Source organism: Dendrobates tinctorius, unplaced genomic scaffold (genome assembly GCF_039654945.1).
Source record: "Dendrobates tinctorius isolate UK_male_01 unplaced genomic scaffold, ASM3965494v1 ptg000120l, whole genome shotgun sequence".
NCBI lineage: Eukaryota > Metazoa > Chordata > Amphibia > Anura > Dendrobatidae > Dendrobates > Dendrobates tinctorius.
Window position 1 is genome coordinate 42,271,710 of NW_027361788.1, and position 72,089 is coordinate 42,343,798.

At 46.9% G+C, this 72,089-nt stretch overlaps 2 protein-coding genes across 2 annotated transcripts in view; one reads left to right on the forward strand and one right to left on the reverse strand.

Annotated features, from left to right (window-relative positions):
- Nucleotides 1-19,657: 19,657 nt before the first annotated feature.
- LOC141046675 (ficolin-2-like) lies at nt 19,658-49,697 on the reverse strand. The gene is made up of 9 exons (XM_073541252.1): nt 49,628-49,697; nt 46,371-46,463; nt 45,117-45,161; nt 29,262-29,297; nt 29,100-29,138; nt 21,291-21,418; nt 21,022-21,151; nt 20,262-20,396; nt 19,658-20,182 (listed from the first exon to the last, which is right to left on the reverse strand). The coding sequence occupies exons 1-9, from the start codon at nt 49,695-49,697 to the stop codon at nt 19,932-19,934; spliced, it is 927 nt and encodes a 308-aa protein (XP_073397353.1). The 3' UTR covers nt 19,658-19,931.
- A 20,506-nt stretch (nt 49,698-70,203) lies between these two features.
- The window catches only part of LOC141046676 (microfibril-associated glycoprotein 4-like), a 146,745-nt gene continuing 144,859 nt past the window's right edge, over nt 70,204-72,089 (forward strand). The window contains exons 1-6 of the mRNA XM_073541253.1: nt 70,204-70,375; nt 70,556-70,669; nt 70,946-70,990; nt 71,512-71,565; nt 71,649-71,684; nt 71,806-71,829. Of these exons, the coding sequence (XP_073397354.1) occupies nt 70,300-70,375; nt 70,556-70,669; nt 70,946-70,990; nt 71,512-71,565; nt 71,649-71,684; nt 71,806-71,829 (349 nt within the window). The 5' untranslated portion in view covers nt 70,204-70,299. The remainder of the gene's footprint in view (nt 70,376-70,555; nt 70,670-70,945; nt 70,991-71,511; nt 71,566-71,648; nt 71,685-71,805; nt 71,830-72,089) is intronic.

The window sequence follows — 72,089 nt, forward strand, 5'->3', positions numbered from 1 at the left end:
GAGTCCAGCACAGGTCCCAGCAGGGAACCAGGCTGGACTCACACCAGCAAGGCAGAAATCAGAGAAAAGCAAAAAATGGAGCAAATGCAAAAAGATTCAGGCAGACAAATAACTTATCTGAAAGGTGCAGGACGAAGCAGGAGGCAAGCAGACTTCAAAAATGCTCAGGAAGAAAACCAAATCACCGGCAAGAGCTGAGGGAAGGTTGCTCACTTAAATCACTCCAGTCTGTAACACCTGACCTCCAATCATCCTGCTCAGGTGATTGACTTTTGTTAGCCAGACCAGCTCCATTACCAGCAGCAACCACCAGAGGGAGCCCAAACTCAGAAGCCAGGTCAAACATGTTCACAACAGTACCCCCCCTTGAGGAGGGGTCATCGAACCCTCACCCACGCCATCAGGCAGATCAGGATGGGCCCGGTGAAAGGCGCGAACCAATCTCTCGGCATGAATGTCAGAAGCAAAGACCCAAGAATTATCCTCCTGACTAGTGTTGAGCATTCCGATACCGCAAGTATCGGGTATCGGCCGATATCAGCGGTATCGGAATTCCGATACTTAATTCCGATACTTTTTTCATATCGGATTCCGGGATCAGAATCGGAATAGGAAGTTCCCATCATGCTATGAGCCTGCTTGCTTTGATTAAGCCAATGGGAATCCTCCGAAGTGTGGGCACATCCTGTTAGGCATGTAGGCATGTTAACTATTGGCATGGCTGTGATTGGCTGCCGAAATGATGTCATGATGCACTATAAAAGCCACCGCAGCCGCCATTTCTGGTCACTCTGCTGTGAATTCAGTTAGGGACAGGCTGCTGTAGAAGACTGTGAGGGACAGTTAGAAATAGCGATTCTAAAAACAATATTGTGCTTTATCCAGGCTACATAAACCACCACTGTAGCTTGCTTTTCCCTAGCAGCGCTGTTTTCACAGCTGTCTGCAAGGGCTGTGTGAGTGCAGCTCACGCTGTGGAGTGGGTCCTGCAGCCACGTCAGGCTGTAGGCCACCCAGTGTGATCACTGCTGCCTCATACATCTTTTATTTTTTGAGCTGCATTTTTTAAATAATTTCAATCTAGTGTGCTTCCATCCGTATCCATATACGTTGGTTGCAAACACTAGTAGTAGACAGCGGAGCCTTTCTGCAGCCTTTCAGTGCTAGTGTCCACTTTGCTGCACTGTTCACGGCTGTCTGAGAGGTCTCTGACTGTGTGTGAGTGCAGCTCACGCTGAGTAGTGTGTCCTGCAGCTACGTCTGGCTGTAGGACGCTCAGCGTGCGTCACTGCCTCACACATATTTTTATTTGAGTGCAGCTCATTTTTTCTTCTATTAGTGTGCATCCATCCGTCTCCATCTACGGTGGTTGCAAACACTATATAGGAGTACACAGCGGAGCCTTTCTGCAGCCTGTCAGTGCCAGTGCCCACTTAGCTGCACTGTTGACGGCTGTCTGAGAGGTCTCTGACTGTGTGTGAGTGCAGCTCACGCTGAGTAGAGTGTCCTGCAGCTACGTCTGGTTGTAGGACGCTCAACGTGCGTCACTGCCTCACACATATTTGTCTCTGAGTGCAGCTCATTTTTTCTTCTCCTATTAGTGTGCATCCATCCGTATCCATCAACATTGGTTGGTTGCAAACACTATATAGGAGTAGATAGAGGAGCCTTTTTTTCTGGCTTGTGCCCTGCCGGCGCAGCCAGATTAGTATTACCCAATTTTTTTGGAGCCTCATCTTTTGCATTGTAGGTTACCTGCCTGCATTGTAATAGCTCCAAAAAGTTGGTGATACTATCAGTTTCAATTCTTTGTTCTCATACTTTGAGTTTGTTTCAAACAAAGAAACCACATAAAAAGTTCACCAAACACTACATTTTGAACTTGTGTAGGCCACATCAGCTCCTATTAAAGTCTAGTCCACACACACACACTTCATAAAATTAGTGTTTCTTGTACCTGTAACCAGCTGTTCAGGAATAAGCACACTAAGGCCCCCCTTTGTCCTTTTTTGCCTATCTTAAGCAGTCTTGCAAGATGAAGAAGGCAGGGAGTAAGGCGCGGGGGCGTGGGCGTGGGCGTGGAGTTTCAGCAGGGAGAGGACGTGGGGATTCTGCAGGGAGAGGACGTGGGGATTCTACAGGTAGAGGACGTGGGGATTCTGGGCCTGCTGCGGGCACCAGTGGATCAGCATCCCCCAGTTTTAGCAGGCAACAGTCCTTTATGCGCAGCTTTGTAGGACCTCAACGTACCCCACTGCTGCGGGAGGAACAAATTGAAGCCGTTGTCGGATGGATGGCAGCTAACGCATCGACTTCAATTACTTCCGCATCCTCTCAGGGTCAGAGCACCGAAGAGCAACCATCTGTCTCTTCACCACCTGCCAAAGTGCCCAGGCAGTCAGAGAGACATGGACAGGAGCCATCACAATCTCTACTTCTGTTCTCGGAATCTGTTGGCTTGGAAAGAGGGGGCCAGCCAAGCAGCATTCCTGAATGTGAAGAAGAGGGAGTATGCAGTGATGCGCAACTTCTTTGTCCCTCTGAATCTGAAGAGGCGAGTGGGCCAGTGCCTATGGTCAGCACACCTCAGTACGCATCAGATGATGACGAGACTCAGTTGCCACTTTCTGGTGCGTACGGTGCTGGCGAGACAACCCCGGAGAAGCAGCTGTTTGAAGAGGGGAGGGAAGATGATGAGGTCCTTGACCCATCATGGCGTGAGCAACAGGAAGGTGGTGGGAGCAGCTCGGAGGAAGAGATTCCCCTACCGGCCAAAACAGGAGGCAGAGGGAGGGGGAAGACTTGGTTGCCTGTACCCTCCACTTCGGCACCCGTTAGGAGCATTCCTCCTTCCAAAGGCAAACCGGGCGCTCACAAGAGTTGCAGTGCGTGGTCCTTTTTTGACACAGTTGCAGATGACATTTGCTTTGTCAAATGCAAGCTGTGTCATCAGAGAGTCAAAAGAGGGAGAAATGTCAGCAACCTCAATACCACAAATATGTGGAAACATGTGCGCACCAAGCACGAGTTGGAGTTGCATAGACACCCTCAAGACGTAGGCCAACGTACAGCACCACCTACCACCTCTTCAGTTCGTGTTGGGCCCTCTTCCTCCAGCTCACACACTGCTGGTTCGGCTTCCTCACAGGATCGCCAAGGAAGAACCTCTGCCACTGTTGTCCGGAGACCCTGTCAGATTCCACCCATAACAGCACGTTCCCATCCATCACAGCCATCGGTAGCACAGGCATGGGATAAAAGGCGCCCTTACTCGGCAAACCATCCCCGAGCACAGTCTCTGAATGCTGGCATTGCCAAACTTCTGGCAGTTGAAATGCTGTCATTCAGGCTGGTGGACACTGACACCTTCCGGGACTTAATGGCATTGGCAGTCCCCCAATACAACGTGCCCAGCCGCTTTTATTTCAGCAGGCGAGCCGTCCCTGCCCTGCAGAAACATGTTGAGGGCAAAATAAAACATGCGCTACTAAACGCCGTTAGTAGCAAGGTCCACCTGACCACCGATGCGTGGACCAGTAACCATGGACAGGGACGATACCTTTCCCTCACTGCCCACTGGGTCAATGTTGTGGAGCCGGGTACGGATCTGGAGAGTGGCGCTGTACGTGTTCTTCCAACGCCACGGATTGCAGGACTCCAGTCTGTACACATAGACTCCTCCTCCTACTCAAGTTCCTCAGAAACAGCAGAGCAGGAGCCTGTTACGACCGATATGAGCACAGCCGTGGCCAAACGTCAACAGGCTGTACTCAAATTAATTTCTTTGGGGAATCGAAGCCACACAGCGCAGGAGCTCTGGAATGCTATCAAGCTGGAGAGCGATGTGTGGTTTGGGCCAGCGAATCTCCAGCCGGGCTTGGTAGTGTGTGACAATGGCCGAAATCTGGTGGCAGCTCTTGGCCTAGGCAACCTCACACACATCCCATGTCTGGCACATGTTCTTAACTTGGTCGTGCAGAGCTTTCTGAGGGACTATCCGGATCTTGATGCACTGTTGCACAAGGTCCGCATAGAGTGCGCTCACTTGCGACGTTCCAGCACGGCAAGATCGCGCCTCGCTGCTCTGCAGCGACGATTTGGCCTTCCAGAACATCGCATCATATGTGACCTACCCACCCGGTGGAATTCAACGTTACATATGTTGGAGCGGTTGTGTGAGCAGCAGGCAGCAGTCATGGAGTACCAGCTGCATCAGGCGCAAACAAGTCGCACTGTGCGCCGTTCACACTTCAGCACCATTGAGTGGGCCTCTATGAAGGACATCTGCCTCGTTTTGCGTGCCTTCGATGAATCCACGCGGATGGCGAGTGCAGATGATGCACTAGTCAGCATGACTGTCCCCCTTATCTGCCTGCTTCAACAAACACTGCAAGCACTAAGGGATGAGGTTTCAGAAGAGGTGGAGGATGAGGAGTCCCAAATGCCATCTGCTTCTGGACAGTCTGCGCTACGTGTTTCCTCACAAAGGCCTAGGCAGGGGACACTTTGTGAGGAGGATGAGGAGGAGTCGATGGAGGAGGAAGACATCTCTCCAGAGGAGGGAGGTACACAAACCTCTACTCAGTATGTACAGCGAGGGTGGGGTGATGCAGAGCAGGTCGAGGTCACGCCTCAAACAGGGGACAGCGGTTCTTTGGCAGTTGGGAGTCTGCAGCACATGGTTGATTTCATGCTGCAGTGCCTGAGAAACGACCGCCGCATCGCCCACATTCTCGTCTCGGCTGATTATTGGGTGTACACCCTCCTAGATCCTCGCTACCGGGACAGCGTACAAAGGCTCATACCAACGTTGAACCGGGAGCGTAAAATGCGGGAGTACGAAGAGTCACTGGTGCAGTCCATAATGTTTTCCATTCCACCCGACAGCATTGTTGCAAGTGCTTTACAAAGCAGCTCTGTGCGTCGAGGCAGTGGAGGAAACTCTGCACAAAGAGGGAGCAGAGGCAGTGCCGCAGCACAAGGCAAGACCACTATGGCCCAAATGTGGCAAAGTTTTGTGTGTCCACCACAATTGTCTACACCATCAGCGACGCCTCGAGTCAGCAGGAGGCAACGCTTCCGTCAGATGGTGTCAGACTACATGTCTTGCCCTGTCGCTGTACTCCCAGATGGCTCTTCCCCCTTCAAGTTTTGGGTCTCTAAGCTGGATACATGGCCAGAGCTTAGCCAGTATGCATTGGAGGTGCTGGCTTGCCCTGCTGCCAGTGTATTATCGGAACGTGTCTTTAGTGCCGCAGGTGGTGTACTAACAGACCGTCGCACGCGACTATCTTCCGATAATGTTGACCGGCTGACTTTTCTGAAAATGAACAAGGCCTGGATCTCCAAAGACTTTGCCATTCCTCTTACAGACTAAATTAGTGGTTGGCAACTGTATCCAGGTCTGCTGGTGTGTTCATTTTTCTACCACCTGAACTATAATCCCTGTGCTTCAACACAGCCAGTTGTCGCTCAGATGTGTCGTCTGCACAGAGAAACACACTAGCTCCTGTGTTACTGGGGTTCAGTAATGCCAGCTGATCCCCTGCTGTGTGGACGGCAGAGTCACCAGCTCCATCAACATTCAAACCACTACTGATTTTTAACCGTGCCCAACTTAGGTCTCTGGCTCCACTGTCTCTACTATTTCCCCTGACCTCCAACCCCGCCATCTACATCTCTGAAGTGGCGTCAGCACAATCTACACTTGTTCCTGTGTTCCTGTGGCTCAGTCCCATCAGTTTATCCCCTGATGTGTGTCCGGCAAGGTCTCCTGCTCTGTCCACATTCCCATAACCAGTAGTGGGAATGAGGACAGAGCTGGCGAACTTGCCGGACAAACATCAGGGGATCAACTGATGGGACTGAGCACCAGTAACACAGGAACAAGTGTAGATTGTGCTGACGCCACTTCAGAGATGTAGCTGGCGGGGTTGGAGGCCAGGGTAAATAGTAGAGACAGTGGAGCCAGAGGCCTAAGTGGAGCATGGTTAGAATCAGTAGTAGTCCACAACCTCCATAAAAACCGCTGCCCATTGGCCTCTGCATGCGGCATGCGTAATCCTGGGCACCAACAGCGTCAGTTGGTGTTCAGAAGTGTCGTCTCCACAGAGCCAAACACATTCGTTCAAGTGTTAGTGGGGTTCAGCACTGCCAGCTGTTCCCCTGCTGTGGAGATGGCAAGTCTCCTGCTGCCTTCACCTGCCAAAATCCAGTAGGCCCCAGCCTGCTCCTCGCCTAATCCTGGGCTCCAACAGCGTCAGTTGGTGTTCAGAAGTGTCGTCTCCACAGAGCCAAACACATTCGTTCAAGTGTTAGTGGGGTTCAGCACTGCCATCTGTTCCCCTGCTGTGGAGATGGCAAGTCTCCTGCTGCCTTCACCTGCCAAAATCCAGTAGGCCCCAGCCTGCTCCTCGCCTAATCCTGGGCTCCAACAGCGTCAGTTGGTGTTCAGAAGTGTCGTCTCCACAGAACCAAACACATTCGTTCAAGTGTTAGTGGGGTTCAGCACTGCCAGCTGTTCCCCTGCTGTGGAGATGGCAAGTCTCCTGCTGCCTTCACCTGCCAAAATCCAGTAGGCCCCAGCCTGCTCCTCGCCTAATCCTGGGCTCCAACAGCGTCAGTTGGTGTTCAGAAGTGTCGTCTCCACAGAGCCAAACACATTCGTTCAAGTGTTAGTGGGGTTCAGCACTGCCAGCTGTTCCCCTGCTGTGGAGATGGCAAGTCTCCTGCTGCCTTCACCTGCCAAAATCCAGTAGGCCCCAGCCTGCTCCTCGCCTAATCCTGGGCTCCAACAGCGTCAGTTGGTGTTCAGAAGTGTCGTCTCCACAGAGCCAAACACATTCGTTCAAGTGTTAGTGGGGTTCAGCACTGCCAGCTGTTCCCCTGCTGTGGAGATGGCAAGTCTCCTGCTGCCTTCACCTGCCAAAATCCAGTAGGCCCCAGCCTGCTCCTCGCCTAATCCTGGGCTCCAACAGCGTCAGTTGGTGTTCAGAAGTGTCGTCTCCACAGAACCAAACACATTCGTTCAAGTGTTAGTGGGGTTCAGCACTGCCAGCTGTTCCCCTGCTGTGGAGATGGCAAGTCTCCTGCTGCCTTCACCTGCCAAAATCCAGTAGGCCCCAGCCTGCTCCTCGCCTAATCCTGGGCTCCAACAGCGTCAGTTGGTGTTCAGAAGTGTCGTCTCCACAGAGCCAAACACATTCGTTCAAGTGTTAGTGGGGTTCAGCACTGCCAGCTGTTCCCCTGCTGTGGAGATGGCAAGTCTCCTGCTGCCTTCACCTGCCAAAATCCAGTAGGCCCCAGCCTGCTCCTCGCCTAATCCTGGGCTCCAACAGCGTCAGTTGGTGTTCAGAAGTGTCGTCTCCACAGAGCCAAACACATTCGTTCAAGTGTTAGTGGGGTTCAGCACTGCCAGCTGTTCCCCTGCTGTGGAGATGGCAAGTCTCCTGCTGCCTTCACCTGCCAAAATCCAGTAGGCCCCAGCCTGCTCCTCGCCTAATCCTGGGCTCCAACAGCGTCAGTTGGTGTTCAGAAGTGTCGTCTCCACAGAACCAAACACATTCGTTCAAGTGTTAGTGGGGTTCAGCACTGCCAGCTGTTCCCCTGCTGTGGAGATGGCAAGTCTCCTGCTGCATTCACCTGCCAAAATCCAGTAGGCCCCAGCCTGCTCCTCGCCTAATCCTGGGCTCCAACAGCGTCAGTTGGTGTTCAGAAGTGTCGTCTCCACAGAGCCAAACACATTCGTTCAAGTGTTAGTGGGGTTCAGCACTGCCAGCTGTTCCCCTGCTGTGGAGATGGCAGTCTCTCCTGCTGTCTCCGCATTACAAAGACAGTAGGCCTCTGCCTACACCCTCCTATTTCCTGGGCTTCAACACAGCCAGTTGTAGTTCGGAAGTGCCGTCCACACGGAAAGAGATACTTGCTCCCGTGTCTCAGTGGGGTTCAGTAACGTCAGCTGATCCCCTGCTGTGTGGATGGCAGTCTCTCCTGCTGTCACCTCATTCAAAATTCAGTAGGCCTCTGCCTACACCCTCCTATTTCCTGGGCTTCAACACAGCCAGTTGTAGTTCGGAAGTGCCGTCCACACGGAAAGAGACACTTGCTCCCGTGTCTCAGTGGGGTTCAGTAACGTCAGCTGATCCCCTGCTGTGTGGATGGCAGTCTCTCCTGCTGTAAACTCATTCAAAATACAGTAGGCCTCTGCCTACACCCTCCTATTTCCTGGGCTTCAACACAGCCAGTTGTAGTTCGGAAGTGCCGTCCACACGGAAAGAGACACTTGCTCCCGTGTCTCAGTGGGGTTCAGTAACGTCAGCTGATCCCCTGCTGTGTGGATGGCAGTCTCTCCTGCTGTCACCTCATTCAAAATTCAGTAGGCCTCTGCCTACACCCTCCTATTTCCTGGGCTTCAACACAGCCAGTTGTAGTTCGGAAGTGCCGTCCACACGGAAAGAGATACTTGCTCCCGTGTCTCAGTGGGGTTCAGTAACGTCAGCTGATCCCCTGCTGTGTGGATGGCAGTCTCTCCTGCTGTCACCTCATTCAAAATTCAGTAGGCCTCTGCCTACACCCTCCTATTTCCTGGGCTTCAACACAGCCAGTTGTAGTTCGGAAGTGCCGTCCACACGGAAAGAGATACTTGCTCCCGTGTCTCAGTGGGGTTCAGTAACGTCAGCTGATCCCCTGCTGTGTGGATGGCAGTCTCTCCTGCTGTCACCTCATTCAAAATTCAGTAGGCCTCTGCCTACACCCTCCTATTTCCTGGGCTTCAACACAGCCAGTTGTAGTTCGGAAGTGCCGTCCACACGGAAAGAGATACTTGCTCCCGTGTCTCAGTGGGGTTCAGTAACGTCAGCTGATCCCCTGCTGTGTGGATGGCAGTCTCTCCTGCTGTAAACTCATTCAAAATACAGTAGGCCTCTGCCTACACCCTCCTATTTCCTGGGCTTCAACACAGCCAGTTGTAGTTCGGAAGTGCCGTCCACACGGAAAGAGACACTTGCTCCCGTGTCTCAGTGGGGTTCAGTAACGTCAGCTGATCCCCTGCTGTGTGGATGGCAGTCTCTCCTGCTGTAAACTCATTCAAAATACAGTAGGCCTCTGCCTACACCCTCCTATTTCCTGGGCTTCAACACAGCCAGTTGTAGTTCGGAAGTGCCGTCCACACGGAAAGAGACACTTGCTCCCGTGTCTCAGTGGGGTTCAGTAACGTCAGCTGATCCCCTGCTGTGTGGATGGCAGTCTCTCCTGCTGTCACCTCATTCAAAATTCAGTAGGCCTCTGCCTACACCCTCCTATTTCCTGGGCTTCAACACAGCCAGTTGTAGTTCGGAAGTGCCGTCCACACGGAAAGAGATACTTGCTCCCGTGTCTCAGTGGGGTTCAGTAACGTCAGCTGATCCCCTGCTGTGTGGATGGCAGTCTCTCCTGCTGTCACCTCATTCAAAATTCAGTAGGCCTCTGCCTACACCCTCCTATTTCCTGGGCTTCAACACAGCCAGTTGTAGTTCGGAAGTGCCGTCCACACGGAAAGAGATACTTGCTCCCGTGTCTCAGTGGGGTTCAGTAACGTCAGCTGATCCCCTGCTGTGTGGATGGCAGTCTCTCCTGCTGTAAACTCATTCAAAATACAGTAGGCCTCTGCCTACACCCTCCTATTTCCTGGGCTTCAACACAGCCAGTTGTAGTTCGGAAGTGCCGTCCACACGGAAAGAGACACTTGCTCCCGTGTCTCAGTGGGGTTCAGTAACGTCAGCTGATCCCCTGCTGTGTGGATGGCAGTCTCTCCTGCTGTAAACTCATTCAAAATACAGTAGGCCTCTGCCTACACCCTCCTATTTCCTGGGCTTCAACACAGCCAGTTGTAGTTCGGAAGTGCCGTCCACACGGAAAGAGATACTTGCTCCCGTGTCTCAGTGGGGTTCAGTAACGTCAGCTGATCCCCTGCTGTGTGGATGGCAGTCTCTCCTGCTGTAAACTCATTCAAAATACAGTAGGCCTCTGCCTACACCCTCCTATTTCCTGGGCTTCAACACAGCCAGTTGTAGTTCGGAAGTGCCGTCCACACGGAAAGAGACACTTGCTCCCGTGTCTCAGTGGGGTTCAGTAACGTCAGCTGATCCCCTGCTGTGTGGATGGCAGTCTCTCCTGCTGTAAACTCATTCAAAATACAGTAGGCCTCTGCCTACACCCTCCTATTTCCTGGGCTTCAACACAGCCAGTTGTAGTTCGGAAGTGCCGTCCACACGGAAAGAGACACTTGCTCCCGTGTCTCAGTGGGGTTCAGTAACGTCAGCTGATCCCCTGCTGTGTGGATGGCAGTCTCTCCTGCTGTCACCTCATTCAAAATTCAGTAGGCCTCTGCCTACACCCTCCTATTTCCTGGGCTTCAACACAGCCAGTTGTAGTTCGGAAGTGCCGTCCACACGGAAAGAGATACTTGCTCCCGTGTCTCAGTGGGGTTCAGTAACGTCAGCTGATCCCCTGCTGTGTGGATGGCAGTCTCTCCTGCTGTCACCTCATTCAAAATTCAGTAGGCCTCTGCCTACACCCTCCTATTTCCTGGGCTTCAACACAGCCAGTTGTAGTTCGGAAGTGCCGTCCACACGGAAAGAGATACTTGCTCCCGTGTCTCAGTGGGGTTCAGTAACGTCAGCTGATCCCCTGCTGTGTGGATGGCAGTCTCTCCTGCTGTCACCTCATTCAAAATTCAGTAGGCCTCTGCCTACACCCTCCTATTTCCTGGGCTTCAACACAGCCAGTTGTAGTTCGGAAGTGCCGTCCACACGGAAAGAGATACTTGCTCCCGTGTCTCAGTGGGGTTCAGTAATGTCAGCTGATCCCCTGCTGTGTGGATGGCAAAGTCTCCTGCTGCCTACACAGTCGTACCACTACTGATTTTTAACCGTGCTCCAATTAGGCCTGTGGCTCCACTGTCTCTCGTATTTCCCCTGTCCTCCAACCCTGCCAGTTACAGCTCCGAAGTGGCGTCTGCACAATCCACACTTGTTCCTGTGTTACAGGTGTTCAGTCCGATCAGTTAATCCCCTGATGTGTGTCCGGCAATGTCGCCTGCTCTGTCCACATTCCCATTATCGGAATGTGGACAGAGCAGGCGACATTGCCGGACACACATCAGGGGATTAACTGACCGGACTGAACACCTGTAACACAGGAACAAGTGTGGATTGTGCAGACGCCACTTCGGAGCTGTAACTGGCGGGGTTGGAGGACAGGGGAAATACGAAAATCAGTGAATCCACAGGCCTAAGTGGAGCTTGGTTCAAATTAGTAGTCTACAACCGATCTTAAAATTTCTTCAATGCAGCCTAAGCCTGCTCCGTGCTTGTCCCTGGGCTTCAACACAGCCAGTTGTTGCTCGGAAGTGCCGTCTTCACAGAGTAAAACACTAGCTCCTGTGTTTGTGGGGTTCAGTAACGTCAGCTGTTCCCCTGCTGTTTTGATGGCAATCTGTCCTGCTGCCTCCCAATTGACAGCACATCAGGCCTCAGCCTGCTAAGTGCTTGTCCTGGGCTCCAACATCGCCAGTTGCTGCTCATAACTGACTTTGGCACGGGTACTCCCTCCTGCCCAGCTTGGTTCCAGCCCTGCCTGCTGTTTCCGGGAAGTGTCAATGTCAGTTTGCCACCCCAAGTTGCCATGTCGTGTTGCGGTTGGGTTAGCCGAGGCTAGGGTGCCAGCAGTTTAGGTGCTTCCTATGTGGACTGCGGGTTCTGGTAAGAAAGGTTTGTTCCATAGTGCCAGTAGGACAAGCACCCCCTGTAGGACTGTGTGATTCGGTAACTGCGGCCAGCTTGCGGCATGCCAACTTTGCTTTTCAAGGGTAACTTCTGATACCCCTCCGGGTTCCAGCACCGTCAGCTGGTTCTCATCAGAGCCTTTGGCCTAGGTGCCTCCATCTCGGTATCCGAGTTCCAGCAACGTCTGCTGGTCCTTGGTAGTGCTTTGTAGCACAGGTACCTCCTGCTTAGTAACCGGGTTCCAGCACCGTCAGCTGGTCCTCGGTTGTGCCATTGGCTCTTATTCCTTCTGCTGCCCCTCCGGGTGCCAGCACTGTCAGCTGGTCCTCGCTATTTCCATTTGCTCTTGCAGCTTATGCTACCCCTCCGGGTTCCAGCACCGTCAGCTGGTTCTCGTCAGAGCCTTTGGCCTAGGTGCCTCCATCTCGGTATCCGAGTTCCGGCAACGTCTGCTGGTCCTTGGTAGTGCTTTGTAGCACAGGTACCTCCTGCTTAGTAACCGGGTTCCAGCACCGTCAGCTGGTCCTCGGTTGTGCCATTGGCTCTTATTCCTTCTGCTGCCCCTCCGGGTGCCAGCACTGTCAGCTGGTCCTCGCTATTTCCATTTGCTCTTGCAGCTTATGCTACCCCTCCGGGTTCCAGCACCGTCAGCTGGTTCTCGTCAGAGCCTTTGGCCTAGGTGCCTCCATCTCGGTATCCGAGTTCCGGCAACGTCTGCTGGTCCTTGGTAGTGCTTTGTAGCACAGGTACCTCCTGCTTAGTAACCGGGTTCCAGCACCGTCAGCTGGTCCTCGGTAGTGCCATTGGCTCTTGTTCCTTCTGCTGCCCCTCCGGGTGCCAGTACCGTCAGCTGGTTCAAGAGGACAAAGAACAGGAAGACAACCACCAAGATGCAGAACAACAAGAGAGAGAAGACAAAGAAGCATAAAAAAAACAAAGCAGAAGAACATTAAGCATAAGACTAATACTCTGAGCAAATGATATTATCTTATTTATAAGCAGAAGAAGACTAAGCAGTGTATGGGGGTGAGTCCGTTCCTCCTCGTGGTGCCCCTGGAAAAGGCCTGCTTCTGCAGGCCAAACTGAACGCGGACAAATCCTGTTGTAAATCTTTTGTGACAGGCAGAACGGAAGGTGTAAACTTCTAACTTTTCTAGATAACAACTACAGGAATGCCTGACACAAACAAGAATATGATGAAGAAGAATAGGAAGAAGATGAAGAAGCTGAATATGTAGAATAATAATTGTTGAATAAGAAGAATATGAAGAATGTAAGAAAAGGAAGAAGAAGAAGAAGAAGAAGAAGAAGAAGAAGAAGAAGAAGAAGAAGAAGAAGAATGTAAAAAAAGGAAGTAGAAGAAGAAGAAGAAGAATGTAAAAAAAGGAATAAGAAGAAGAATGTAAAAAAAGGAAGTAGAAGAAGAAGAAGAAGAATGTAAAAAAAGGAAGTAGAAGAAGAAGAAGAAGAATGTAAAAAAAGGAAGTAGAAGAAGAAGACATACATGTCTGGCAAAATATAAATGAGGCTAACATAGTCAATATCTTTGTAACTCCTAACATCTTTAAAAAAAAAAGTTTAATTCCTGCTATTCCATTTGATTGGGCTAAACCTCTATGGCTTTAATGTCTCCTCCACCTCCCACAATACATTCTACATTATTCTTAGTTGTTTTTCTTCATGTAGAATTAACCTACAAGGAAAGAAAGGGTTTTTTTTAATTCCGATATTTTGGCCCCATTGACTTGCATTGGTTCCCGGTATCGGAATCGGCGATACCGATACTTTTTTTTAAGATCGGCCGATCCATTCCGATCCGATATTTTCAAGTATCGGCTGGTATCGCTCAACTCTACTCCTGACCATAACCTTTCCACTTGACCAAGTATTGGAGTCTCTTTCTAGCCAGACGAGAATCCAATCCCTTCTCTACTTCATACTCCAGATTACCCTTAACCAATACAGGATCAGGGGGCACAGCCATGGGAACTACTGGCTCCACAAACCTTTTCAGCAAAGATTTATGAAAGACGTTGTGAATCTTGAACGTTCCTGGAAGAGCCAAACGGAAAGAGACAGGATAAAGGATTTCCAAAATCTTATAAGGACCAATGGACCTTGGCTTAAATTTTGGAGACGCAACTTTCATAGGAATATTTTTTTGAGGACAACCAAACCATGTCACCCACTTTAAACCGGGGACCAACAGTCCCATGCCGGTTGGAAAACCGTTGGGCCTTCTCCTGAGAGTGAGACAACTTATCCACTACTTGATCCCAAATCTGCTGCATTCTCTCTATCACAGAATCAACACCTGGACAGGCCGAAGCCTCCACCTGCCCTGAAGAAAACCGAGGATGAAACCCAAAGTTGCAGAAAAAAGGAGACATCAAAGTGGCAGAACTAGTCCTATTATTTAGAGCAAATTCAGCCAAGGGCAAAAAAGAGACCCAGTCACCTTGATCAGCAGACACAAAACATGTCAAATAGGTTTCCAAGGTCTGGTTTGCTCTCTCAGTCTGCCCATTGGTCTGAGGGTGAAACGCAGAGGAGAAGGACAACTGAATTCCCAGTTTAGAACAAAAAGCTCTCCAAAATCTGGTAACAAACTGGACTCCTCTGTCAGACACAATGTTCTCCGGAATACCGTGCAAGCGAACCACCTGCTGTAAAAACAATGGCACCAACTCAGAAGAGGATGGCAACTTCGGCAGTGGTACAAGATGGACCATCTTGGGAAATCTATCACAGATCACAAAGATAACAGTCATTCTCTGAGAGACGGGGAGGTCGGAAATAAAATCCATTGATATATGGGTCCATGGCCTCCTGGGCACCGGCAGTGGCACTAACAATCCACTAGAACGAGAACAGGGTTTGGACCGAGAACAAGTCCAAAAGGACTGCACAAAATTCCTGACATCACGAGATAAAGCAGGCCATCAAAAAGACCGACTCACCAAATTTCTGGTGCCAAAAATACTAGGCTGACCAGCTAATGGGGAGCAATGAATTTCAGACATTACTCTTCTCCACTGGTTGGGGACATACAATTTCCCCATAGGGCATCGTTCAGGTTTGTCCTCCTGAAATTCCTCCAGGGCAATTCTCAAATAGGGTGAAATAGCGGAAAGAACCACATCCTCATTTAGAATGGTAGTAGGCTCAGTCACATCAAGAGAATCCGCAAAGAAACTCCTAGAGAGGGCATCCGCCTTAATATTCTTAGTGCCCGGAAGAAAGGAGACCACAAAATTAAAACGTGTGAAAAACAAGGCCCATCTAACCTGTCTAGGATGCAATCGCTTGGCTGATTCGAGATAGATCAAGTTCTTGTGGTCGGTAAGGACCACAACTTGATGTCTGACCCCCTCCAACCAATGTCTCCACTCTTCAGATGCCCACTTCATAGCCAACAACTCCCGATTCCCCACATCATAATTACATTCAGATAAGGAAAATTTTCGAGAAAAGAAGGCACAAGGATTCATCTTAGAAGTTACCGGATCTCTTTGAGACAAAACGGCTCCTGCACCAATCTCAGAAGCATCTATCTCCACCTGAAATGGGAGAGAAACATCAAGTTGCCGTAGAACAGGAGCAGAAGTGAATCTCCGCTTAAGCTCCTGAAACGCCGAGACTGCCTCTGGAGACCAATTCACCACATCAACGCCCTTTTTGGTCAAATCCGTCAGTGGTTTAACAATACCAGAAAAATTACTTATGAATTTACAGTAAAAATTAGCAAAACCCAAAAATTTCTGGAGAGCCTTCAAGAAAGTGGGCTGAACCCAATCATAAATGGCCTGGACCTTGACTGGGTCCATTTCAATAGCGGACGGGGACAAAATGAATCCAAAAAACGAAATTTTTTGTACACCAAAGAGACATTTCGATCCCTTAATATACAGAGCATTTTCTCTCAAAATTCGGAATACAATCTGAACATGTACCACATGAGAATCCCAATCGTTGGAAAAAATCAAAATATCGTCCAAATAAACAATCAAAAACTTGTCCACAAAATCCTGGAAAATATCGTTCATGAAAGATTGGAAGACGGAAGAGGCATTAGTGAGCCCAAAAGGCATCACTAGGTACTCAAAATGCCCCTCAGGAGTATTAAACGCCGTCTTCCATTCATCACCATGCTTGATGCGAATAAGATTATACGCCCCCTAAGGTCAAGCTTGATAAACCAACTAGCACCTTTCACTCTGGAGAATAAATTGGAAATCAGCGGTAACGGATACTGATATTTAAAAGTGATTTTATTAAGGAGACGATAGTCAATACATGGCCTCAATGAGCCATCTTTCTTGGCCACAAAGAAAAAGCCGGCACCTAAAGGTGAAGAGGACGGTCTGATATGACCCTTCTCCAATGACTCTTTGATATAAGATCACATAGCATCATGTTCAGGTACAGATAAATTGAAGAGCCGACCCTTGGGAAATTTACAACCGGGCACTAACTCGATCGCGCAATCATAACTCCTATGAGGAGGCAAGGACGCAGACTTACTCTCACTAAACACATCAGAGAAATCAGCCAAATAGTCAGGGACATCATGAGACTCGGGAGAGGTAGAAAAAACAGGAGTGTCACTGCGAACACATTGACAACCCCAACTAACCACAGACACAGATTTCCAATCCAGAACAGGATTATGGGTCTGCAACCAAGGAAAACCCAGCACAATAATGTCATGTAAATTATGCAGCACCAAAAATTTACAATTCTCTTGGTGGTCCGTGGCTACCCGCATTATCACCTGGGTCCAAAACTGGGGTTTATTCTCCGCCAAAGGGGTAGCATCAATACCCGTCAAAGGAATAGGAGTCCGCAGGGGTACCATGGGAAAACCACAACGTATGGCAAAGTCAAAATCCATCAGGTTCAGGGCTGCTCCTGAATCAACAAATGCCTTAGCAGAAAATGAAGATAAGGAGCAGATCAAGAAAACCGACAAGAGGAATTTAGGCTGTACATTGCCCAAAACAAACGAGTGAGCAAAACATTTTTCCCGCTTAGGTCAGACGGAAATAGTATGAGAGGCGTCCCCACAAAAGAAGTACAACTTATTTCGCCTTCTAAATTCTTGACATTGAGCCCTAGAAACCATACCATACTGCATGGGCTCAGAAGTTTGTTCGAAAGGCAACACCGCCTCTCTAATAGTTTTACGTTCACGTAAACGTCTGTCAATTTGAATGGCTAATGACATAGAGTTGTTGAGACCAGAGGGAACAGGAAATCCCACCATAACATCTTTTACGGTCTCTGCCAGACCTTTCCGAAAAAGGGCCGCTAGGGCATGTTCCATTTAGTAAGGACCACCCACTTTCGGAATTTCTGACAATATAACTCTGCCGCTTCCTGACCCTGCTTCAAAGCCAATAAGATTTTCTCAGCTTGATCAATAACATTAGGTTCATCATACAACAACCCCAGAGCCTGAAAAAACGCATCCACATTAGCCAGAACAGGATCCCCAGGTGTCAGGGAAAAAGCCCAGTCCTGAGGCTCGCCGCGCAACAGGGAGAGGACAATTTTAACCTGCTGCATGGAGTTCCCTGAGGAATTAGGTTTCAAGGCAGAAAACAGTTTACAATTATTATTAAAGTTCAAAAATTTAGACCAATCCCCAGAAAATAAATCAGGAATAGGGACTTTAGGTTCCACAGCAGATGATTGAGCGAGATAGGCAGAACTTCTCCAAACTTCAGCAGCGAGCTGCTCAACATGATCAGAAATTACTTAGTATCCATTAAAGACAAAATCCTCCTACGACCCCCAGAGAAAAAGAGGAAAAAATATATAAAAAATTCTGACACCCATTTTTTTTTTTTTTTACTATTCTTTCCTTCTTTAGAGTACCCTAGAATCTACAGTTTGGCCGGTGATTCTGTTATGATTAGGTAACCGAGGAGGATAACAGGGGAATAGGCGAGGCAACCAGATAACCAGAGAGGTTGGTAACTTAGCAGATTGCAGACCCCTAAACTGACAACACAACTAGAATTAGCAGTGGGATGTACCTACGATGCCCTAGACGCCTCGGCACAGCCAAAGAATTAACAAAGCCTAAAGAGAGAAAGGGGAGAGCTAAACTTCCCCAGAGTAGACCCCCCAAGATGAGGCACAAACACAGGCAGAAAATAGAGTAAGAAAATGATGGGGCCCAAACTGTCTAGATAGAATAGGACAGGAAAGGATACTGTCTGCAATCACACAAAAAACCCTAAGAAAAATTCCAACACGTCTAATATGCAAAAATACTAAGGCCACACGACCTCTCCCCCACTAAATCAGAACTCTGGTGTAACTGGACGCAAACAAAAGATACTGATATAACAGGGGATTATAAATACTACAAGACTGACATAAGCTGTGGCAAAAGAAACAGAGTCCAGCACAGGTCCCAGCAGGGAACCAGGCTGGACTCACACCAGCAAGGCAGAAATCAGAGAAAAGCAAAAAATGGAGCAAATGCAAAAAGATTCAGGCAGACAAATAACTTATCTGAAAGGTGCAGGACGCGAAGCAGGAGGCAAGCAGACTTCCAAAATGCTCAGGAAGAAAACCAAATCACCAGCAAGAGCTGAGGGAAGGTTGCACACTTAAATCACTCCAGTCTATAGTACCTGACCTCCAATCATCCTGCTCAGGTGATTGACTTCTGTCAGCCAGACCAGCTCCATTACCAGCAGCAACCACCAGAGGGAGCCCAAACTCAAGCCAGGTCAAACGTGATCACAACAGACCGCCATCTTGCAGGCTTCTCCATGTTGGAAGCCTTGCGGCTTCTCTGGGTCTCTGCAGAGAGACCCAGAGCTTCTCACCCCCAAGTCCTCTGATGTGCAGGCCGGTTGCTGGTTTCTTCTGCTACCCGCCAGCCTGGTCCGGGAAACAGAAGCCTGGGACTTGGCTCCTTCACTTATCCCAGGAAACCCACTCCTCCCTGGGTAAGAGAGAGAGCAGGTCCCTGGGTGGAGAGGTGTTGTTCTCTGGAGCTCAGGAACACACAGCAGGATCAGTGTTGACCGCACCCACAATCACCACAATGAGCAGCAGCTGAACAGAGCTGCACTCACAATTCTGCTGGTGCAGTCACTGTGTACATATACTGTCTTACATTACTGATCTGTACTGATCCTGAGTTACATCCTGTATTATACCCCAGAGCTGCACTCACTATTCTGCTGGTGCAGTCACTGTGTACATACATTACTGATCCTGAGTTACATCCTGTATTATACCCCAGAGCTGCACTCACTATTCTGCTGGTGCAGTCACTGTGTACATACATTACATTACTCTGATCCTGAGTTACATCCTGTATTATACTGTCTCTGTGTACATACATTACATTACTGAGCTTGTACTGATCCTGAGTTACTCCTGTACATTACATTACTTATACTGTACGGATCCTGACTAACGTCTCTGACATGCGTCCCCAGTCATGTGTACGCCAACGTCAGCTGATTCTGATTGCCCAGCAGCATGTATTTCACCTCACAGACCCAACAGGTCTCTGTGCCGAAATACACTTCAGCTGAATGTGCGTCAGAGGACGCACATCCAGTTTAAGTATTTACTCGTGTCAGCAGGCCCCTCACCCGCTGGGCCCAATTGAGGTGGCGACCGCGGCAGTTACGCCCCTAATTAGATCAGTCTCCTTTCTCTCTGGAAATAGAGCACTGCCTCTACAGACAGATTCTAGTATTGAAGCTCAGCTGCATTGAATTGAATAGGGCACAGATGTAGTACCCCCTTTTTTTTTTAAAGTGGTCCTCTGTGGGTGGCAGTAAATGTAAAATACTGGTGGTTGATTAAGGTGTGGGAGACATTTTTATTTTGTTATTATTTTTAATGAGAGGAAAGCATCAAGGTGTTAAATTTATTTTCATAAAAGAGTGAAGAAAAAATGTCCACAGACATACAAGTGAGTGACCAGGGGTAAATAAAATGAGAGCTATAGAATATTGAGTCAATGGAATATCTTGAATGGGGCAGATTGCAACATTTAAACCTCTAAAGCAGGGTGACAACCCCTGCACTGGCTAGAATTGTGGCTACATTGGTTGTCACCTAGCAATCAGGAAAAACTTCATTACAACTCAGCAGAAAAGGATGAAAGCTTGAGTACTGATCACCCTTCTGTTACTTAGCATGTCTAATTTTCATCTCTGACCTCTTGTAAGAGTAATTATAACCCTTTCCTGAGTACCAATTAATTCCATTAGCAAAGGATTCGTGTTTCCCAAGAAGGTAGAGCCCATTGAGATTGGATTGGTGGCATTGATTATACCACCAGGCTCCCTTGTACAAGTCCACACACTTTCTGCTATCAGCATCATTGTCTTGGCCCAGGGTGGAGAACTTCATCCCATTCTGGTAGGACAGAGAATCTCCTGGATCGAGATACACAATATTATAGTGACCTCCATGACTTGTCTACCATACGGCCACCATTACACCATTGCTCCTTACCTGCATCACCACTGACAAAGCCTTCAACCACCAACTTGTATTTCTCTGACTCTCCCATCACCTTAAAAAACTCGTATTTAGCAAAAGAGTTGGAACTATCAAAGTCCTGCAGATCAACTCGCAGTTCCCATGTACCTGTGACAAAAGCAGAAATAAACAATTCCTAAAAGCTTAAAAAAGAATGTATAAAGCTACTTTCACACTTGCGCTTTTTGTGCTGCGCACTGTGTGCAGTGCAAACGCACATAAAAAACGCATCATGCGTTTTTGTGCATTTTTTTCTGGTTTTGTGCGCGTTTTTTTGCGCTGACATGCGCATTACCGTGCGCACATCAGCGCACCCATAGACTTTAATGGGTGGTTGGGTGAAAAAAAATGCATTGCGTGAGCTTGCGCTTTTTGGGGGCAAGTCGGACGCTCAAAAAATGCAACAGAGTGCATTTTGTGCGCCCAACCGCACACTACAAAAAACGCATGCGCAAACAAACGCGTACAAACGCATGTGTATGCGCACCCATGTAAAGAATAGGGAAAAAAAAGCATGTGTTTTTTGTGCAAAAAACAGCGCAAAAAAACGCAAGTGTGAAACCAGCCTTAGACTTAATGATATTATAATATTAAAGAGAACAAGTAATATGGGTCACAGTGATGAGAGTTCGGGAGCTGCACCCTATACTTGTCCAGGATAAGGACCCAGATCTTGGCATCTCCCAGTGCTACTCCCCAACATTAGTCATAGGAAGACCTGTTGATAATTTACCTGATGAAGTTATCTTGTGAATATTTTCATTTCCCAGCCAGAACTCAGACAGATGGCTGCCAAATCCCATCTTGTAAGACTCCCAATCACGCAGAAAATCAACTGAACCATCATAACACCTCTGGAAGACCTACCAAGAAACAAATGCTGAAACATGGAAGTGATCCTTGTATTTTACATTACTAAGGTCATGGCATTGCACTTTGTCCCATGTAATTTCCTAGCTTTGTTGATTGATACCCAATAATACATGATAAGAGAAGACCTACAATCCAGCCGCCACCATCAGTGTGCATATCACATAGGACTCTTAGCGGTTGGTTCCCATCAAGGTATATAATGTACCAGTCACTGAGGGTGAAACCTTTCTCCAACAGAGATTTACAGTCCGGTAGAGCTGTAAGACACAAGAATAAGTAACAAGAAGAAGTAGCGGAAGCCTGACAAAATACAACAAATCTCAGTTCAGTTTGGGGATTGGTTTGAAAGTAGACACATGGATAATCTGAATCTTACACTTCTTATAACTTCACCATCTCATCTCTATCTCTACATCGGTTTCACCTTTAGTAATCTTCAGATACTGGTCCAACCAGATCCTACACTGTCATCATTCGCCTCTACTATCAGCCCATTAAAGGAAAACTCCACTCATTCCCTGTTCAATGGTGGAGGTTATCACCATGCCACATTTTTCCCCTCTTCAGGATGCATACTTCCTGAATATTAAAGGGTTTTTTATCATGAAGACAAAGCCTCTTTTAAATATAGCCATATGTCCAGCTTCATTTATTACTAAAGCCATGATGCTGCACCATATGACTTATCATAAAGTCAATTCTTTTTGCAGATCTGTAGCGTTTTTGCTCCCATTGACTACCATTGAGTCAGGCAAATCCACTGCAAAACCACACATGTTTTTAAACCTGCGGTTTGCTGCGGAGTTGCGTGTGAGAAACGCTGCAGATCGGGAGAAGGTAGAGTGTGAGGGCGGAGACTATGTGTGTGTGGTGAATATGTGCTTGTCTGTGTGCGGGTGTATGTGTGTGTGTGTGCGGGTGTCTGCGGGGCTGTGTGTGAGTGTGTGTGCGGGTCTGTATGTAGGCAGGCATCGTCCGATGGGACTACTTGTCCCATCCGGCTATGCCTGTTACAGTGACAGCTAGCCCATGATGGGACAGTAGTAGTTCCATCATCCGGCTAGTGTGTTCAAGTGTAAAAAAAAAAAAAAACATATACACACATATACAGTACATACTTACCATACAGCTAATCCCCGACGCACTCGATCGCCTGTAAAAAAAAATAAAATATTAAACCAATAGTATACTCCCTATTCCGACGTAATCCATTTAATAACGAGTGTCCCACGTCAATCTCCCATGGAGAGCTGTCACATCGGCAGATGTGACCGCTCTCCACGGGCCTCCGGTGATACAACGATGGCAGGTATCATCCCGCAGTGTGTCAATCTGCTGTCATAGGTCAATGGAGTTCATGCTGTCAATTGCGGCACCGCTGTGTGGGAAAATTCTCACACAGCAGTGCCATAAATTGAGAGCATGAACTCCAGTGAACCCTCAGTGATAACACTGCAGGAGTCATTATCTCCTGCTAGTGTGTCACTGGAAGCCCTGTAGAGTGGTCATATCTCCTGATGTGACTGCTCTGTAGGGGAGATCATTGTGAGACACTCGTTATTAAGTGGATTACGTCAGAACAGGGAGTATACTGTTGGTTTATTATTTTACTTTTTTACAGATGATCAAGGGCATCGCAGGAATTAGGAGTACAATAAAGATGGGAAACTGTGTAGTGTTTTATTTCATTAAAATACTTTATTCTGGCTGTGTGTTTATTTAACCCTTTACCAACTATAGGATTAGTAATGGATAGGTATCTTATTGACACATCTCCATTACTAAGCCGGGCTTGATGTCACCTTACAATACAAAGGTGACATCAACCCCACAAATATTACCCGATATGCCACCACTAGAGGGCAGTGGGAAGAGAGAGGCTAAGTGCCAGAATTGGCACATCTTAAAGATGCACCATTTCTGGGGCGGCTTTGAGCTGGTGTTTGTAGCCAGAGGGAGCAATATCCTTGGCCCCTTCCTAGGCTACTAATATCAGCCCGCAGCTGTCTGCATAGCTTTTTCTGGCTATTAATTATAGGACAACCCTACGTCATTTTTTGGGGGTCCCCCTATTTTAATAGCCAGTAAAGGCTAAATATACAGCTGATAATATTCATTGCCTGGGAAGTTCCATGGGTATTAACCCCTTCCTAGGCTATAAATATTCGCCCCCCCAGTTGCTGGCTTTCCCTCTCTGGCACAGAAAAATGCGCGGGAGCCCAAGCCATTGCGTAAGGCCAGGGTCACACTTTTGAGAAACTCGCACGAGTCTCACACCTCAGTACCCAGCACTTAGGACCGGAGTGTGCCGCTGCATGTTTGTTTATGCAGCGAACACTCCGGTCCGAGTGCCAGCGGCAATGCCAGGTACTGAGGTACGAGACTCCTGTGAGTTTCTCGCAAGTGTGACCAGGCATAGCGCAAATTTTCTGCGTGTGTGTTTTTATTTAACTCTTTATGTACCATTTTATTATGTTTATTACTAAACATCGGGCTTATTACAGTATTACTAAGAATTCTGTATGATTTAAATGCACTTTTGCTTTTTACTTATTAATTATAGCAGGGTTTTTTTCATTTTTTCTTTTGTAGGTTTTGTATGCTTTATGGCCAAGTGAACATGCATTTATATGCTGCATGTGTACCAACTCAAACCAAGCTCAGTTTTTGTGTTTTTTCTTTGTATTTATGCATTCTGTGCAACCTGGGGTGTGGCCTCCCTCTCCTGAGCTGGAAATTGTATTTAAAGGCTTCCCCTGACTGGTGTCCACTGGTTGGGACCCGGTCCTCGTCTGCTCTTATTCACACAGACGTCAACTTTGACACATGATAAGGTTATTAATACTAGACAGTGTAGGACCGCCCCGACCACAGCGTCACCTTGTCGATGGTGGGACGGCTTTTATACTATGCTTGATCAAATACAGTATTACTAAGAACTCTGTATGATTTAAATGCAGTTTGCTTTTTACTTATTTAATGATAGCAGGGTTTTTTCATTTTTTCTTTTGTAGGTTTTGTATGCTTTATGGCCATGAGAACATGCATTTATATGCTGCATGTGTATCAACTCAAACCAAGCTCAATTTTTGTGTTTTTTCTTTGTATTTTTGCATTCTGTGCAACCTGGGGTGTGGCCTCCCTCTCCTGAGCTGGAAATTGTATTTAAAGGCTTCCCCTGACTGGTGTCCACTGGTTGGGACTCGGTCCTTGTCTGCCTTTATTCACACAGACGTCAACTTTGACACATGATAAGGTTATTAATACTAGACGGTGTAGGACCGCCCCAACCACAGAGTCACCTTGTCGATGGTGGGACGGCTTTTATGCTATGTTTGATCAAATACAGTATTACTAAGAACTCTGTATGTTTTAAATGCACTTTTGCTTTTTACTTATTTAATTATAGCAGGGTTTTTTCATTTCGTCTTTTGTAGGTTTTGTATCTATGTATCTATAGATATATCTTTCCACCTATCTATCTATAGATAGATATAACCTTATGAAAGAATTTGGAACTTTTCAACTTTTTCCCACATATCATGCTTCTACTTTGTTGCACCACCTTTTGGTGCGATTATAGCTGCAAGTCGCTTGGGGTATATCTCTATCAGTTTTGTACATCGAAAGACTGAAATTCAAGGAACACAACAGGCAGGTCTGTGATACTGTTGTGGAGAAGTTTAAAGCTGGATTTGGATACAAAATGATTTCCAAAACTTTAACCCCTTAACGACCAAGCCATTAAAGACCAGGCCTTAATTTTGAAATCAAACCACTGTCATTTGATGTGCTTATAACTCTGGAACGTTTCAATGGATCCCGCTGATTCTCAGAATATTTTTCATGACATATTGTACTTCATGTTAGTGGTAAAATTTCTTTGATATGACTTGCGTTTATTTATGAAAAAAAGGAAATATGGTGAAAGTTTTTAAAATTTTTCAATTTTCAAACTTTTAATTTTTATGCCCTTAAATCAGAGAGATATGTCACAAAAAATAGTTAATAAATAACATTTCCCACATGTCTACTTTACATCAGCACAATTTTGGAACCAATTTTTTTTGTTAGGAAGTTATAAGGGTTAAAAGTTGACCAGCGATTTCTCATTTTTACAACAAAATTTACAAAACCATTTTTTTAGGGACCACCTCACATTTGAAGTCACTTGGAGGGGTCATGACAGAAAATACACAAAAGTGACACCATTCTAAAAACTGCACCTCTCAAGGTGTTCAAAACCACATTCAAGAAGTTTATTAACCCTTTAGGTACTTCACAAGAATTGAAGCAATGTGAAAGGAAAAAATGAACATTTAACTTTTTTTCCCCCAAATTTATCTTTGGACACAATTTTTTTTATTTTGTCAAGGGTTTCAGGAGAAAATGAACCACAATATTTGATGTGCAATTTCTCCTGAGAACACTGATACCCCATGTGTGGAGGAAGACCAATCTTTAGGCCAGGGGTGGGGAACCTCAGGGTCCAGGGCCATTTACGGCCCTCGATGACCTTTTATCAGGCCCCTGAGCAGATTCTCAGGGACCGCATTCTTGGGCAGGGAGCTGTATTTTGATTGCCACAATCTCATTAATTTCTCCTTGCTCTGTTTGCACACACCCAGTGTTCAATACTGAACATTGAAGGGCATGCAATGAAAGATTAAGTCATGAAACCTGTCCCAGAGTCAGGATGTACATTGTGGGCGGAGTTTGTATGGCCCCAGAAGGATGGAATAAATATCCAAATGGCCATTGGCTGAAAAAAGATTCCCCACCCCTGCTTTAGGCACACGGCACTGCTCAGAAGGGAAGGAGCATCATTTGAGATTTTGAATGTCAAATTGGCTGGAATTGAGAGCGGAAGCCATGTTGCGTTTGGAGAGCCCCTGATGTACCTAAACATTGGAAACCCCACATAAGTGACCCCATTTTAGAAACTATGCCCCCCAAGGAACTTATATAAATGTGTGGTGAGCACTTTGAACCCCCAAGGGCTTCACAGAAGGTTATAACATAGAGGCGTAAAATTAAAAAATCATATTTTTTCCACAAAAATGATCTTTTCATCCCCAATTTTTATTTTCCCAAGGGTAACATGACCCCAAATGTTATTGTGCAAGTTGTCCTGAGTACGCTGATACCCCATATGTGGGGGTAAACCATTATTTGGGCACATGGCAGAGCTCAGAAGGGAAGCAGCGCCATTTTACTTTTTTGGCTGGAATTGAGATCGGATGCCATGTTGCATTTGAAGAGCCCCTGATGTGCCTAAACTGTGGAAACCCCCCCATAAATGACCACATTTCGTAAACTAGACCCCCCAAGGAACTTATCTAGATGTGTCGTGAGAGATACCCCATATGTGGGGGTAAACCACTGTGTGGGTGCATGGCAGAGCACAGAAGTGAGCTTTTTTTGATCACGTTATTGCACTTTTTCCAAGCGGTATAATTTGCTACTTGTTTGTGGTTTTTTTTACGGTGTTCACTGAAGGGGTTACCTAGGGTGGCGCTTTTATAGATGGGATTTTTACGGACGCGGCGATATCAAATGTGTATTTTTTTGTTTATTTTTTTTCACGTAAAAATGAGTATTTTTAGGTGAATTTTTAGGTGAATTTTTAGGGGAGTTTTTTTTATTATTTTTCATTATTTTTTTACATTTTTTAAAAAAAATGTTTTTTTTTTACCTTGTACCTTTATGGGACTTTCACTTTAGGTATAATACATTACAATGCTCCAGCATTGTGATGCATTATACTTATACTGAAAGCTGCTGACACCATGCTGTGAGCTTTCCTTAGGTGAATGACCCGGAGGTTGTTATGACACCTCTGGGTCATCATGGCACAGGTATCGCGGGGACGCCGACCTGAGGCAGAGGGAGCCCCCTACCCTCTGCCTCCCCCCTCTGAATGCTGCGATCATGCTCATTCACAGCAGTGAGGGGGTTAGCAGCCAGGGGAGGCGGGGGCGCCGCTCCTAGCTGTCAGTGTGGAAGCTCAGCCACTGCAGCGCTGAGCTCCTGCACTGAGATCGGGCAGGAGACGCTGACATTTCAGCCTCTCCTGCCTGATCGCTGCTGTTTGGTCAGTCAGATTGACTGACCAGTCACAGCGCTTGGGATGCAGGGACTGACTGCAAGGGTCCCTGCACCCCTTGCCGTGCCTGTCAGCTGTCATAGACAGCTGTCGACACTGAACTGTCACTGCATGTTTACACGCAGTGACAGTTCAAAGCCATGACGTGCACAGTCCGTCCTGGTGCGGTAAGTTACAACCGCCCATGACGGACTGTGCATGTCAATGGGTCAATGGACATTAAGGGGTTAAACATCCCAAGGAGCATTGTGCCAGCAATCATATTGAAATGGAAGCAGTATCATACCACTGCAAATCTACCAAGACCCGGCCGTCCCTCTAAACTTTCATCTCAAACAAGGAGAAGACTGATCAGAGATGCAGCTAAGAGGCCCATGATCACTCTGGATGAACTGCAGAGATCTACAGCTGAGGTGGGACAGTCTGTCCATAGGACAACAATCAGTCATACACTGCACAAATCTGGCCTTTATGGAAGAGTGGCAAGAAGAAAGCCATTTCTCAAAGATATCCATAAAAAGTGTCGTTTAAAGTTTGCAACAAGCCACCTCGGAGACACACCAAACATGTGGAAGACGGTGCTCTGGTCAGATGAAACCAAAATCGAACTTTTTGGCAACAATGCCAAATGATATGTTTGGCGTAAAGGCAACACAGCTCATCACCCTGAACACACAATCCCCACTGTCAAACATGGTGGTGGCAGCATCATGGTTTGGGCCTGCTTTTCTTCAGCAGGGACAGGGAAGAGGGTTAAAATTGATGGGAAGATGGATGGAGCCAAATACAGGACCATTCTTGAAGAAAACCTGTTGGAGTCTGCAAAAGACCTGAGACTGGGATGGAGATTTGTCCTCCAACAAGACAATGATCCCAAACATAAAGCAAAATCTACAATGGAATGGTTCACAAATAAACATATCCAGGTGTTAGAATGGCCAAGTCAAAGTCCAGACCTGAATCCAATCGAGAATCTGTGGAAAGAGCTGAAAACTGCTGTTCACAAACAATCTCCATCAAACCTCACTGAGCTTGAGCTGTTTGCCAAGGAAGAATGGGCAAGAATTTCAGTCTCTCGATGTACAAAACTGATAGAGAGATACCCCAAGCGACTTGCAGCTGTAAGTGCAGCAAAAGGTGGCGCAACAAAGTATTACGTTCACGGGGGACTAATATTGCACACCCCACTTTTCAGTTTTTGAATTTCCACAAAAATATAAAATAACCAATAAATTTTGTTCAACTTCACAATTGTGTCCCACTTGTTGATGGCTCTACACCAAAAATTAACATTTGGCATCTTTTCCAAGGGGCTGAATACTTTCGCAAGGCACTGTATCTATCGACCTATCTATCTATCTATATATATATATCTGTCTATCTATCTATAGATCTTATCTATCTATAGATCTGTCTATCTATCTATAGATATATGTATCTGTGTGTGTAAACATTATTCTTCAATGGACTATGAAAAAGAAGAGGCTGGACAAGGAAATTACATAAAAATTCTTTTTTTTTGCTAAAAGATCTTTATTTAGCTTACAAAAACGCATACAAATCCACATGAAAAATGCATGAAAATCTGTATAAAAAACGCATCAAAAATGCGTTTTCTGCCAAGAGATGCAGAATCTGTGCAGAAAATTCCACAGTCAAATCCGCAACGTGAGCACATACCCTTAATGTACTCACTGTCTGCCATATAGACCCTCAGTGGTTCGTGTCTGGTTTTACTGTCTATGTCTTTGAACTACTCCCTCAAGCTTCATCCAACTAGGATTCATTTGCTTATCGGCGTAAAGAGAGATGCCTGGAGGAATTTCACTCACCATGTAAAGCTTCTGGAGAGCCCGGATCTCCATTATCTCCTGCATATAATTCGGCAGATAATATGTTAGTGGTGTCTGATACTTTGATATTAGTTACATCATACACAAAGGTTTAAGAAACTGAATATAATGAAACCTAGAAGAGACTATGTGAGACTTTACCTTTTAGACCTTGAAGCCCTGGAGCATCTGGTTCTCCTGCAGTAAAATAGAAGTTATAAATTATTTCTGCAAAGAACAATTAGTATATCTGGCATATAAATGGAGAAGCATGGGCAGGTTAAGTAGCAACAAAGGGGGCAATAACAGACCAGAGGAAAGTGTCAATAGGTTAAGAGTAGAGTTGAGCGACTTTTGTTTTTTTAGGGTCGAGTTTCGTTTCGTGAAACCCGACTTTTCCAAAAGTCGGGTCGAGCAAGATCGGCCGATTATAGGGAAAAGTCGGGGTCGTCCCGAAACACGAAACCCAATGTAAGTCAATGGGGAATAAAAGTCGGAAGTGAGAGGACAGGAAACACACCTACAGTGCTCATTTGAATGCCAAAAGCATCAATTCTTCTTACTTAAGCTTGTCAACCTTAATTAACTTCATAATACAAGTTACTGTCATGTCGGACGCTGTTCACACCACAGCGTCCGGCAGGCAGAGGTAGTTCCACCTCCAGCCACTATAGCCTCAGTGGCGCCGGCTTGTTCAGGCTCTCGGGGGTTAATCCTGCTGGAGACCAGGTTGGAAGGTTAGTCACGCCCACGGTCTTTAAATAGTCATACTGGCATATGGGCGTCGCCGATTATAGCTTGTGTTTCATACCAAGTGGTTCCGGTCTGGAGTGGAGGTGTTGCAGAGAGAGAGAGATTCGTATCTGGTGTCGTATGATCCGTCGTTATCCTTTCTCCTTCCCATATTTGTGTTTAGTTGTGCCCTGTTCACATTACTGTATATTCCTGTGTGTGTGCGGCGCAGTGCAGTTTAAGTTCTCCCTGTCTGTCATTATTTGTGTGGGAGCTTTGGTGGTGTGACTCCTCACTGGGTGGAGGGTGGAGGGTTAAGTGCAGGGCTGAGCAGGAGATAAGGAAAGGTCGGAGGCTCAGGCATTTGCACCTTCAGCAAAAACCCTGGGTTGAGGGTCAGACAGGGTTTTCCCTAGTTATAGGGACATCACAGGGGCCCGGGAATTACAGCCTTAGTTGAACTAAGCCCTCGTGACATTATAATCGGCCCACATTTTTTCAGGAGTCCATGGATCCATTAGATTCCATAACCCGCCAGTTGGCGGCACTGTCCTTACAGGTCTCCGAGTTGAAAGGGGCAGTTCAGCAGCAGGGCCTGGTAGTAGCAAAGGTGCAAACGGCATCTGCAGGTATCGGTGCAGAGCCGAAGTTTCCGCTGCCAGAACGATTTTCAGGCGATCGCAGCAAATTTGTCGTATTTCGGGAGGCCTGCAAATTATACTTCCACATGCGGCCAATATCCTCAGGTAATGAGGCCCAGCGAGTAGGGCTGGTGTTGTCATTACTGAGTGGTGACCCCCAAGCATGGGCATTTTCCTTACCAGCTGACTCTGCTACATTTCGGTCGATAATGTTTTTTCTGCCCTCGGGCTCATTTACGATGACCCTGACCGACTGGCTCTAGCGGAATCTAAAATCCACGCCCTCCGCCAGGGGGAGCGCTTGGCAGAAGACTATTGTTCGGAATTTCGCCGCTGGGCTGTAGACACACAGTGGAATGACCCAGCACTGCGGAGCCAGTTTATTCATGGGGTATCAGGGAGGGTGAAACAAGCCCTCCTGATGTATGAGACTCCGGCATCATTGGAGTCTGCCATGAGTTTGGTGATACGTATTGATCGCCGTTTTCGTCAGGGGGCACAGGAGACGCTACCTCTGGGGGAAAACAGAGGTGCAGGTGTGGTTGAAGTAGATGAGTCCCCTGAACCTATGCAGATTGCTGGCGTGGCACAGGTTCAGCCTCGCGCTCCGGGATTCCGGAAGCCCGGAGCATGTTTCTACTGTGGTAAAGGAGGTCATTATGTTAACGTTTGCCCGGTACTACCCAAGAGGGTCACACCGGCGGAAAACTGTTAAGCTCAGAGGGTATGGAGGAGACCCAACTGAGTGTATGCATATCCTCCATGATGGTATCTCAATGTATGCTCCCTGCCAAGGTTATTATCGCCGGCAGAGAGCTACCTATATCAGTGTTTGTGGATAGCGGTTCCGCCACCAATCTCATAGATGAGGAGTTTGCACACACCGCCGGGTTTAAGATCGAAAAACTTCCTCACCCCATACAGGTGGTGACCATTAATGCTGTTCCCCTCCCTCAAGGGGAGATTACTGAGTTTGTGGCAGAGGTGAAACTCCACATTGGGGTCCTACATTCTGAGTCGGTTACATGTAGGGTCCTCCGTAATCTCCCAGCTCAAATGGTCCTGGGTTTTCCATGGCTGTCCAGGCACAACCCGGTAATTGATTGGAAAACTCAGGACATAGTACAATGGAGTGGTTTCTGCCAAGACAATTGCTTGGCCACATGTTTGTCCGCCGTGACGCCCAGCCTGCCGGAGGCTTTGCAGGATTTCGCGGATGTTTTCTCTGAGAAGGGTTGCTCAGAACTGCCTCCACATAGAGCCTATGACTGTGCGATTAGGTTAAAACCCGGGGCCAAATTACCTAAGGCCAGGATGTTTAATATTTCTGGTCCTGAGAGACAAGCTCTGAAAGACTACATCGCGGAGAGTCTGAGCAAAGGTCACATCCGGCCTTCGTCCTCGCCTGTAGCCGCGGGGTTTTTCTTCATTAAGAAGAAAGATGGGGGGTTACGCCCGTGTCTGGATTTCCGAGAGTTAAACCAGATTACTATCCGTGATCCCTACCCAATGCCGTTGATCCCGGATTTGTTCAACCAGGTAGCGGGGGCGAAATGGTTTTCCAAGCTGGACCTCAGGGGGGCGTATAACCTCATAAAGGTCCGTCAGGGGGATGAGTGGAAGACGGCGTTTAACACTCCTGAGGGTCATTTTGAGAGTCTGGTTATGCCGCTTGGGTTGACCACCGCGCCTGCCGTTTTCCAACATTTTATTAATGATGTATTTGCTCATGTCCTGGGGAGATTTGTGATTGTATACCTGGATGATATCCTCATTTATTCTAGCGATCGGGACACTCATTTGGAGCATGTTAGGCAGGTGTTACAGTTGCTCCGGGAGAACCAGCTCTATGCTAAGCTGGAAAAATGTTTATTTTTTGTCCAGGAGTTGCCCTTTTTGGGATATATTGTGTCCGCAGCCGGTTTTAAAATGGACACCGCTAAGGTGCAAGCGGTGCTGCAATGGGAGAGGCCGGAGAGTCTGAAAGCACTCCAGCGGTTCCTTGGGTTTGCGAATTATTATAGGAAATTTATAAAACACTTTTCGACTGTCGCCAAACCGCTCACGTACATGACAAAAAAGGGTGCCGATCTGGCGAACTGGCCTGAGGTGGCTATACGTGCATTTGAGCGTCTGAAGAATAGTTTTGCTTCAGCCCCCATTCTGGTGCAACCAGACGTGTCTAAACCTTTTGTGGTAGAGGTTGATGCGTCGGAGGTGGGAGTGGGGGCAGTACTGTCTCAAGGCTCGTCCTTGAGCGAGATGCATCCATGCGCCTACTTCTCCAAGAAGCTGTCGCCGGCCGAACGGAATTATGATATCGGCAACAGGGAGTTGTTGGCCATCAAACTGGCTTTTGAGGAATGGCGACACTTCTTGGAGGGGGCGGCTCACCAGGTCACAGTTATCACCGACCATAAGAATCTGCTCTACCTGGAGTCGGCCAAGCGTCTGTCTCCTAGGCAGGCTCGCTGAGCATTGTTTTTTACTCGTTTCAATTTTCTTGTGACGTACCGTCCCGGGGCTAAAAACACCAAAGCGGATGCTTTGTCTAGGTGTTTACCGGGGGGAGAACCTCGGGAAGAGCCGGTACCCATCCTCCAGAAAGGGGTAGTGGTCTCGGCTCTCACGACTGAGGTAGAGGCGGAGATTGCCGAGGCCCAAGAGGAGGTACCACCAGGTTTTCCCGCCAACAAATCATTTGTACCCCTGCATCTTCGGCTTAAGGTGTTGAAGGAACACCACGATTCGGTACTGGCTGGTCACCCAGGGGTGAAGGGCACCTTAGAGCTGGTATCGCGTCGTTTCTGGTGGCCCAAAATCCGGCAGGACGTGGTCTTGTACGTGGCAGCTTGCATCACGTGCGCTAGGGCTAAGTCACCCCGAACCCGTCCTGCTGGCACGCTACAGCCTCTGGGGGTACCCAATAGGCCATGGACAGAAATCTCCATGGATTTTATCACTGACTTGCCAGCCTCGGCAGGGAACACGGTCATCCTGGTGGTGGTTGACCGTTTTTCAAAGATGGCGCATTTTGTGGCGTTGTCTTCTTTGCCCAATGCTAAGACGTTGGCTCAGGTATTTGTGAAGGAGGTGGTCAGACTCCACGGAGTACCGTCTGACATAGTATCTGATAGGGGTACGCAATTTGTGGCGAGGTTTTGGAAAGCTTTTTGCTCAAGGTTGGGGATCAAGTTGTCACATTCATCGGCGTTTCATCCACAGTCTAATGGACAAACTGAGCGCATGAACCAAAATCTAGAACAGTATTTACGATGCTTTGTGTCCGACAACCAGGAGGAGTGGTCTACTTTCCTTCCTCTGGCCGAATTCGCGTTAAATAATCACCGCCAAGAGTCATCAGGAGAGTCTCCATTCTTTTGTGTGTACGGTCAACATCCTCAGTTTTGTACCTTACGTCAGGGTGACTCCGGGGGTGTCCCGGAGGAGGATCAGCTAGGAGCCCAATTGTCATCAGTCTGGAGGCGGGTGAAACAGCGTTTGTTGAGCATGAGTGCCAGGTACAAACGGGTGGCTGACAGTAGACGCGTGCCAGGTCCGGACCTGTGTGTGGGTGAATGGGTGTGGTTAGCTACGAAGAACATAAAACTCAAAATCCCATCTTTAAAACTGGGTCCAAGGTTTATTGGGCCTTTTAGGATTTCTGCCATCATTAACCCAGTGGCTTATCGGTTGGAACTTCCTGCGGTGTACAGAATACATAATGTTTTTCACAGGGCTTTATTGAAAAAGGTGGTAGGCTTGGTGGACACGACGCCGATGCCACCTCCAGTCATGGTGGATGGCGATTTAGAGTTCGAGGTCGCCAAGGTAGTGGACTCTCGAGTAGTACGCCGTACTCTTCAGTATTTGGTGCACTGGCGGGGGTATGGTCCGGAGGAGAGGTCTTGGGTTCCAGCCTCAGACATACATGCGGATCGGCTGGTCAGTTCTTTTCACCGTCGTCATCCGGACAAGCCGGGTCCTATGAGTCTTGAGGGCCCTGGGGTCCCTCGTAGAAGACAGGGAAAACCCTGTCTGACCCTCAACCCAGGGTTTTTGCTGAAGGTGCAAATGCCTGAGCCTCCGACCTTTCCTTATCTCCTGCTCAGCCCTGCACTTAACCCTCCACCCTCCACGCAGTGAGGAGTCACACCACCAAAGCTCCCACACAAATAATGGCAGACAGGGAGAACTTAAACTGCACTGCGCCGCACACACACAGTTACGCACTGAAAAATGGGGGTTATTTGGCTAAAGTTGTGGGGGGGTAGGGCTGGCTCCAGGTTTTCATGTGCCCTGGGCGAAAGAGCGCCCCTTTAACACATACCACAACTCATCATGCTCCGATACGGCAGAGAAATAGCGGTATAGTACAATGAAAAATACTTCACTTTTTACATCTCATGACGAGGCCCATCTATTTCTCCATACAGAATCATTGGTCCCATATAATGTTTGAAACAGTATATGATGAGCTCCACATAATGCTACAGTATATGTTGGTCCCCATGGATGAAGCTCCACTGTCTTATGGGCCCAAATAATGCTCCAAACATAATGGGCCCCATTTATAATGCTCTAGTGTATAATGGGCCCTGTAAATGCTGCTCCAGTGTCTGATGTCCACCTTTGGAATGTTCCAGTGTGTGGTGGGCCCCATCTATCATTCTCCAGAGTATAGTGCTCCCCAAAAATTGCTGTCCCAACATTGAAAACAATCAAATAAGTCTCCTCGCTAGGGAATCCCTGTACTAGTCTGGACTCCTCGTCGTCCCCATCTTCCATCTCACTGCACAGTATTTCAACCTTGCAAGTGCTGTGATCCTGAGCAAGCAGGGAGGCCCACTCATTGGTGACGGCACTGGCACAGGGCCCCTGATAGTACGGTGGTGTGTCTGATGGCGGGTGGGCCGAACCTGCACTTTCATCTGCAGCTTCCTCTTTGTCACCGTGTAAGATGGAACTGTATATGGGAAGGGTAACCTGAGTTTCATCAGGGTCAGATTCAGGCCATGTAGCGTGCGAGGGGAATGTAGTGGTCTGGGTCAATGTACCAGCAGATTCATCGAGCAGTGGCTGGGCATCAGTGCACTTGTGTCGCCCCCAGGAGTACGGTCGCCACAGTGGCATTACCTTCCTCCTAGGGAGTGTGATGTCATGCTTGGGAGCAACGAAGGATCTCTCTAGCAGGTTAACTGATTGGGCGGCGTTATTCCCACGAGTCATGACCCTCCAAACAGCGTTCATGAAGGCAAAGTGTTTGTTTTACGTGGGCAGTATGGTTGCAAAGCTGAACCTTAAAGGAATGTCCAGAAGGGCACCACCAGGAGTGGAGCCTACGGATAAATTCGACTCCACCTGGGAAACCTCAACCATGCCAGCTACAGAACAGATGCACACATTGCAAGTTTAATTCCGTTAACGAACGAGACTCCGTCATGCCCCGCGGTCCGAGTCCGGCTTACTAGAGGGACACGTGAGGCTCTGGCACATGAGATTGGCCAATAACTGGTGTGTCATGCCCTTACATGTCCGTGGCTGCATGTGCGCTACACTGAAAAGGCCAGCGTTTGTCGCTTACAGGTGCAGATAACCCGCTGAACAACGTTAGTGATGGGGATCACTGATTACAATTATTACCCGCGAACGATGATTTCCCAGTAAGTGCAGGTCAACCGCAGTTCCGGAATTAGGCCTAACCGTCATTCCTGAAAAAATGAAAAACTTACGTGTGCAAACCACAGGTGCTGTAGCTTGCTTAACAGCTCGCCAGCCGTTCTCACGCCCAGTATGGATTACACGTGATTGCACAAAGGTGAGAAAGGGTACCGTATCCCCGGATAACATGTATGGATAGCGTACACATTCAAAATATATGTCTATACATCAGGAGGCAGGCTCAGACGGCATTAGGCCCAGTATGGCTTGCACGTGATTGCACAAAGGTGAGAAAGGGTACCGTATCCCCGGATAACATGTATGGATAGCGTACACATTCAAAATATATGTCTATACATCAGGAGGCAGGCTCAGACGGTGTTAGGCCCAGTATGGCTTGCACGTGATTGCACAAAGGTGAGAAAGGGTACCGTATCCCCGGATAACATGTATGGATAGCGTACACATTCAAAATATATGTCTATACATCAGGAGGCAGGCTCAGACGGTGTTAGGCCCAGTATGGCTTGCACGTGATTGCACAAAGGTGAGAAAGGGTACCGTATCCCCGGATAACATGTATGGATAGCGTACACATTCAAAATATATGTCTATACATCAGGAGGCAGGCTCAGACGGTGTTAGGCCCAGTATGGATTGCACGTGATTGCACAAAGGTGAGAAAGGGTACCGTATCCCCGGATAACATGTATGGATAGCGTACACATTCAAAAGATATGTCTATACATCAGGAGGCAGGCTCAGATGGTGTCAGGCACAGTATGGATTTGACGGCCCAGACTACACAGCGGAGGAGCAGGGAGAGGTAAAGATTGCAAATGCTAGGGCCCTGCCCAAGCAAGGGGGGCCCACTCATGGGCGTCGGTACTGGCACTGGGCCCCTCATAGTACGGCGGTGTGTCTGACGGCGGGTGTGCACCACCACCGTCAGAGACACTTGATTGCACTATGAGGGACCCTGTGCCAGTGCCCGCGCCCAAGAGTCGGCCTACCCACCTGTCCAGGGCAATGGCACTCGCACGGTGTCATGCGCTAGGTGGTGACCCCGGCCATGGGGAGGGGGGGGCAGCACAGTTAGGGAGTTTTAGAAAGTGGCATATGTTGATGTTGGACATTCAGCTGATGCAAAAGGCGAAATAGGTCAAGTCCCAGGAAGAGGTGGACCAAAGCGAGCCATTTTTCTCTCACTATATGTGTCATCAGGGGAAGGTGGGACAAAATCCTTGGAAACCCATGCATGGTTCATTTTAATGAAGGTTAGATCATCCACATTTTGGGTTGACAGACGGGTCCTTTTTTCTGTCAGGATTGATCCAGCTGCACTGAAGACTCTTTCCGATAGCACACTTGCAGCTGGGCAAGCGAGCTCCTGTAAGGCATATTGTGCCAATTCAGGCCTGGTGTCCAGTTTAGCGGCCCAATAGTCAAAGGGGAATGACCTGTGTGGGAGAACATCGATATGGGAGGAAAAGTAGTTTGTAACCATAGTTGACAACTGCTGTCTCCTGTCACTTTCCATCGATGCTGTATTACCAGTTGTGTGAGCGGTACTTGAAAAATCAGTCCACAACATTGTCATGAAACCCCTGTCTCCAACGCCACTTCTGCTGTGTGCACCATGAACACCTCTGCCAAGCTGCCCCCGGTCCGTACGGCTCGTGTGAGAACCATCACCGCTGCTGTGTGCTGGGAATGCCTCAAGCAACCGATTTACCAGAGTTGCTTGTTTATTAGCAAATATTAGGTCAAGGTTCTCCTGTGGCATGATGTTTTGTAATTTGCCTTTATAGTGTGGATCCAGGATGCTGGCCAACCAGTAGTCGTCATCGTTCATCATTTTGGCAATGCGGGGGTCCCTTTTTAGGATCCGCAAGGCATAATCTGACATGTGGGCCAATGTTCCCGGTGTCAATGATGCACTGCGAGTGCTGGTTGGAGGAGCACTTTCTGGCAAATCCACATCCCTCCAGTCACGCACAAACCCTGTACCAGACCTTGCCACGCCAACATTTTCACTTGCCCCACGAGATGCATCCTCCTCCCCTAAGTAATCATCCCCATCATCATCCTCCTCCTCCTCTTCTTCCTCCAACTCGTCCAGGAGAGGTCCCTGAGCAGACAATGGCTGAATGTCATCAAGGATTCCCTCCACCTCTTCCTCCTCGTCAACATTGGCTGCAGACGCCTGCTCCTTAAGGTGCGTCAAAGTTTGCATGAGCAGACGCATAAGTGGGATGCTCATGCTTAGGATGGCGTCGTCTGCGCTTACCAGCCGTGTGCATTCCTCAAAACACTGAAGGACTTTACAGAGGTCTTTCAGCTTCGACCACTGCACACCTGTCAACTCCATGTCTGCTCTCAAAGTGCCTGGCCGTGTATCCTCCCACAAATGCATTATGGCCTGCCTCTGCTCGCACAGTCGCTCCACCATGTGCAGGGTGGAGTTCCACCTTGTTGCAATGTCGATAATGAGGCGGTGGTTGGGAAGGTGGAGCAATCGCTGCAGCTTCTGCATACGAACGGAGTGTACAGGCGACCGGCGGATGTGCGTGCACAGTCTTTGCACCTTCTGGAGCAGGGCTGTTAACTCCGGATAATTTTTGAGGAAGCACTGCACCACCAGGTTCAAGGTGTGAGCCAAGCAAGGTATGTGGCTGAGTTTTGAAAGGGCTATGGCTGCCACAAAATTACGGCCGTTATCACTAACTACCTTGCCTGCCTCAAGATGTACACTGCCCAGCCATGACTCAGTTTGTCGCTTCAAGTACTCGGCCAGCACCTCGGTGGTGTGTCTGTCGCCCAAACACATCATCTGCAACACAGCCTGCTGGCGCTTTCCACTAGCTGCTCGATAGGGGGACACCTCGTGTGCAACAGTGGCAGCTGCAGATGGAGTGCTCGTACGACTGCGCTCTGTGGACGAGCTTTCGCTTCTGAAGGAGGAGGATGAGGGTCGAACGCCTACAGCCAACTGTTTCCTATACCGTGGGCTAGGCAGCACTGTCCCACCACCGCTGTCCCCTGTGGACCCTGCATCCACCACATTAACCCAGTGCGCAGTGATGGACACGTAACGGCCCTGGCCATGCCGACTGGACCATGCATCAGTTGTGAGGTGCACCTTTCCACTCACTGACTGCTTGAGTGCATGGACAATGCGGTCTTTTACATGATGGTGGAGGGCTGGGATGGCTTTGCGAGAGAAGAAGTGGCGACTGGGTAGGTCATAGCGTGGTACTGCATAGGCCATGAGTTCGCAGAAAGCTGCGCTTTCCACCAACCGATAGGGCATCATCTCAAACGAGATTAGTTTGGCAATGTGGGTGTTCAAACCCAGTGTACGCGGATGAGAGACTGAGTACTTTCTTGACCTACTCATAGTGTCTGGGAGGGTGAGCTGGACTTGAGAGCTGCATATGGTGGAAGTAGCGGTGGACAGGGCGGACTGAGAGAGGGTTGATGATGGTGATGGAGTTGGTGTTCTTTCTGATGGCCTAGATTCAGTATTTCGTTGATATAACAGTGGGATTCCCTGACTGCTGTGGTCTTGCAACGACACCTCAACATTTGCTGCTGTGCTAACCGGTGGGCTTACAGTGGGGGAAACAATGTAGCGTTGCTGACTACCTTCTTTGTGATCAGTTGCACTTGTGGCACTTGAGGTTTGGTGTTGTGTCCACGCTTGCAAGTGCATGCTGGCTAAATGTCTAAGCATGCAACTGGTATTCAAATTTTTCAGATTTTTCCCTCGGCTAAAGGTCTTTGCGCACTTCTTACAGATAACCTTGGCCTGATCATGAGGATTTTGTTCAAAAAAGTGCCACACTGCACTCTTCCTACTTTGGCAGACATTTTGCGGCCTAGCACGCTGTGATGTTTTGACCCTCTGGACAAGCTGTCCAGCAACTCTTTTGATTTTTGGAACCTGTCTTTGGAGTGCTCCGGGCCTGCCAGATAACAGCTGTTGCGATGTCGATGTCTGCTGTGGATGCTCCTCATCTGAGCTATTGGAAGCAGCACCCTCTTCCCCCAATGGATGCCAATCTGGGTCAACAACTGGGTCATCCATCACCTCCTCTTCAATGTCATGTGCACCTTCCTCTGTGTCACCGTGTATGGTGGTATAGTGTGCGGGAAGGGGCACCTGAGTCTCATCAGGGTCAGAATCTGGCTCTGTACACTGCGAGGACAATGTAGTGCTCTGAGTGAATGTACCAGCAGAATCATCTATCAGCGGCTGTGCATCAGTGCACTCCATGTCAGATTCATCTTGGCCTGGGTAATTCACCATTTCACTTGATAATCCAGGCATGGTATGTGAAAACAGCTCCATGGAGTAATCAGTAGTATGGCCTGCGTCATCCTTCAATCTTGGTTGGGGTGAAGGACACAAGGAAAGGTGTGGTTCATGAACATGAGCCTCCAATGACGACTCAGTGCTTTTACTTTTTACAACTTCAGAAGAGGAGGCGATAGAGCTGGAGGCTGAGTCAGCAATGTAAGACAAAACTTTTTCCTGATGCTCTGGCTTTAAAAGCGGTTTGCCAACTCCTAGAAAACTAAGCCTTCGAAGCCTTATGGAGCCAGACGATGACACAGGCTCAACACCTCCTGCATTCGGTCCTATTTTGCTTTTGCCACTACCATCAGATCCACCACCAACACCATCATTACCAGCTGCCAACCCCCGCCCAATTCCATGGCCTCTTCCACCAGCCTTCCTCATTTTTGGTAGAAATGTAGACAAAATCCAACAAACTATATAGTAATGTAAAACAAGGTACAAGGTGTCTATAGGACAGGGGAGATTTAGATTTTCTGCACACACTAGTGGACACTGGACACTTTTGGATTGTGTGAGGCCCACTGAATATCAGAGCGCTATGTCACAGGCTCGATGCAACAGGTGTGAAAAAAGTGACTACAGGATAAGGGAGATTTTGAATTTCTGCAGACACTTGTGGACACTGGACACTTGGATTGTGTGAGGCCCACTGAATATCGGAGCGCTATGTCACAGGCTCGATGCAACAGGTGTGAAAAAAGTGACTACAGGATAAGGGAGATTTTGAATTTCTGCAGACACTTGTGGACACTGGACACTTGGATTGTGTGAGGCCCACTGAATATCAGAGCGCTATGTCACAGGCTCGATGCAACAGGTGTGAAAAAAGTGACTACAGGATAAGGGAGATTTTGAATTTCTGCAGACACTTATGGACACTGGACACTTGGATTGTGTGAGGCCCACTGAATATCAGAGCGCTATGTCACAGGCTCGATGGCACAGGTGTGAAAAAAGTGACTACAGGGTAAGGGAGATTTTGAATTTCTGCAGACACTTGTGGACACTGGACACTTTTGGATTGTGTGAGGCCCACTGAATATCAGAGCGCTATGTCACAGGCTCGATGGCACAGGTGTGAAAAAAGTGACTACAGGATAAGGGAGATTTTGAATTTCTGCAGACACTTGTGGACACTGGACACTTGGATTTTGTGAGGCCCACTGAATATCAGAGCGCTATGTCACAGGCTCGATGGCACAGGTGTGAAAAAAGTGACTACAGGATAAGGGAGATTTTGAATTTCTGCAGACACTTGTGGACACTGGACACTTTTGGATTGTGTGAGGCCCACTGAATATCAGAGCGCTATGTCACAGGCTCGATGGCACAGGTGTGAAAAAAGTGACTACAGGATAAGGGAGATTTTGAATTTCTGCAGACACTTGTGGACACTGGACACTTGGATTTTGTGAGGCCCACTGAATATCAGAGCGCTATGTCACAGGCTCGATGGCACAGGTGTGAAAAAAGTGACTACAGGATAAGGGAGATTTTGAATTTCTGCAGACACTTGTGGACACTGGACACTTTTGGATTGTGTGAGGCCCACTGAATATCAGAGCGCTATGTCACAGGCTCGATGGCACAGGTGTGAAAAAAGTGACTGCAGGATAAGGGAGATTTTGAATTTCTGCAGACACTTGTGGACACTGGACACTTGGATTGTGTGAGGCCCACTGAATATCAGAGCGCTATGTCACAGGCTCGATGGCACAGGTGTGAAAAAAGTGACTACAGGGTAAGGGAGATTTTGAATTTCTGCAGACACTTGTGGACACTGGACACTTTTGGATTGTGTGAGGCCCACTGAATATCAGAGCGCTATGTCACAGGCTCGATGGCACAGGTGTGAAAAAAGTGACTACAGGATAAGGGAGATTTTGAATTTCTGCAGACACTTGTGGACACTGGACACTTGGATTTTGTGAGGCCCACTGAATATCAGAGCGCTATGTCACAGGCTCGATGGCACAGGTGTGAAAAAAGTGACTACAGGATAAGGGAGATTTTGAATTTCTGCAGACACTTGTGGACACTGGACACTTTTGGATTGTGTGAGGCCCACTTAATATCAGAGCGCTATGTCACAGGCTCGATGGCACAGGTGTGAAAAAAGTGACTACAGGATAAGGGAGATTTTGAATTTCTGCAGACACTTGTGGACACTGGACACTTGGATTGTGTGAGGCCCACTGAATATCAGAGCGCTATGTCACAGGCTCGATGGCACAGGTGTGAAAAAAGTGACTACAGGATAAGGGAGATTTTGAATTTCTGCAGACACTTGTGGACACTGGACACTTTTGGATTGTGTGAGGCCCACTGAATATCAGAGCGCTATGTCACAGGCTCGATGGCACAGGTGTGAAAAAAGTGACTACAGGATAAGGGAGATTTTGAATTTCTGCAGACACTTGTGGACACTGGACACTTTTGGATTATGTGAGGCCCACTGAATATCAGAGCGCTATGTCACAGGCAGAAATTGGCTAGTGTATCACAAACTACAAGATGTATGTAGAATTGGGCAGAATAGGAATCTCCCTAGAGTGTAGGTCTGTAAGAACGGAACAAGTCCTCCACTTATCCTTCCACAGTGACACACAGATAGCTTCACTGTGGCTGTGATAACAGCCGTTACACGGTACAGTGTGAGGAGCGTACACCGCTGTATGGTGTGAAAAAATGCACGCTCAGTACCTCAGCAGGACAAAAAAAAAAATTGTGATTGCTTTTAAAAAAGCAGTTTGCAGAGCAGTGGGGAAACAGCAATGCAGCTGTCAGGAAGCCTTAGAAGGCAGCCTAACAACCAACACCGCTGATCCACCACAATATAGCCTCCCCTTGCACTGCACACACAGTGACTGGTGTGTTGTACAGGCAAAATCGCTAGCAGCAGAAGCAGTTTTTTTTTCTTCTTCCCTGCCTAACGCTCTCCCTACAGAATCAGCAACCTCTCCCTATGCTAAGATCGGCAGAAGATGGCGGTTGGCGTGCACGCCCTTTTATAACCCCTGTGACGCCCACCAAAGCAAGCCAATCACTTGCATGCCCTTCTGAAAGATGGTGGTGACCCCTGCCTATGTTATCACGTTGCCCACAGTGTTCGTGGATCCTGATTGGCTGAAAAAGAGCGCAAAACAAACTTTTGAAACGCGACTTTGGCGCGTAAGTCGCCGACCTCGTGGCCGACCTCATCCTAGGGTCGGGTTTCGTTTCATGAAACCTGACTTTGCCAAAAGTCGGCGACTTTTGAAATTTTTCGACCCGTTTCGCTCAACTCTAGTTAAGAGAAGTAGTTTAGTTAAAGGTTAGCATAGTGGTGATGCCAAGCCCCCACCCACATATTAACCTGTGAGGAAGGACCCGGAGGTTGACATGTCTTTGACAGGATGGCTTGTCTTTGATAAAGTAGCATGTCTTTGGTAGGGTGACATGTCTGAGGTAGGGTGACAGGTTTTTGCTAAATTGGCATGTCTTTTGTAGGGTGACATGTCTTTAGTAGGTTGGCATGTCTTTGACAGGATGGCTTGTCTTTGATAAGGTGACATGTCTTTAGTAGGTTGGCATGTCTTTGATAAGGTGGGGAAGGTGACTTGACAGACAGACGTGACTGGCAGTAGGAGGGGACGGTTTGTACACCAGAGACGGAGACTGACAGGATAGAAGGGTGACAGCTAGGAAAGGCAGGATAGGAGGGTGTAGTACTGAGAAGTGACCACAAGATGGCAGGGGAGAGTAGTGCAGGACAGTACATCAGCTTATGGCTTAGGATATGCTTAGTCATGGCAGGCGGGGAGATAGGAGCCCGGGAGGGGAATTCCCCTGTGGGAGAGGGTAGAAATAGAAGTAGGTGGGGCTCGAGAGTAGTTTAGTGCCGGGAGGAGCTCAGAAGAAGACAGGGAAGAGAGAAGAGCTCGGCCAGGGGACGGACAGAGGAGAGACAGTCGGGGGTGGCCCTGACCCAACGGACTGCAGGACAGACGAGGCCCCGGGGGGTACCGATTGAACGACGACCTCAGACAGGTGAAGCGCTGGGGGTAGATTGGTCTAGGACAGCCCCCAGTGAAAGATCCGCGAGGTGCGTTACTGTGACTGGAACAAAGGTGCAGGTACCCGGGCCTGGAGACAGTGTGAAGAAGCTGCAGTGCGTGCTTGGTGGTCGTCAGGAGGACGACAAATAAATCCGGAACTGTTACACGTGAAATCTGTCTCCGCCTCGTCCTTTGAGTCACCTGGTGACTGCGTCGTCCGAACAGGGTAAGCAGTGGTCCACCCCCCAGCCCGGCCCCACACCACAGTAGAATGGCATGTCTTTGGTAAGTTGGCACATCTTTGCTATATTGGCATGTCTTTGGTAGGGTGACATGTCTTTGGTAGGTTGGCATGTCTTTGATAAGGTGGCATGTCCTTGGTAGGGTAACTTGTCTTTGGTAAGTCGGCATGTCTTTGGTAGGATGACATGTCTTTGGTAAGTTGACACATCTTTGCTATATTGGCATGTCTTTGCTAGGTTGGCATGTGTTTGGTAGCTTGGCATGTCTTTGGTAGTCTGGTATGTCTGTCTTTGAAGCCATTATCTAAGCCCTATGAAGGCAGACACTTGGCACTAACCTTTTATCCCCGGTGGGCCAGCTAATCTTGGACTCCCAATAGGACCTGTATAGAAACAATCAAGCATTGCGTACAGTGTAACACAGCATATAACTGGTCTTATATTTCTTAAGAGAGATTTAAGGGCATTTTAATAAGTAGCTTATAGCCTTGTACGATTAACGGGCCAAAATCTACTTCAAAATCTTCATTTTGTACAAAAAGGGGAATTAATACCTTTCTTCCAGACATGACAATATGTCTAGGAAATGTTTACATTGACACTGCGCACATCTCTGCATAATGATGAACGTTATCAAGAGAAACTGAACAGATACTGTAACATCAAGGGAAGTTGTAGTAGCTACAACCTAGAGAAGCTTCACTACAAGCAATGAGAGGAGCGTCAGTGGATATAACATAGATGACATGTGGTTGCTTCAGTCATGGGCTAAACAGCTAAGGGATGAAAAATCTGGAGAAAAAAATATTAAAAGGATGAGGGTGTCCGTAGGAACATATTGAAAGAAGCACGGGGAGACACACAGTTTTGCACAATGCGCAAGACAATCTATGGTTTTCATTTATCTCCATCTTCAATTAAAATGGACAAGATCACATATTGTATTAAATGTCAGGCCTATCAAGCTGGTTTCACATTTGTGTCTGTGTGCACAGCGTTTAATCCGCATAGATCCGCATGTGTCATGCGTACATACATTTAACATAGTGTACGCAGGGACATGCATTTACATGCGTTCGCATGCTTTTGCGTACGCATGCGTGGCTTCAAGGTGTGTGACGGTGCGCGAAAAATGCAACATGTTGCATTTTTTGAGGTGTCAAATATGCGAGCATGCGGATGAGTGCGTCAAAAAAACGCATTACTGTCTATGGGAACGCATGCGTTCTTCAAAATGTAAATAGAAATCCCATGCGACACGCCCATTTTTGTCTGGTGTCATATCGAACGCATGCGCACAAACAACGCAAATGCATGCAAAAACGCATACAAACGCATGCACACACAGCGTTTTTTACCCGTCATGAGTAAGATTATGCACATAAAAAACACTGCGTAAACATGCATTTTGCATGCGTTTGCGCATGCGAATGATACGCTGCGGACTCAATCGCTAATGTGAACCTAGCCTAAGACCCTTTTACTACATAACCCACAGAGGTGTTTTTTAATGTAAAAGTACAGGTTATATGTTGTGTACACTTTAATGCTACTTTGGAGCTGATTGTTCATCCAGCATTAAACACACTGACCTCTCTCTCCTGGAAATCCACGTGCTCCTATATCTCCTTGGGCACCAGGGGCCCCAGGACACCCTCGAAGAATAGTTAACTGCTCTGAGCCACCTATAAATTGCAAAAACCACAGTCTTAAATTGGTTTGTGTTGGCTTCATACATTACTGTAAACAGGAACTCTGATCCAAGAGTCAACAGATTCTGTATTTCCTATCTGTGTTTGTAAAATATGTGCATGTACAGTGAATACAAAAAGTCTACACACCCCTGTTAAAATGCTAGAGTTTTGGCATGCAAAAAAAATCATACTAAGAACTAGAATGAATTCACAACTTTTTTTCACCCCAAAATTTGCCCATAATTTGTACAATCCAATTGAAAAAATAAACTGATATCTTTTTGGATAGAAAAATAAAGAAGAAAAATAATGTGATTGCATAAATTTGCTTACTCTTAGATTAATACTTTGTTGAAGTTCTATTTGAATTTTTGAAAGTATTCAGTCGTTTTGGGTCGGAGTGTATCAGCATGGCATATCTAAGTTGGCCAATCTTTGCCCACTTTCCCTGTCAGATTCTAAGGGCATCTCCTGTGTACAGCACCATCTCCCGGTCACTCATAGATTTTCTACTGGATTCAGATCTGGGATCTGGCTGGACTATTCCAAAACTTTGATCTTCTTCTGGTGAAGTCATTCTTCTTGCAAACTTTGATGTAGGTTTTGGCAAAACACTGCTTGGCTTGACTTCCATCTTGCCACTCTGCCCCACAGGCCAGAAGATATATAAAGAATACTGAAGATTGTTGTCACATGCAGAACATAACCAGTACTTGTCAGCCACTCTGCAGTCTCTTGATGCAATATTCTTTTTGTCTTTGCATCAGTTTTTGAGGGTGTCCAGCTCTAGGTAATATTGCTATTGTGTCAAATTTAAGCCACCTCTTGATGTCGTCACAGTGTTCCCTGGTAAATCTAATGCCTTGGAAATTATTTTCTACCGCTCTCCTGACTGATAACTTTTTGCTTTGCTCTAAGCTGTTAACAACCCATGATTTTAGCTGTAAAATGCAACTAAGAAAATGTATGACTTTATATAGATCAGAAAATAGATTTTCCATGAAAAACATCAAATAGTCTTGAAAATGTCTGTAATAAGGGCTAAGAATACCCAACACATATAACATTTTTGTGGCGCCCCTGAGGCTCGGTCGCCACAGAGGTACTGCACCTTCTAAGGTGTAGTGCCCCACCACCTAGGAAAGTTGGGAACTCCTTTCCACACTCCAACACCTGCATCCCACACACAGGATAGTTCAGCACTGACCACATTGTGGCTTCATGCTTAGAAGGTAGCAGAGCACCTTTTGTGGTTCCTTGCTTCGTAACACGAGATGTGCTGGGAGGTGGGTGAAGTCAGATATAAAAGAGTGGGAAAGTTTAGAATTACAGATCAGTCTGAGAGGTCAGACTGACAGTGGGTCAGAGGATTGGAGTCTAGAGGGTCAGTCAGTCAGGAGAGACTGAGGACGGATCCCTGGAAGGAAGGATGGAGGAAGGAGTGCTGCAGCTGCCTCAGTGACCTGAGCCAGCTGGCATGGGAAAGGAACAGAAGGAGAAAGACGTAGAACTGCAACCTAAGCTTCCATAAGAAAGAGAAGGAACAGCACGGAACGAAGGAGTAGGAGAACAGAGAGGAGTTGTGGGTTGGAAGAGGAACCCTGCCTATAGGTTCTCAGTGCAAGGCCGGGGCCCGGTCCCCGAGGTTGTATGGACACTTATGGTTCTGCAGCAGACACCGGCGGAGTAGTTGGCTGTAAATGCACTACTCCCATCCAAGACTTGGGGCACAACATCATCTGAATAGAGAGCCGAGACTCAGGATAAAGGGAGTCCCCGAAGTAGGCTACAGCTGTCTGCTGTACAAGGAGAGTTGTTAGGAACATCTGAGAGGAGGAACTTCAGAGCACCACGGTACTGGAGCTCTTCACACTACAAGGCGCGATAGAGGAGTCGTTCAGGAGAGGTACATGTTGGCAGGGTGTTGGAGAGGAGAATCCTGACTTGCCCGGGAGGTTGATTGAGTCTCTGCCCCAGAGGACACGGCACGGAGGCAGGCACCAGTGTGTACCACGAACTGTGAGTAAAGCTTTGGAACTACAAGCCCTGGTGTTTTCCATTCACTTGTGCGCCAACGCCGTCAGCACTGCTACATCTGGGTACCAACATTCCTCACACCGCCTGCGCCTATACACTGCTCTGGGGTTACAGCTTCACCTGTGGGGAGGTACACCATCTATGCTGCAACACACCATCAGCCCCAGAGGATCTGCTCGCAGCGTTGGCTTAACATCTTGCTTGCCAAACACCACAGGTGGAGTCACGAACTATTCCATTTCATTAACTACATTCCCCAATTACTTGGGCGCCCAGGGCCACGGACCGGGTCACAGCTGCCGTGACACATCCCACTGACACCGGCCCGGTGTCGAGTACCCCACAGCCCTGGGAGGGTGACCCACTTCCATCTTGCCACTCTGCCCCACAGGCCAGAAGATATATAAAGAATACGGAAGATTGTTGTCACATGCAGAACATAACCAGTACTTGTCAGCCACTCTGCAGTCTCTTGATGCAATATTCTTTTTGTCTTTGCATCAGTTTTTGAGGGTGTCCAGCTCTAGGTAATATTGCTATTGTGTCAGATTTAAGCCACCTCTTGATGTCATCACAGTATTCCCTGGTAAATCTAATGCCACCGTGGGCAGCACGGTGGCTCTGTGGTTAGCGCTGCAGCCTTGCAGCGCTGGAGTCCTGGGTTCGAATCCCACCAAGGACAACATCTGCAAGGAGTTTGTATGTTCTCCCCGTGTTTGCGTGGGTTTCCTCCGGGCACTCCGGTTTCCTCCCACACTCCAAAGACATACTGATAGGGAATATAGATTGTGAGCCCCATCGGGGACAGTGATGAAAATGTGTGTAAAATGTAAAGCGCTGCGGAATATGTTAGCGCTATATAAAAATAAAGATTATTATTATTATTATTAATGCCTTGGAAATTATATTGTACCGCTCTCCTGACTGATAACTTTTTGCTTTGCTCTAAGCTATTAACAACCCATGATTTTTGCTGTAAAATGCAACTAAGAAAATGATCAGAAAATAGATTTTCCATGAAAAACATCAAATAGTCTTGAAAAGGTCTGTAATAAGGGCTAAGAATACCCAACACATATAACATTTTCTGGTCTCTTAACTCCCTAACAGTAACTTACCTGGACATGTGTCTTGAGTATTACTAAGAGTGATGACCAGGAAAAGGATCATACACGTTAAGGAGACCATCTCAGCTCCAATGGTGAAATTTCTACTTGGCTCGAATCTGGTCTTTAACTGAACAAGCTCCCTATTTATGAGCTGATGAGGTCTTATTTGAATATTTTTTTATCTTGTAATCTTATATGGTTGCCCGCCAAAAATAGACCCATCATCTGGCGATTGAAAGAAAAATGTCTCTTTCCCGGTATGTACCATGAAAACAAAGATATCACCTGTCCAAGGGTAAAATTTCATGAAAGCAGCAACTGGGATCTTAAATCAACACAAACAAATGTTCCAAACAGGAATGAAGCAATGAAAATATAATTTGATATTCCGCAGTGATCACATCAAGTGTTGGCAGATGTGTTACCAAACCTTCTGTGACATCGGCGGCTATGCCCGCCGATGCCCCTCCAGCGGCAGCGCACGCCGCAGCGTCCCCTTACCTGCGCGCCCCCGTCTGGGCGCGCGCCCGTCCCACGTTCGCCCTCACTGCGGCTCCTGGCACCCGCCCCCTGCCGCGCGCACGCCCCCTTCCGCTCTCTCCCTCCAGCGGTGGGCGGCGCTGAGGGGCTGGACTGGTGGACGCACTTCCGGGGGTTAGTATACTTCAGGCGTCCTCGCTGTTAGGAGGGCGCCTGATGATCGTGTAGCTTCTGCACCCTCTGGCCGCTACAGTACTCCTGTAGTCCTTCCGTCCTCTGTCTTGTTCTCCTCCAGGCCCTCCAGGCTCTTCCCCTCTGCCGTCCTCGGCCTCGTTTTCCTCGTCCCCCCCAGTCTGTCCAGGCGCTTCTTCCCTGCTATCCTCTGTGCTCCTCTCCTCTGTCTCCAGTCAGCCCAGGCCTGTCCTCTTGCCGTACCTCTGTATTGTGTTTTCCTCTGTGCCTCTGGTCCCTGGTCGTATCACAGCCCTCCGTCTTCCGAGGCCCCTTATGTCCGTGGAGCCGTCCCTCTTGGTTCCGGCTGTCGCGCCTCCGTCCTCTGTGGTCCTGCCCCAAACGATCCCTGTATAGGGGTCGGTCTTCACCTGGCGTGCTCGGCCCAGGGGCTCCGGATCCGCGATCCAGAGGGTCCACTCTCTGACGTAGTTTTACCTAAAAACGTTACACCTTCTACTTATTAATACATTATTATTATCATTATACAACTTACATTTACTTTAAGTGGCGGATTTATTTTTATGTTGATAATTTAAAACCACAGTGTGATGGCCGTCAAATATTGCAGTGAAAAATGGTCTTCTACGTGGCAGCAAGTGGGATATACTGAAGGTTTGTTAAAAAAAGGTCTGGGATAAATCAGGGGTGCGTTTCTTAAAAAGGAGGACTTTGGAGGTGTTTCATTATAACCATCCCAGAGGTGATGATAATTGATCTTGAGCTACTCAACTAGTGTGTCAAATCTAGGTACGTAGGGCACACCAAGGGTGCCCGTACAGTAGGTGAGTGGCAGCCCATGAATGGCTATGGGATCCTTGGAGTACAGATTATCTCATAAACATTGCTATTGTATGTTGAGAACCTGTCATGAGAAGAAACAATGAAACAGGTCCTCCAAAATGTGTTTTCCAGAAAAACATAAACTATTTATCTGGTCCTCCAGAACAAGAGGCTATCTTTGTGGAAAGAGCATCTACATCTGAACAGATGTGCAAACTTCAAGAGGTCACCTAACTACACTATTCCTTTTCCATATCCTTTTTATAGGGCATATGTATGTTATAAAGTGAGGTCTCTGAGACCCTCCTCTACTGGTAAGAGTGAAGAATAATAATAAACTAGTCTTGTTCTGTAAGTTAAGTTTGATTGGTGGACATATTGTTGTGGAGAAAGAATGGTGGCCATAATGCTGTAAAGATGTAATGATGGCCATATTATTGTAGCGATGTAATGGTGGCCACACTGTTGTAGAGATGTAATGGTGGCCATATTGTTGTAAAGATATAACAATGGCTATATTGTTGGAGATGTTATGGTGGCAATATTGTTGTAGAGATGTAACGGTGACCATATTGTTGTAGAGATGTAATGGTGACCTTATTGTTGTAAAGTTGTAATTGTGGCCATATTATTGTAAAGATGTAACAATGGGCAATATTGTTGTAGAGATGTAATGGTGACCATATTGTTGTAGAGATGTAATGGTGACCATATTGTTGTAGAGATGTAATGGTGGCCATATTGTTGTAAAGATGTAACAATGGGCAATATTGTTGTAGAGATGTAATGGTGACCATATTGTTGTAAAGTTGTAATGGTGGCCATATTGTTGTAGAGATGTAATGGTGGCCATATTGTTGTAAAGATGTAATGGTGGCCATATTGTTATAGAAATGTAATGGTGGCCGTATTGTTGATGAGTTGTAATAGTAGCCATATTGTTGTAGAAATGTAATGGTGGCCATATTGTTATAGAAATGTAATGGTGGCCGTATTGTTGCTGAGTTGTAATAGTGGCCATATTGTTGTAGAAATGTAATGGTGGCCATATTGTTGTGGAGTTGTAATAGTGGCCATATTGTTGTGGAGTTGTAATAGTGGCCATATTGTTGTAGATATGTAATGGTGGCCATATTGTTCTAAAGTTGTAATTACATTAATACATGTCAATCAGCATATACTTCTCCATTGGTAGAGACTGGTCTGTACAAGTACGCATCTATTAATGAATTCGTGCAATTATATGTGTTACTCGGTGTTAAGGAAAAAACAACATTAAATGTACACATTCCGTTGCAGATGAAATTACAAGTGAAGCATCTCATGGGCAATAAAGGATACTTAGTCCTCCGCAGTGCTACGTAGGTGCAATCTGTGCCCAGGGCCGGCCGGAGAGATTACGGCGCCCTAGGCGAAACTATTTTGTTGCGCCCCTACTATTCTTGGCAGTAGATGAAAACTTGGGATATAAATTTAGGAGCAAAATAAACCACAACAACAATGATTAATTAACTCTCTCCTAACTCTTTAATCTTCTGAGAATTTGTATAGGACAAATATATACAAAGTAATCAATAACACAAAACAAAAACGACCATAGGTAATTAATATTTTTGTTTCCTTGCCTTTTTTTTAAAAAGTATGACACTAAGTCACCGAGATTAATTTGTTTAGCAACTTCAGATTCTATCGAAATTGTTGCCAACCCAACCAACCTCTCTTGCGTCATATTTGCCCTTAACCCCTTACCTACAATTGACGTAATATTCCGTCCATGTGACCATGGACCTAATTACCATGGACGGAATATTATGTCATCGCGATCAGCGGCGCCCACGTGGTGAGCGCCGCTGATCGCGGCCGAATGTCAGCTAATTATCATAGCTGACACCCGGCACAATGTGTCAGGGGCGGTCACGGACCGCCCCCGACACGTTAACCCCTTGCACACCGCGATCAAACACGATCGCGGTGTACCGGGGGTTAAAGGGAAGCATCGGCAGGGAGGGGGCTCCCTCCGTGCTTCCCTGAGCCCCCCACGGCAGCGCAATGTGCAGCGCTGCTGCCGGGGGCTCCTTTCCTGCAGGTCCCTGGATCCATTATGGCGACGGGGACCTCCGGGGGCCTGCAGGAAGCTGGCTTCCTCAGTGCCTGCAAAGCGCAGGCATGAGGAAGCCTGTGCAGTGCCTGTGACAGATCAGCGATCTGTCACAGGACAGTTATGTCCCCCCTGGGACATTGTAAAAAAGTTAAAAAAAAATTAAAAAAAAGTGTAAAAATAATTAAAAAAAAATCGCTAAATAAATTAAAAAAAAAAAAAAAAAAATATTCCCCAATAAATTCATTTCTTGGAAATAAAAAAAAAAACAATAAAAGTACACATATTTGGTATCGCCGCGTCCGTAACGACCCGCCCTATAAAACTGTCCCAATAGTTAACCCCTTAAGTGAACCCCTTAAAAAATAAAAATAAAAAACGAAGCAAAAAATAATTTATTATCATACCGCTGAACAAAAAGTGCAATAACACGCGATCAAAAAGACGCATATAAATATCCATGGTACCCCTGAAAATGTCATCTTGTCCCGCAAAAAACGAGCCACCATACAGCATCATCAGCGAAAAAATAAAAAAGTTATAGCTCGCAGAATAAAGTGATGCAAAAATAATTATTTTTTATATAAAATTGTTTTCATTGCATAAAACCGACAAAACATTAAAAAACGACCTAAATGAGGTATCGCTGTAACCGTACTGACCCGAAGAATAAAACCGCCTTATAAATTTTACCGCACCCGGAACGGCGTAAACGTACCACCCAAAAGAAATTCATGAAACGCTGGTTTTTGTTCATTCTGCGTCCCAAAAAACGAAATAAAAAGCGATCAAAAAATGTCACATGCCCGAACATGATACCAATAAAAGCGTCAACTCGTCCCGCAAAAAATAAGACCTCACATGACTCGGTGGGTCAAAATATGCAAAAATTATAGCTCTCAATATGTGGTGATGCAAAAACTATTTTTACAATAAAAAGCGTCTTTTAGCGTGTGACAGCTGCCAAACATAAAAACCGCCATAAATAGTAAATCAAACCCCCCGTTATCTCCCCCTTAGTTAGGGAAAAATAATAAAATTAAAAAAATGTATTTATTTCCATTTTCCCATTAGGGTTAGGGCTAGGGCTAGGGTTAGGGTTAAGGTTAGGGTTAGGGCTAGGGTTAGAATTGGGGGTTTCCACTATTTGCGCACATCAGGTGCTCTCCAAACGCAAAATGGCGTCTGATCTCAATTCCAGCCAATTCTGCGTTGAAAAAGTCAAATGGTGCTCCTTCCCTTCCAAGCTCTGCCATGCACCCAAACAGTGTTTTACCCCCTTATATGGGGTATCAGCCTACTCAGGACAATTTGCAAAACAACTTTTGGGGTCCTATTTCTCCTGTTGCCCTTAGGAAAATAAAAATTTGGGGGCAAAAATATCATTTTTGTGGAAAAAATTTTTTTTGTTATTTTCATGCCTGGGCGTTATAAAATTCTGTGAAGCACTTGGGGGTTCAAAGTTCTCACCACACATCTAGATAAGTTCCTTGGGGGGTCTAGTTTCCAAAATGGGGTCATTTGTGGGGGGTTTCCACTGTTTTGGTACATCAGAGGCTTTCCAAACGCGTCATGGTGTCCGATCTCAATTCCAGCCAAAAAAGTCAAATGGCGCTGCTTGCCTTCCGAGCTCTGCCATGTGCCCAAATAGTCATTTACACCCACATATGGGGTATCAGCGTACTCAGGACAAATTGCACAATAACTTTTAGGGTCCTGATACCCTTGGGAAAATAAAAATTGGGGGTGAAAAGATCATTTTGTTGAAAAAATATGATTTTTTAATTGTACCGCTGTACATTATAAAGTTCTGTGAAGCCCTTGTGGGTTCAAAGTTCTCACCACATATCTAGATAAGTTCCTTAGGGGGTCTAGTTTCAAAAATGGGGTCACTTGTGGGGGGTTTCCACTGTTTAGGTACATCAGGGGCTCTCCAAACGCGACATGGCGTCCGATCAGAATTCCAGCCAATTTTGCATTGAAAAAGTCAAACGGCGCTCCTTCCCTTCTGAGCTCTGCCATGCGCCGAAACAGTGGTTCCCCCCCACATATCAGGTATCAGCGTGCTCAGGACAAATTGCACAATAATTTTTGCAGTCCAATTTCTCCTGTTACACTTGGTAAAATAAAAAAAATTGAACCTGAAGTAATTTTTTTTGTGAAAAAAAGTTAAATGTTAATTTTTTTTAAATATTCAAAAAATTCCTGTGACGCACCTGAAGGGTTAATAAACTCCTTGAATGTGGTTTTAAGCACCTTAAGGGGTGCAGTTTTTAGAATGGTGTCACTTTTGGGTATTTTCTATCATATAGACCCCTCAAAGTGGCTTCAAATATGATGTGGTCCGTAAAAATAAAATGGTGTTGCAAAAATGAGAGATCGCTGGTCAACTTTTAACCCTTATATCTTACTAACAAATAAAAATTTTGGTTCCAAAATTGTGCTGATGTAAAGTAAACATGTGGCAAATGTTACTTATTAACTTTTTTGTGTGCCATATCTCTGTGATTTAAGGGCATAAAAATTCAAAGTTGGAAAATTGCGGAATTTTCAAAATTTTCGCCAAATTTCCGTTTTTCTCACAAATAAACGCAAGTTATATGAATGAAATTTTACCACTAACATGAAGTACAATATGTCACGAGAAAGCAATGTCAGAATCACCGGGATCCATGAAAACCGTTTCAGAGTTATTACCTCATAAAGGGACAGTGGTCAGAATTGTAAAAATTGGCCCGGTAGTTAACGTGCAAACCACCCTTGGTAGTGAAGGGGTTAAATATGTACACTTTTCTTTCCATCCCTAAAACTTTTTGCCTTTTGAAAAGATTTTTTATAATTTTTTCTATTTTTTCTCTAGCGCCCCCTTTGGGTCGGCGCCCTAGGCGGCCGCCTAGTTCGCCTATACGTTCGGGCCGGCCCTGTCTGTGCCCTTTAAAGTGAAGTATACAGGTAGTGCTCATGCTATATATGGACCGAACAGGCTGGTCCTCCTGGGAGGAGAGAGGAAAGAGTTCTAAAAAATGATTTATTTTTGTTACACAGAATAAAAATTATAACAATTTGTGTCAATAAATTCAGATTCTAGTGATAAAGGAAGTATCTTTACTGTGGAAACAGGGTCAGACTGGGACTGAATCCATCCCTGGCATATGACGCACACAGACCCACGCTGCTCTCCCTCACCCACTTCCAAAGATGGGGGTCTCTATTACAAAGATGACCCTGCCTGCCATTGGAGAAAATCAAAATGTATTACTATCAATAATGCAAATGTTTGAGCGTTCCCACTAAGGTCTCTTTATAATATTAATACTACCCCATTTGGACTCGTTATAACAGTAATAGGACCACTCTGGGTCTCCTCAAAAGGGATCTGTCAGGAGAATCATTCCTCCTAAACCATCTTTATGGGCATTGTAGGGATCACTCAGGTAGGGCTTGAGGTCGGGATTAGGCCGTGTTCACACAGGCAACGATTTAGTTTAACAAGGAAAAGGTTTATTAGCTCCATAATCCATGGTGAACACAAAACAGCCATGCTCCGACCCAAAGGTAAAAACAGCAGGAAAGCACAGTACATACGGCAGGTATACATCCAATACTCCAGCAGTTATAGGTCCAATGCTCCGGCAGGTATACGTCCTATAGTCCAGAAGCTAAACGTACATGCCCTATACTCCACCAGGTATAGGTCCTATACTCCGGCAGGTATACTTCCAATACTCCGGCAGGTATACTTCCAGTACTCCGGCAGGTATACGTCCTATAGTCCAGAAGCTATACGTACACTCCCTATACTCCACCAGGTATAGGTCCTATACTCCGACAGGTATACTTCCAATACTCCGGCAGGTATACTTCCAATACTCCAGAAGGTATACTTCCAATACTCCGGTAGGCATACTTCCAATACTCCGCCAGGTATAGTTCCAATACTCCAGCAGGTAAACGTCCTATACTTTGGCAGGTAAAAGTCCTATACTCCCACAGGTGCACATCTCATATTCCTGCAGGTATACGTCATATAGTCCAGAAGGTATACTTCCAATACTCCGGCAGGTGCACGTCCTATACTCCGGCTAGTACACGGCCAACACTATGCCAGGTATACGTCCAATATTCTGGCAGGTGAACATCCAATACTTCGGCAGAAAAACGTCCAATACTCCAGCATGTATACATCCAATACTCTGGCAGGTATACATCCAATACTCCTGCAAGTATACTGTACATCCAATACTCTGACTTTTTATACTCTGACAGGTTTACGTCCAATACTCCAGCAGGTATACAGCCAATACTCCGGCAGGTATACGTCCAATACTCCAGAAGCTATAATCTTATACTCCGTCAGGTATACTTCCAATACTCCGGCAGGTATACAGCCAATACTCCTGTAGGTATACAGCCAATACTCTGACACGCATCTGTCTAATACTCAGGCAGGTATTCATCTAATACTCTGGCAGGGAAATGTCCTATAGTCCAGAAGTTACACTTCAAGTAGTCCGACAGGTACAAGTCCAATACTCATGCATATATACATCCAATATTTACGCAGGTACAGGTCCTACACTCCTGCAGGTATATGTTCTATTCTCCGGCACGTATACGTCTAATACTCTGGCAGATACAAGTCCTATACTTTGACAGGTATACGTCTAATACTCCAGAAGCTATAGTCTTATACTCAGGCAGGTATACTTCCAATACTCCGGCAGGTATACGTCCTATACTTTGACAGTTATACATCTAATACTCCAGAAGCTATAGTCCTATACTCAGGCAGGTATACTTCCAATTCTCCGGCAGGTATACGTCCTATTCTTTGGCAGGTATAGGTCCTATACTCTGGCAAGCATATATCCATTAGTCCAGAATGTATACATCCAATACTATGGCAGGTATCTGTCCTATGCTCCGCCAGTATAGGACGTATGTTCTATACTATGGAAGGTATACTGTACGTCCAATACTCCGCCAGGTATACATTCAATACTCCCGCAGGTGCATGTCCTATACTCCTGCAGGTATACATCTAATACTCTATCAGGTGTACGTCCTATAGTCCAGAAGATATACTTCCAATACTCCTGCAGGTACAATAGCTATATTTCGACAGGTACACATCCAATACTCCGGCATGTATACATCCAATACTCTGGCACAAGTAAGTCCAATACTCTGACACACATACTTCCAATACTCTGACACATACATGTCCAGTACTCCAGGAGGTAAACATCCAATACTCCAGCAGGTTTATGTCATATACAACTGCAGGTATACATCCAATATTCTGGCACGTAAACAGTCAATTCTCCTGCAGGTATAAATCCAATACTCTGACACATATACGTCCAATACTCAGGCAGGCATACGTCCTATATTCCTGCAGGTATGCATCCAATACTCTGGCAGGTATACATCCAATATGCTGGGAAGTATACACCATGTTCCAAATTTTTATGCAAATGATATTTCTCTCTGATTTTCCTAAATGGTAGGTGCAAATTAAAGTCAGTCTAATAAAAGTCATCACCCGTTAGAGTATACATCGAATTTTATTGAAGAAACCTCCCAATGATAACAGTATAATCTCCAAAATGAATAAAAACTCACAATGCACTGTTCCAAATTATTAGGCACAGTAGAATTTCTAAACATTTGATATGTTTTAAAGAACTGAAAATGCTCATTTGTGGAATTTGCAGCATTAGGAGGTCACATTCACTGAGCAAAAAAGCTATTTAACTCCAAAACATCCTAACAGGCCAAGTTACATATTAACATAGGAACCCTTCTTTGATATCACCTTCACAATTCTTGCATCCATTGAACTTGTGAGTTTTTGGAGTTTCTGCTTGTATTTCTTTCCATAAAGTCAGAAAAGCCTCCCAGAGCTGCTGTTTGGATGTGAACTGCCTCCCACTCTCATAGATCTTTTGCTTGATGATACTCCAAAGGTTCTCTATAGGGTTGAGGTCATTAGTTTATCTCCTTTTATGCCCATAGCAGCCAATGACTCAGAGGTATTCTTTGCAGCATGAGATGGTGCATTGTCATGCATGAAGATGATTTTGCTCCTGAAGGCACGTTTCTGCTTTTTATACCATGGAAGACAGCTGTCAGTCAGAAACTCTATATACTTTGCAGAGGTCATTTTCACACCTTCAGGAACCTTAAAGAGCCATTCCAGCTGTTTCCCCATGATTCCGGCCCAAAACATGACTCCTTGACCTCCTTGCTGACGTCGGTCGCAGTCTTGTTGGGAAATGGTGGCCATCCACCAACCATCCACTACTCCATCCATCTGGACCATCCAGGGTGGCTTGACACTCATCAGTAAACAAGACTGTTTGAAAATTAGTCTTCATATATGTCTGGGTCCACTGCAACAGTTTCTGCTTATGAACACTGTTTAGGGGTGGCCAAATAGTAGGTTTATGCACCACAGCAAGCCTTTGAAGGATCCTACACCTTGAGGTTTGAGGGACTCCAGAGACACCAGCAGTTTCAAATACCTGTTTGCTGGTTTGTGATGGCTTTTTATCAGCTGCTCTCTTAATCCGATGAACTTGCCTGGCAGAAACCTTCCTCATTCTGCCTTTATCTACACAAACACGTCTGTGCTCAGAATCAGCCACAAATCTCTTAACAGTGCGATGATCACACTTAAGTTTTCGGGAAATATCTAATGTTTTCATCCTTTGACCAAGGCATTGCACTATTTGATGCTTTTTGGCAGCAGAGAAATCATTTTTCTTTCCCATATTACTTGAAAAATGTGGCCTGCTCAATATTGTGGAACATCCAGTTTTCCCTTTATTGGGCTCACATGGCAAACTAATTATCACAGGTATCTGAGGTTGATTTCAGTGATCCAAAGAACCCTGAGACACAATACCATCAATGGGTTTCATTAAGACGAAAAAAAAAAATGCTATGACACTTAAAAACAATTTGCATAATTATTTGGAACATGATGTATGTCTTGTTATTGTTTCAATAAAATATTTGGCTTTGTAATGAACGTTTGTTTATGGGAGTAATTTTTGTAGGATTCATTGTCTGTTTATACTCCCATTTCACATAGATGACCTTGTGCGCCAGTGGCGGGATGCAGTGACGGACAGGAGACAGAGCAAGGGTTAACGTATTTTACTTTAACAGATCTATACTCCACGCGGGGAGATAAAGAGTTAAACAGAGGTTAAACAGAGGTAATGGGGGTAGTAAGTAATAAAGGGTATGCAATTTTGGAAAAATGCAGGGGGAAAATGATGGTGCAGTTCTCCAATCTGACGACTTTCAGACTGTAGAGTCCATGGGACAAGCATTGGCGCCAACAACGGTCAGCACGGGGTTAATCCGATGTAGTCCTGAAGACAACAAGCTGCGTCCTCCTGGCAGCAGTGAGTCTCTGATGTCTCTGATGTCTCCTGCGGGATCCTCAGTCCAGCGGGTGCTGTGGAGGGTAAGGCACAGGCCACAGCAACATGGCCTGACAAATATGCATCGGGGGGTCAGGATTCAGTTCACGGTCACAAACCCGGTCCTTCCTAGGCGACACGCGTGTGGTACTCACAAGCCTGGAGCGTTTGGCACCTTGATTTGTGGGGGAGGCCAATGGGCACACGGTATATCTCTGTGCACAGTCTCTGCGGGCGGCAGTGGGGATGCACTGCTACGGTGCTTGAGGGACGGAGCACTCACCTCCCCCTGCTGCGTGCTGTCATCCTGTCAGTTCCTTCCTGTTTCCGCGTGCGTTCTCTTTTTAGTCTCAGACACGCTGCCAAGGGCAAAGGTTGGTCCTGTTCTTTAAGCTTTCTCCCAGACAACAGAGGAGACAGCCCCTACAGTTCCAGACTTGGCGCAAGAAAGGTACCCCTAGCCCGGTCCTTCTGCTTAGAACCTTGTATAGGTTCCTGACTTTCAGAATCATTATTTACCCCCACTACTACACCATTCGTCTTTATAGGTCCTATGGACACATTGCTATTACCAGTTACCTTTTCCCTTTCCTTGACTCTGCCACTACTGGTTACTAAGTTTTCAGGTCTCACTCTCCATTGCATATTGAACCACTGCGCAAGTAACTATTATTTTTCATTTAGTTTCCCCTTGACCTATGTGGTTATTGGTTATTTTTACAGCTGGTTCATTATGTACAAGCGCCACTATCTAGATACAGTTATAAATGTTGATAGGAGGAGGAGGGCTTCTTTAATGATGAGTTAAGAAGATGGTATCATGCTTTGCGGCTTAGATACATGATCTCAACAGGACATATGTACACAAAGAGTTTATTGTCAGTGAAATGAGGAATTCTTTTCTCATGAGAGATGAATTTTCTGATATTTCAACATGTGAAACGTGGATGTCGTATAGAATCTGATATTAAAAGTGTGAACAGTATTAAATTATTAACTGACAAAAGATGTCTGTAATAGATGCCTGTAGTACAAATACACAGACAGGATGAGGCCACCCTTCTTGATGAACCAAAGCCTCTTCCTCATATTTTCCAGCACTCCTCATATGACGACTCCACATAACAACGGTGCACTACAAAACATTAACTACAGATCATCTCTTTCTCTATCGTAAGGAAGATGGCATGATACTGCATAACACTATAAATACCAATTCATGTGGCAATCAAATCTATATCCAGATATTCTAGAATACTCTGGAAATAGGGTTAGATGGAAAATTGTCTTGCCGAGGTTATTGTTTTGTTGCAACAGGTAGCCGAAACTGCTGGTTCCAGTTGTAGGGAAGGTGACCTGACGGACGGACTTGTCTGTAGGAAGAAGGGATGCTGGGTGCACTGTAGATGGATGGTTATAATAATAGAAGGGAAACAGCTGGGGAAAATGGAATAGGAGTGCAAAACCTAAGTTTGACCACAAGATGGCAGGGGGGGAGCGTAGTTCAGGACTTGACAGCAGCTTAGGGCTTTAGAAACCGCTTAGTCATGGGGGGCGGGGAGATTGGAACCCTGGAGGGAAATTCCCGAGGAAGGAGATAAATAGGACAGGACAGGGTTCCAGGTTAGGCTAGTCCCGGGAGGAGCTCAGGAGGAGAAGACTCAGTACAGAGGACTGACAACGGTGGAGAGCTCGACCAGGGGACTGATCGGAAGAAACAGTCAGGGGGGTGGCCCTGACACAAAGAACCACAGGACAGATGAGGCCCCGGGGGCACTGACTGGACGACGACCTCGGACTGGTGAAGCGCTGGCGGTAGATAGGCCTAGGGCAGCCCCGGCGAAAGATCCGCTAGGAACGTCACTACGACTTAAGGAAGGTGAAGGTACCCGGGCCTGAATACGGAGAGTTGTGAAGGTGCTGCGGTGTATGGCTACGGTCGTCAGGTGGACAGCCAATAAACTCGGACCTGTTGCAACCAAAATCTGCCTCCGTCTGGTGTCTGTGTCGTTTGGTCGCGGGAAGCAGTGGACCACCCCCCAATCTGGGTCCCTACATTGTGAGCAATGGGTCCTGCAAAAGGAGATCAAGGCCCTGAAGCAAAGACAACAGGTGGAGCTATCTGGCGGAGAAGTCAGCAGCGTCAGAGTGAGTGATTCATTCCCCATTGCAATATCCCCAAGGAGTGAAATGTTAATTTGGTGTCGGGCAGCCATAGGCCTCAGGGGAAGAAACTACCGCGCCCTGGTAGAACCAGTGTATTCTAGGCCCACTGTCCTGACAGCTAGAAAGGTAGTTGATGTCCGCAAGGGGAGAATACCTGTATCAGAGGCATAGCTAGGGTTTTGGTTCAGGGGGGGCGAAACTTCTGAGTGGGCCCCTAACTAAGTAACTGTGATTACAACTCGGTGACGCACCCTAATAGTGGATGTAGGAGATGACTGCGCTGTTACTGAAAATAATCCCTATATAAAGACCAACATGGATATTACCGCAATATGGTCAGTGGTAAATACCAGTCCTACAAAACATATGTGATTACTGCACAGGTATAGTTGGTGTCTTACCGCTGACGTTCTTTCTGATGGAATCGGTCACTTTTCACGTCTTTTCCATCTGGCCCATACCGACATGACAACTCCTCCAGCCACGACTCTGCTACAGAGAATACAACAACGACACGTTTCACTTCTCATATTCCAGCCCCATCACCATGTATCCCCAACCTGCACAAACCCCTCATCCTGCTGAAAACCCAATACTGAACCGCTGCTGCTGTATGTGTCCCTATTACTGCACCTGATACCCCAATGCTGAACCGCCGCTGCCGTGTGTGTCCCTATTACTGCACCTGATACCCCAATACTGAGCCGCTGCTGCCGTATGTATCCCTATTACTGCACCTGATACCCCAATACTGAGCCGCTGCTGCCGTATGTGTCCCTAATACTGCACCTGATACCTCAATACTGAGCCGCTGCTGCCGTATGTGTCCCTATTACTGCACCTGATACCCCAATACTGAGCCGCTGCTGCCGTATGTGTCCCTATTACTGCACCTGATACCCCAATGCTGAGCCGCTGCTGCTGTATGTGTTCTTATTACTGCACCTGATACCCCAATGCTGAGCTGCTGCTGCCGTATGTGTCCCTATTACTGCACCTGACACCCCAATACTGAGCCGCTGCTGCCGTATATGTCCTTATTACTGCACCTGACACCCCAATACTGAGCCTCTGCTGCCATATGTGAAGTAATACTGAGCCGCTGCTGCAGTATGTGTCCCTATTACTGCACCTGATACCCCAATGCTGAGCCGCCGCTGCCGTATGTGTCCCTATTACTGCACCTGATACCCCAATGCTGAGCCGCTGCTGCCGTATGTGTCCCTATTACTGCACCTGATACTCCAATACTGAGCCGCTACTGCCGTATGTGTCCCTATTACTGCACTTGATACCCCAATACTGAGCCTCTGCTGCCATTTGTGTCCCTATTACTGCACCTGATACCCCAATACTGAGCCGCTGCTGCCGTATGTGTCCCTATTACTGCACCTGATACCCCAATGCTGAGCCGCTGCTGCTGTATGTGTCCCTATTACTACACCTGATACCCCAATGATGAGCCCCTGCTGCCGTATGTGCCCCTATTACTGCACCTGATACCCCAATACTGAGCCGCTGCTGCCGTATGTGACCCTATTACTGCACCTGATACCCCCTATACACACACGGCTCTGCTCCACACCCCCTATACACACACGGCTCTGCTCCGTACACCTTGTACACACGCGGCTCTGTTCCGTACACCTTGTACACATGCGATTCTGTTCCGTACACCTTGTACACACGTACCTCTGCTATGTACAAGCTGAACTCACGCGCCTCTGCTACGTACACGCTGTACACACGCGGCTCCGCTCCGTACACCTTGTACACACCTGGCTCCGCTAAGTGCACTTGTACACATGCGGCTCTGATCCGTACACCTTGTACACATGTGGCTCTGCTCCCTATACCCCGTACACACGCGGCTCTGCTCCGTACACACTGTACACATGCGGCTCTGCTCCGTACACGCTGTACACATGCGGCTCTGCTCCGTACACGCTGTACACATGCGGCTCCGCTCTGTACACCTTGTACACACACGGCTCTGCTCCGCACACCCCATACACACGCGGCTCTGCACCATACACCTTGTACACATATGTCTCCAATCCGTACACATTGCACACACGGCTCTGCTCTGTACACCCTGACCCGTACACACTTGGCTCCGCTCCGTACACAAACGGCTCCACTCACCCCATACACATGCGGCTCCGCTCCTCCGTACACCTCATACATGCATATCTCTGCTCCGTACACCTTCTACACACACAGCTCCGCTCTCTACACCTCATACACCCACAGCTCTGCTACATCCACCCTGTAAAACCCTCCTGAACCCACCCAGAAACTTACTTCACCTCATCCAGCACCATGACAACCAGCACAGCAGAGCCCTGCAGCAGTTGAAGTCCTGATCATGTGACCCCCTGACTCCGCCCCTCCTGTGACCTCATCACAGGTAGGTCCTGTGCGCACAGAATAGCCCAGGACTACATTGCTGGCTGTGAGGTGGGGGCGCACTGCTGGCATCGGGGCCCCCCACCGCCTGCTCAGGGCCCATAGTGGCTGGGCGGCAGAGTAGGGAGATCGATTCTCCCTGCGCTGCCACAGAATGTAACTGTATGGGCGCGCTGCACACGCCGATACAGTTACAGTAGTGTAGCTCCGGTGGGCCCCCTCAGAGCTCGGGGCCCGGGGCCACTGCCTCCTCTGCCCCCCCCCCGGTAGCTACGCTACTGACCTGTATGCATCTTAAATTGTGGGGAGAAGGAGGCCACACTACCTCAATATGCCACCGTTGCTAAGCTGTTCACTGTCAATCACAATGCAATTCAATTGAATCTGCCATGCCCACAGTGAGCAGAAGTGGTCCTAGAAAACCAGGTATACCCGTGCTATGTAGAGTCACCCGTAGCGTAGCCAATAGAGAGCGCACTACACCAGTGGTAGTTAGCACAGTGAATCCGATAAGGTCACCACCAACACCAGTGCTACATAGGTCTATCTGTACAACCAGAGGCCTACCCCCTATCAGGTTCCGCGTATAAGTAGACTATGTACATGGGAAATGTAAATAAGTTAATAATGTTTATAACTGCAACTACTAAGCATATGAGCCTACAGAGACTACTGTAAGAACTTTTGAGCATTCTTATGGATGATTGGGTCACTGGACTCATAGTGACCAGGAGAATGATTGTAAATAGTTAGCACTAATGACCACAGAGCAAAAACCGTCTGGTGTGGCCGAAAACGTGGTCCAAAAAGGGAGACCAGCCATGCCTTGTAGCCTGCCCAAGGCCTACGTTGAAAGTTTGAGACGGATTCCCTCATATTGTAGTTTGTAGGATGAAAAGGACACCCCATTTCAGGACTTTGCCCAATTTATATATTTGTTGTTAACTTTCTGTAAAGAGTTATGCCTTATTTCTCTTGTATGTTTCCTCAGTCCAGGTGTACTGAATTGTACTAGGGGGAATGTGGCACCCCAGGAGTTTGGTTGCCACAATGGCCTTGCCTCCCTCCAAGGGGGAGTGATGTCGTGCCTGGAAGCAAAGAAGGGATCCCCTTATCAGGTAGTTCCATCATACAACACAGTTCCTGCTCCAGGCCAGCAGAGGGAGCTCTAAACCTGAATTCAGGGGAGCTGCTCTTTCTGGTCAGGAGGAGGAAGTTAAAGTTAGTTAACGCCTGAGCAGGGTGAAAAAAGGACGTGCAGAGAGAAGCTGGGGGCAGGAGCGATAGCCAAACTCATCCCCAGGCATAAACGCCAGAGACCGGACCCCAGAGTCCAAGGCTGTGTGGGTACTAAAGTTCCCACAGCAGAATTCGAAGGACAGGAGGCCGCAGATCCTCTGTCCCCAACTGAGACTCAACGACATAGCAGCACGTGTGAGCCAAAGACGCCATAGAGGAGTGATCCCTGAAATAGGCTACAGCTGCCTGTCATGCGAGTGGAGTTCTTCCTAAGTAGCAGAGAGAGAGGAAATTGAATGAAGTTCACAGCAGCAAGCACCTCAGAGAATAGCATAGCGCTAGAAAGGAGGCCTCACAACCCACCTGAATAAGGAGATTCCCAAATTGCTTTCAGACTGACCGTCTCCAGAACCTTGGCATAGGTGGTTTCCTTCATTGAAGACTGCCCTTCCCATGGTTGTTCCTTCCCGGGGAAAGACCTGGCTAGTCATTGCTTGCGTTGAGAAACATGTGATGGTGTCTCCGCGGCTTGTGTTTTGCAGAACCATCTGTAACTTGAGCCCTGGACTGTACCTACACAGCTCAGTAAAAGGTAAAGGAAACTTCACTCTGTTGTGTCCTCTAGTCATTCCTGCATCACCTATGCAACTCTGCTACATCTATCATCCTCCAACATATCACCTTCACTAACCCAACTGCCCTGGAACAAAGCTCTGTCTGTGGAGAGCTATACCATCTCTGCTGCATCACCATCAGTCCCAGAGGGTCTGGTCACCTCTGATCAGACACCACAGGTGGCGTCACAAACACTTTACAAACTCTTTATTTTCCCTTTGCAAAATATCCCGTTTTATTGGATGCCCAGGGCCACGGACCGGGTCACCGCCGCTGTGACACTGTCCCTTTAAGAAGCGGCCTGGTATCGAGTATCCCCACTGCCCTGGTGGGCACTCCACTAACATATAGTCCTCTGTCTTTCAATAAAGCCAGTGTTCTGTTTCTGCCTCCTCGTCTACTGTACCGTATTTGAGTCCTGGTCGGCGGTGTCATTCAGGCACCACTACACATTCATGTACTGACAGTGGTTCAGGTGCTGCATTCATGTACTGATGTTGTTTCTGGCCGTACAGGCGGTTTTTTTCAGGTACCGCTACACATTCATGCATTGACAGTGGTTTTCATGCTGTTTTTGTGGACTGACGATGGTTCTGATCCTGCATTTGTGTGCTAATGGTTGTTCTGGTGCCACACTCATGAGCTGACAGTGGTTCTGATCCTGTACACACGTAGCAATCCATAATGTGCTTCATGGCTATGTTAAAACTTATAAATCCTCAAAACTTAGAGATTTGAGATTATGAGGAGGATTTGGTGAGTTTCTGCTCCCAAAACTCAGCTTAAAGCGTGTGTTCACACTGGTTTCTTTGGAGCAAAAACTCTTCAAATCCTCCTCAAATACTCAAAACTTGGTTCTGCTGATGCACTAATGTACTGATGGTGGTTCTGGTGATGTATTCATGTAAGTACCTCTTCAATTATTTTTCAACCCTTGGGATTGGTTCAGTATAGCAATGTGGCCTTTGGACCTACAACTGTTGAAACAATTTAAAAAAATTAGAACTAACTGTAAGAGCCCCCTAGTTCCATGTTCAAATAAGTAAACCTAGATAGCATAGTTGACTCCATGAGAACCCCTATATCAAGTCATGTGGAATATTTTTAGTAAACAACGTTACCTTACCATAGTGTGGAGAACGTAAGGAATGTTTCGGTTTTGAGCCTAAAGGGCGTTTAAAACATAGTGATATCGCTAGCAATATCACTAAAGCATCACCGATTTGGTGACTCAGCAGCGATATCGTTAGCGATATCGCTATGTGTGATAATTACCTCTGATCGGCTCCCCCGCTGTCTGTCGTTGATCGCGCGAGATCATGCAGCTCCATTTCTCGTCAGGCGCTTCCTGCTGGCGCCGACGAGCGACACGTGGACGCGGACGGGAGGACGTCAGGATCGCCGTGCCTGAAAGGTAACGGCCGCTGTATCGCTGCTGCATCGCTGTGAGATCTGCCTGTGTGGCAGCTCACTAGCGACCATTTAGCAATGCACCAGCGATCCTGACCGGGTCGTATCGTTGTCGGGATCGCTGGTGCATCGCTAAATGTAAAGGGGCCTTAAGTCAGCATTCTCTTGACAGCCCTTTTAATGGTGTTGTCCATATTTAATGCACAGTCCATGTTGTTAGAAGGTTCACCTATGGATATCTTGCTCTTGTGACTTCCAGACATCAGCTATGATCTCTCGGGGGAAGTCACTTGCAAGATTTACATTTCCCTGTGTGGCGCCCCCAGGAGTAAGGTCGCCACAGTGGCTTTGCCTTCCTTCAGGGAGGGTAATGCCAGGCTTGGAGGCAATGACGGGTCTCTCTCGCAGTCAATCTATGCATGCAACACAGTTCCACTCCAGGCCAGCAGGGGGAACTCTGAACCGGAATTAAGGGGAAGAGTGCTCTCTGAGGGCCAAGAGGAAGGAGTGGTTAGTTAGTCTGCGGAGGGTGAAGTGTGAAGACGCGTGGAAGAAGCGCTGAGATAGAGCTGAGAGGAAAGGCTCATCTCCGGTGAGAGCGCATGAACTGGAGCCTGGTCTCCATGGTTGTATGGATGCTAATGATCCTGCAACAGACACCAGAGGAGTAGGAGGCTGTAAATGCCCTACCCCCATCTAAGACTCGGAGGCACAACAGCACGGAGTGAGCCAAGAGAGGAATAGTGGCTAGAGCTGTCTGCCATACGAGGAGTGAGCATAGAAGAGAATTGAGAGGAACTTCTGTGTAACTCAGTACTAGGAGTACTTCATTCAAATAAGCGCTAGGAAGGAGACTGCACAGCCCATCTGCTGAGAGAGAATCCCTGAGTTGCTTCCAGGCTAGCCTGCTCTGGTACCATCTGTAATCAGGACCCTGGACTGCATTTATCAAGTAAAGGTACAGAAATTGCATCCCGCTGTGTCTTTGCTTCCTACCCTTCCGGCACTGCTACATCCCCGTGCCAACCACATCTACACTGCCCTGGGACTACCTGTTGGGAGCTTTTACATCTGGCATCACAAACTATTCATCTAACTACATTCCACCATTCACCTTTCCCCATTACTTGGGCACCCAGGGCCACGGTCCGGGTCACTGCTGCTGTGACACATCCCACTGATACCGGCCCGGTACCGAGTACCCCACAGCCCTGGGAGGGCGACCCACCTGCATCTCCCCCACAGGAGAAATGAAGCATTAAGAAACAAGCAATAGGCTGACCATGGGTAGCATGGATATTAAGGATTCAAAGTAAAAGATGCTATTTGTAGTCGATCTATACTCTCATTAATAGTTGAGGGATCGGAACATCAAGAGCATGAATTGCTTATAACAAAAACAGTTTTACTAAATCAGATGGCCACCTTAAGGAAGCATAAAAGAGGACTGATAGAAAATTGGTCTTATGAAAGTTTTTACAAGTTCTTGGAATGACAATTGATTTTTATACCTTGAGAAATGCACTGGTCTAGTGCAGAAACACGTGTTAGTACAAAATTATTTGGAATCCCAAGGTTTAGAATTGATTTCCTCATCTCTATGAAACAAACAAGGAGTTACAATGAAATTAAATGGGGAAATATTTATTTTGGGTGGAGATACCTTTAAATAGTCACTTATTAGGCGCTTTGGACCTGTCATACAGCATATATTACAGTAAGGTGTACAACCTCGCAATCACATCGTGCCTCTGGTCTGTATTGAGTAACAGGACAAAGCTCAATTGGAGGACCGTAAGACAACAGCAGCCATCATGAGGACGTCTGTTGGGATCGCACTTTATTCTCTCCTCTGGTCCGCTGTGTACTCTACAGAAAACCAATGTTCAGGTCAGATCTTTTCACCATCAGATTCTTATACTAATCTGTAATTATAATCCAATAGACAGAGCTGTGACAACCACTCATTATTGTACGTCCAAAAACAGAGTTTGTCACACTGAGATAAATAAGAGATGAATAATGATTTACGATGGTTCCATTGTTTCGTTTTGGGGTTTTTTGGACCAGATGTTCCAGCTATTGCAGACAGATGGGAAAGTAGTCTGGACCTTTTGCAAGGATGTCAAGGCATTGATGGGGAACCAGGGCCAGATGGACAATCAGGAGTGCGCGGACCAATAGGTACTCTTGTTGCAAAAGTTTTACTTCTATATATCAGATATAAATGAGGAGTACATGAGACCAACACTACAGTGAAAATGGTCTTTCTACATATATTGAGTCGACATATATACATTAGGATATCACAAAATTGGTGGTCTTTTCACAGACATTATACACTCTTGACTCTTTGTCACCTAGCAGAAGTAACATGGTAGTCCGATGGTAGGGATGATTACCCTATACCCTTGACGTCCTGGGTTTATATGAAATCTTCTTGTTCATTTTTTATCACAGGTGATACAGGAAGTTCGGGAACAACAGGTCTCCCAGGTCCAACAGGTAAGAGACATTTGAGATTAGAATCATCTACCATTCACCATGAGAGGTGAGATTCTCCATTGGGGATAATCACAGTACAATGAGGGGCATTTATCATTAAAGATGTCTACGCTGAGAGAAGGAGCCTTCAGTGTTCTCCTTGGCTCATCTGATTGGTAGGAAGGATGCAAAATAGTTGGCAGCCGACGTGATACCATGATTAAGGGAAAAATAGTTCTACATGTTTTCTATCAAGTAGAATCTGGACCAATATTGTAAAACCAAACACCAGGCTTCTGGACATAGACTTAACGACATCCATTGCACAGAGTACCCAACTGAAGGGAAAGTCACTGGACATGTTGCCAAAGGTGCGGATTATAGGGTCAGGGTGTTAGGTGTGGGCTCTACAGACTGCCTATATCTAGGGAATGACAGCATCTTGAATTTGTTCGTGAGCATCGACTTTATAGAGTTCTCTCCACTTATCATTTTATCATTATGTTGAATGAATGATGTCCACAGCTTTTTATTTTCTTTAGGAGACATTGGTTTGGCTGGAAGTCCTGGAGAAGCCGGCTTTCCTGGAGCACCTGGTAATGTCTACTAGATGGTTAAATATCTTGTATACTTTTATATTTATCGTGATTAACCTGAAATATGATTGTTTCTTTTATAGGAGAAATAGGAAAAGATGGGCCACAGGGGCCCAAAGGTAAGACACTGAGTATCATATATCATATATATAATACCAGGCTTTATGAGCAGGGCTCATCTACTGTTACATCTCACCCAACACATATTTTCTGCTTATAACTCTTATCTGCTCATTACAGGAGAAAGAGGTGATCCAGCAGAAGGTAAATTTAAAGAATCTATTTATTTATCTTTCTACCTGAGAAAGGTCCTCAAGTGGACCGAAACATTGCCGTCACTTTGGGTTATTACATTTTTCTGATTTTCTAGTATGGGAGTGCTGCCTTCAGTTTTGTATGTCTATATGTCTATCTATCTATCTATCTATCTATCTATCTATCTATCTATTATATCTATCGATCTATCTATTATCTATCATCTATCTATTATATCTATCGATCTATTCTTTCTATCTGTTATCTAT

Excerpts from the sequence above, each read along its gene's own strand:
- LOC141046675 (XM_073541252.1), bottom strand. The coding sequence starts at position 49,697 with ATGGTCTCCTTAACGTGTATGATCCTTTTCCTGGTCATCACTCTTAGT. Across the intron at positions 46,464-49,627 it reads TACTCAAGACACATGTCCAG|GTGGCTCAGAGCAGTTAACT; the intron begins GTAAGTTACTGT and ends TGCAATTTATAG. Across the intron at positions 29,298-45,116 it reads TGGCCCACCGGGGATAAAAG|GAGAACCAGATGCTCCAGGG; the intron begins GTTAGTGCCAAG and ends ATTTTACTGCAG.